The sequence below is a fragment of the Rhinolophus hipposideros genome (assembly GCF_964194185.1).
Source record: "Rhinolophus hipposideros genome assembly, chromosome: 8".
In the NCBI taxonomy this organism is placed as follows: Eukaryota; Metazoa; Chordata; class Mammalia; order Chiroptera; family Rhinolophidae; genus Rhinolophus; species Rhinolophus hipposideros.
Window position 1 is genome coordinate 79,483,650 of NC_138054.1, and position 68,506 is coordinate 79,552,155.

Below are 68,506 nucleotides of genomic sequence, written 5' to 3' on the forward strand. Positions count from 1 at the left end.
ATTAAATAAGAGATTTTTCAACCTGTTTCTTGGAACCTGATGGACCTGGGCTGCCTTGAAGAGAGGGCATAGGTGACATGGACTCAGATTTTACCTGACTTATGAATAGGGGTTCTATCGATTGTAAAAAGTGTTCTGCTCTCTTAACATTTTTTTAAAATACTGGATTATAATAAAGGCTGCCATTTATTGAGCTCTTATGATGAACCAGACATATTATTCTTAACCTCTTGGAGTAGGTAAATTATCCCCATTTGAAGATGCTCTTAATAACAATAATAAGCATTTCTATATATTAAGTTACTTAAATCCTCCTAAAAACCCATTTTACAGATGAGAAATGGGAAAATCGAGTCATATTTTGCACAAGGCCCTCCCAACTGGGATTTGAACCTACACAGTGTGCTCACCCCCCTCACATTATTACTTTGGTTTTACTCCACTTGAGACAGCACCTTTCCACCCGAATGGGTCTCATTCATTATGCAGTTTTTGCGCACCTGCTATACAGCAGGCATTGTGCAAGGCACTGAAGACCCAGAAATAACAAAGGCTCAGTCCCTGACCTTGAGCCCAGAAGGAAGGTGAGTCAGGGAAAGGAACCCTGGGGTAAAGGTACAAGAAAGCAGAATTACTTGTGGAATAGTGAGGCTTCCAGTTGAGCCAAACTGGGGCTGCCTGCAGTAGCTGCTGAGGAGTTTGACCTGACTGACAGCGCATTGGGGTGGGCTAGCTCTGTCCCAGAAAGATATAACATGAGCCACATGTCATTTAAGATTTTCTAGTAGCCACATTAAATAAATAAATTTTTTAAAAACAGGCAAAAATAAATGTTTATGTAGCCCAGCATATCCAAAATATTATCATTTCAACTTGCAATCCATATTAAAAAGTATCAACGAAGATACTTTACATGCTTTTTCCATACTGTCTTTGAAATCTGGTGTGTATTTTACACTTAAGGCACATCAGTTCAGACGGGCCACATTTACAGTGCGGGTATAGACAACACTGGAGTCGGATCCCAGTTCCCACACTTTAAGTTATTTACTTAGTTATTTAGTTATTTATTTAGTTACATAGTAGGTCATCCTGGGCAAGTTCCAAACTAGGAATAACTACCCCCAGTGTCAAGATCTCTTCTAAATATATTTTATATATTAATTCACTTAATCCTCATGACATGAATTATCCATAAAGGTGGGTTACCCTGATTTCCCCCATTTTACAGATAAGAAAACTGAGCACAGAAATCAGAGAGTTCATCTGTCCTAAGCCCTTTTCTTCTATAAAATGAGCATCAACACGCCCTCCCTGGAGGTGCTTGTGAGGGGAGATTTGGAAATGCTGGGAAGGTCTCCTTACCCAGACACACCAAGATGCCACTGCTTGGGAAGCCACAGACCTCTGTTGATCCCACTTCCTCTCCTTGAGAACTCTGGCCGAACAAGAAGTAGGGGGAGGAGAGTGAGGCACTCACTGTGGGTGCAAAATTTAAACGGGTGCCAAAAAATTATAACAAATCCTGTTCCGAGTGTAAATAAAATATTTAAGCTTTATAAAATAAGATTGTTTTAATACACCTACTTTTCCATTTTTCAATAGTACCTACTACAGTGTTTTCATGTTTAATGTTTTGAAAAAAATAGCCACTAAAGAACACATGGAAATAGGTGCGCATTTTTCCGTTTGCCTCAGACAAGGCACTGCTTTCTAGCCTAGTTAGGAGATGGGGGGTATCCTGCCCTCCTTCCTACTTCTGCAGAGCCTCTGCCATTGCCTGTAAGTTCTCTTCTCTTTATCTACTTCATAAATCCTCTACGTTCTCCTAAGGGATTAGACTTTGGGCTCAATATTGTGCTTTTAAGATTCATCCTTGTCGATACACATAGATTTAGTTCATTTTTACTGCTACCTGTCTTTCTTTGGATATACTATAATTTATCCATTTTCCGGTTGATGGACTTTTTTTTTTCTTTCTATTTCAAAAATGCTGAAATGAATATCCCTGTGCATGCCCCCTGGGCCTTACGTGGAGGAGTTCCTCGGGAGCACATTCCCAGGAGTGGAATTGGTGCATTCAAGGCCACGGCTCACTTTCAGTGTCACTAGATTGTGCCAACTTATACTCCTGTCATGAGCTGAAAGTTCTCGTTGCTCCACACCTTCCCCAACACTCAATGCTGTCAGATTTAATTTTTGCCAATCTGATGGGAATGAAACTGGCATTTCTGCAGATGCTGTGAAGGTTAGACATTTTTTCAAAGGATTATTGACGGTGTCTCTTTCGTGACTGATATTTTTCTTATTTGTGGGTTCTCTCCTTTTTTCTTAGTAGTCTTGCCTAACTAAGGTTTGTCCATCTTAGTAGCTTTTAAAATAACTAGCTTCGGTCTTTGTCAATTCTTTCTGTTCTTTATTGTTTTCCTGTGTCATTGATTTCTGCTCTTATTATTTCTGTCTTCTCCTTTTTTTAAAAAAAGATTTTATTGGGAAGGGAAACAGGACTTTATTGGGGAACAGTGTGTACTTCCAGGACTTTTCCAAATCAAGTTGTTGTCCTTTCGATCTTAGTTGTGGAGGGCGCAGCTCAGCTCCAGGTCCAGTTGCCATTGTTAGTTGCAGGGGGCATAGTCCACCATGCCTTGCATGAGTCGAGGAGTCGAACAGGCAACCTTATGTTTGAGAGCCCGCGCTCCAACCAACTGAGCTGTCTGGCACTGGCCCATGTGGGAATCGAACCGGCAGCCTTTGGCATTAGGAGCACCGAACTCCAAATGCCTGAGCCACCAGGCCGGCCCTGTCTTCTGCTTTTTTTGCATTTATGCTGTTGTTCGTTCTCTAATTTCATGAGTTGCATATTTAGCTCATTCATGTTTGTTCTTTTCTAATATGAACATGTAGGGCTATAAACTTCCCTTTCAGTACCACTCAGATTCATCCCACAAATTTTAATATATTACAATTCTAAGTATGTTTTCTAATTTTCTTTGTGATTTTTTTTTGACCCAGGAATTATTCAGAAGTGCATTTTAAAAGCTTCACACTTATGAAGTTTGTTAGTTATATTTTTTAAGTTCTTGATTTTTAAGTAAATTGTACTGTGGTCAGGAGACATGGTTTGTCTGTTACAGATTATTTTAAATGTTTTGAAATTTGCTTTCCACCTAAGACTTCACTTTAGGTAAATGACGTTACCTTAGACATTTGGTAAATGTTCACATTTGCTTGAAAACAATGTGTATTCTCCAATTATTGGGTGCTGAGTTCCATATATACCTATTAGATCAAGTTTGTTAACTCTGTATTCAAATCTTATACATCCTGTTAGTATATTGTCTGCTTAATCTGTCAACTGAGAAAGGAATGCTAAAATCACTCACTACTCAATTTTACTTGAATTCAATTCCACAAATATACTGATTAGCTATTGTCTATCCGATACCATTCTAAGCCCTTTATCAAAATAGTCAGCTCCTTGACCTCATGGAACTTAAACTCTAGTGGAATAAACAGGCAATAAATAATAAAGCATAATAAATAGGTAAGTTATATAGGGTAAATGATATGTTAGAAGGTGATGAGTGGTATGAAAAAAAAAAAGAAAATAGAGCAGAGTGAGGGGGATCAGAACACCAGTAAGGAAGGATGAGTTACAGTATTAAATGACGTGGTAGGGTAGATTAAAAAAGTAAAATTTGAGCCACAAGTTGAAGAAGGTGAGAGATTGAGCCAAGTACATATCGAGGGAAAGAGTTTTCAGGCAGAGGGAACAGCCAGTACAAAGGCTCTGCGGCAGGAGACTGGGCCCATCCGGAAGTCAGTGTGGCTGAAGTTGGTTGACCAAGCAAAGCATGATAGTCAGGAGGTGAGACAGGTAGTGGGGCCAGAACTCATAAAGTCTTCTAGGCCATTTTAAGTAGTCTGAATTTTATACTGGTTGGAATGAGACTTATGCAGGGTTGAGATAGTGGTATGACCTGACATATTTTAAAGGGATTGCTCTAGCTGTTATGTTGAAATTAGACTAGATATGTGTCTGTTTAAAATCAGGGAACCCAGTTAATATGGCAGTAAACCAGGTAAGAGATGACACCTGATATTTGTTTGTTTGTTAGTTTATTTTAAGTGGGCGCTGTATCATAGGATGGCCCATGCAGGGATCGAACCGGCAACCTTGGTGTTATTAGCACCACGCTGTAACCAACTGAGCTAGTTGGACACCCGGTACCTGATCTTTAAAAGCCTAAATTAAATTAATGCCTTTATCACCTCCTAAATAAAGCTTCAACTCTCTCTGTTCATCTCTCACTTGGCTTGTGTTACTGTCATTCATAATTTTACTTCTACTTCGTTCTTATACTCTCCAAATCAGTTATTATTATAATTATTATTATTGCTTTGTACATACATTTTTTAAAAATTTACTTATACATTTATCAACTTATTTGTTCACAATTTCTTCCTGCCTTTCTTTTCTTCCCTCTGTGAAGAATTTCCTTCTTCTGAAGGCATGTTCTTTAGATGTTCCTTCAGCGAAGGATCGTTGGTGGACAATTCTATTTGTATTTCTTTATTTTGAGTGATAGTTTAGCTTTTTCACCTCTATCTTCTGGCTACTATTATTGCTAGTGGGAAATCCGCTTTTTAAATTGAATTATGGTTCCTTTGCAGATGTTGTGTCTTTTCTTTCTGATCGCTTTTAATGTTTTCTCTTTGTCTTTGGTGTTCTGGAGTTTTATTATGATATACGTGGATGTGGAATTTGTTTTAAAAATTCTACTTGGAGTTCGCTGTGATTGCTGAATCTGAGGAGTCGTGTCCAGCAGAATTCTGGACAACTCTCCACCATCATCTTTGAATACTGCCTCCCCAATGCCCACCACCAATTCTATTCTTCCCTTCTGAAACTCCAATTAGATATATTTAAACCTTTTCCTTCAATACTTCATGTCTCTTAACCATTCTTTCATATTTCCCATCTCTTTATCTCCTTGTGCTGCATTTTGAGAAATTTCTTCAGATCTACCTTCTAGATCAATGCTTTTCAAAGAGTCCATTCTTTAACATGCCCTTAAAGGTTTCTTTCTTCAATTTTATTTTTCACTTCCAGAAATTCCACAGAGATTCTTTTTCAAATCTGCCCGGTCTCTCATTATGTACTTATGTTTTTGATTCTTGTTGTTTAGTCATATTAAACATATTTTTGTAATGTATACCCAAGAGTTATATGAAATTCCCGGAAGTCTAATTCTACTGTCTAACATGTGTGCTAACTCTTGTTTGTGTTTCCTTATGCATTTTGTAATGCAGTCTTGTGGGCTCAAATTCCATGGACCTTTATATGTGGGAATCTTATGTGACCTGGATGGAAAGTATATCCCTCTAGAGAAATTTCAAATCTGCATTCTAATAATATTTAATAATACCCCATACAATATTTGGGTGCCGTGGTTTATTTTTTTCCTCAGTATTTAGGATATAATTATACTAAAAAATGATTTATCACCCGACATTCGAATTTATCTGGACTCTTATATTTTATTTGGCAATCCTACTGATGTGAAGCCAAAGTTTTGTCTCCCACCCCTAAATAGTTGTTTAAACTTCAGCATCTTACTTCTAAAACTGGCAAATTAAGCATAGATCCAAAAAACCCCTTCACCTTATCACCCTGGATTCCTGTTTTTCTTCGTTTTGATTTTCCCTCGATTTTTGACCCTTAGAGATTATCCTTACTTTCAAAGGGAAGTTTTAGGATTAGCTTTTTTGAAAACAAAAGACCAAAAAGCTCACAGGCCACTTCTGCTTCTTGAATTCCCACATACCTTTCCTAAGGCACCCTAGTGCAGGCCTAGCAGGAATGGAAAAAGGGCAAAATACAGAGGAACAAAACACAAATTGCTATTTCAACACGAGGTCCATCTGCACCGGTAAAGTTTGGCTGGTCAGTGATTGTGTGAGGTCATTATTGTGCTCATTGAAAAAGACTCATTTCTTCTTCTCATTGTACCACAGTAAAGACTTCTTGGCAAGCCCAGCAGAAGCATCTCACCCCATGGAGAGATGCCCGGTGATGGAAGCAGCCAATGGCTCCGAGGATGGCTTGGATTTCAACCCCATGAAGGATTACATGATCCTGAGCAGTCCCCAAAAGATAGCTGTCGCGGCATTGTGTACCCTCCTGGGCCTACTAAGTGCCCTGGAGAACCTGGTTGTGCTCTACCTAATCCTGTCCTCCCACCGGCTCCGTAGGAAGCCCTCGTATCTGTTCATTGGCAGCTTGGCTGGGGCTGACTTCCTGGCCAGTGTGGTCTTTGCCTGCAACTTTGTAAATTTCCACGTCTTCCATGGCGTGGATTCCAAGGCTGTGTTTCTGCTGAAGATCGGCAGCGTGACCCTGACCTTCACAGCCTCTGTAGGCAGCCTGCTGCTGACCGCCATTGACCGCTACCTCTGTCTGCGCTACCCACCTGCATACAAAGCCCTGCTCACTCGTGGGAGGGCCCTGGTGACCCTGGCCATCATGTGGGTCCTCTCGGCATTAGTCTCCTACCTGCCCCTCATGGGATGGACTTGCTGCCCCAGTCCGTGCTCTGAGCTTTTCCCCCTAATTCCCAATGACTACCTGCTGGGCTGGCTCCTGTTCATCACCTTCGTCTTTTCTGGTATCCTCTACACCTATGGGCATGTTCTCTGGAAGGCCCATCAGCATGTAGTCAGCTTGGCTGAGCACCAGGCCAGGCAGGTGCCAGGAATGGCCCGGATGAGGCTGGATGTGAGGTTGGCCAAGACCCTCGGGGTGGTGCTGGCTGTGCTGCTCATATGCTGGTTCCCAGTACTAGCCCTCATGGCCTACAGCCTGGCCACCACTCTCAGCGACAAGGTCAAGAAGGTCTTCGCCTTTTGCTCCTTGCTCTGTCTTGTCAACTCCATGGTCAACCCCATCATCTATGCCCTGCGGAGTGGGGAGATCCGCTCCTCTGCCCACCACTGCCTGGCGCGCTGGAAGAAGCACCTGAGGGGCCTTGGGCCTGAAGGAAAAGAAGACGTCCCGAGGTCCTCAGTCACTGAGACAGAGGCTGATGTGAAAATCACCCAGTGGCTGAGTCCAGAGGTCTATACTGCTGACGCAAACTCTTTCACGGTTTTGAACAAGCCAAGTCAGAAATCATTTCACAAGCTGGAGGAGAGAGAGCAGTCTTGACCCTCTCATCTTACTTGATTCAGCCCCGAGGGTCTGGGCACTTACTTCTTTTCTCTGATGAGTGCTGGCACTGACCCCTGGAGGGTAGTCTGGCCATGCGTATCTGCCCGGCGTCTGTTGTATAGCTAGGCCCTGCGAGGAGTGGCAAGGTGGGCAGGAGGTAAGAGGCCTGGGCCAGGCTCAGTACATGTCAGGTCAGGAAAACCTCGACAAGATGGCTCAGCGCCTGCATCCTTCAGAGACCACAGGAGCCAGAGGGAGCCTTCAGGCTCAGCATTGAGGGACTCAGAGGAAATCTGAGAAGAAGAATGGATTCTCCTCCTGGGATCTCAGAGTATTAGATGGATGGCCAACCAGCCCTTGCTCATGCTTAGTTGGTGGGGCCTCCTTTGTTCTGGAGCATGACAGGCCCCACTTTAGGCAACCCTTTCCCACCGAGGACACACAAGTGTGGTTGTTTGATCCGCCTCTTTCAGAGGTAACTGGCAAGCCTCCAGTTCAGGGCACCTTATTACTAGGGCAATGGCCCTTCTTGACACCCTAATTATCCCCACTCACAGACACTGTGGCATCTTAGGTCTTTGGGGAACACAGAAGAAGCTGGGATCACTTGAGACACGGAATCTTCAGAGAATCTTATTGACCCTATGAAGTTCTATTTGGTGGTACCCACTGGAAGCAGGCAGTTTCGTAGTCTAACGCAATCCCAAGAAAAAGGAAGATATTCACAAATATTTTATAAATCTCCAAATTGTTCCCACTCACCCTCAGTTCAGCCCCCTTTGTCTCTTTTACACCTCTATAACAAATGATAAGCACAGCAAGTGGGAGGAGGGGAAATTCCTTTCCTATGTGCCGTGCACAGGGCTGACATCCCACAGTCCATTATCTCCAGCAAGAACACAGCCCCATGCTTTTGAAGATCCCAGGGCACCACATTTTACATATCAGGAAGGCTGGGTTCCTCCAAGAGGGGCTTAAAACAGTAAGCAAGAGAAATTGTTGGTGGTGGGAGGATTACAAGGAATTGTAATGCAATTATTTGGGACCACAGACAGAACAAAAGGAAAGATACTAATTAAGCATGTCTTCATTTAATACTTCACAAGACACGATGTCCACCCACTCATCCACCTATCTTATAAATACATGCCAGGGTCTGTGGTGTGTCCTGGATGTCCAGCCATAAATGTGACTCTGCCCCTGTCTACTGGGGCTTACATTCTTCATTCTGGTGGAAAGATAACAAAGAAATAAAGAAGATAATTACGGGTGGTACAATGAAGGAAATCACTAGGGTCATGTGATAGGGGTTGAGGCAACTTTAGGTAGAGTAGATCTACTGTGTGCTCTGTTCATAAATGCCAGTTGACTTTTATTGAGTCTTTACTATGTGCCAGACACTGTGCTAAATACTGTTGGTTTTTTTTAAAGATTTTATTGGGGAAGGGGAACAGGACTTCATTGGGGAACAGTGTGTACTTCCAGGACTTTTTTTTTCCAAGTCAAGTTGTTTCCTTTCAGTCTTAGTTGTGGAGGGCGCAGCTCAGCTCCAGGTCCAGTTGCCGTTGCTAGTTGCAAGGGGCGCAGCCCACCATCCCTTGCGGGAGTCGAGGAGTTGAACCGGTAACCTTGTGGTTGAGAGCCCATTGGCCCATGTGGGAATCGAACCGGCACCCTTTGGAGTTAGGAACATAGAGCTCTAATCGCCTGAGCCACTGGGCAGGCCCTGGGCTAAGTACTTTTAAATGAAGTATTTCACTCGGTCTTCTTAATAACCTGATGAAGGGGATTTGGTATCCTCATTTTACAGATAAAACCTTTAGGAGGCAAAATCACTTGCCTGAGGTTGTACTGCCAATATGTACCCAAAGCTGGGGTTTCCAAGGCAGGTCTGTGTGATTCCAAAGTGTGCCCTCTTGACCACTAACCTCTTCACCTAGTTCAGTCAATTTCAGCTTGATTAGGAGTGATAGTAGACTCCTGTAACCTTAAGATGACAGATTGCTGCAACCTTAACTCATCATTATTTCTCAGTATACTTCTTTTTATGACCTGTATTAGTTTCCTGCAACAATTTCCCACAAACTGGGTGCCTTAAAACAACAGAAAGTATTCTTCACAGTTCTGAAAGCTGGAAGTCCAAAATCAAGGTTTTGGCAGGGCCATGCTCCCTGCAGAGGTTCAAGGGGAGCATATTTCCTTGCCCTTTCCAACTTCTGGTAGCTTCTAGTGTTCATTGGTTTGTGGCAACAGAACTCCAATCTCTGCTTTTATCTTCACATGTTCCCCTGCCACCTCCCCACACACACTTAGTCTCTTGGTATCTTAAGGACACCAATCATTAAACTAAGGCACACCCTAAACCGGTATGATCTCATCTGAATTTAACAAATTATATCTACAAAGACTATTTCCAGGGGTGGCCAGTTAGCTCAGTTGGTTGGAGCGCGGTGCTCTTGACAGCAGGGTTGCCGGTTCGATCCCCACATGGGCCAGTGTGAGCTGCACCCTCCACAACTAGATTGAAACAACTACTTGACTTGGAGCTGATGGGTCCTGGAAAAACACACTCAAATAAATAAAAGTTTAAAAAACAAAAAAGACTCTATTTCCAAATAAGGCAACACTCACAGGTTCTGAGTGGACATGAAATTTTGGGGGACATTATTGAACCCAGTTGAAATGGCATGCTTTTTTAAAGGTTAATTTGTCATTCCGTAAAGTGAGGGCATGCCTTTCTTTATTCATCGGTAGGGTCTTTTCTCATTGTAGCAAAGAATGCCCAAGAGCCTGGCATAAATTGATACTCAGTAAATATTTTCTTACTAAAACTAGAGCTTAAAAATCATTGAGGGGAGGCAGGATGGCTCAGTTGGCTAGAGCTCAAGCTTTCAACAACAAGGTTGCCAGTTCAATTCTCACTGGGATGGTGGGCTGCGCCCCCTGCAACTAAAGATTGAAAACGGCAACTGGACTTGGAGCTGAGCTGCGCCCTCCACAACTAGATTGAAGGACAACGACTTGGAGCTGATGAGCCCTGGAGAAACACACTGTTCCCCAATATTCCACAATAAAATTTATATATATATAAAAAATCATTCAATTAAATGCACTTCCACACTTTCTACCTCTCTCCTTGCACAATCACATTCTATTTCAGCTTTAAGAACTGAAGTTCATAGAGGAGGAGCGCCCGGGTAGAAAGAGACGCTGGATATCACTGAGAACTGCCCGCATTGTTTAGGTGAGGAAACGGGCCCAGACAGTGGACAAGACTTGCCCAAGGAGACCCCACAAAGTGGCATCCAGTGGAAGAAACCCAGGTTTCCCAATTCCCAATATTGCCCACTCTATCACAGTTCCTCTTACCTGTCCCTGCAGATTTACATTTTGGTTAGGAAGATGTTGACCTTTAATAAATAGACAGCCAGCTATTTCTCCAGCAAAATGGGTTTATTCACGAACAGCAAAGAATTGCAGTTCGGGACATGGAGTCTAATGGTGAACCACACTCAAGTGCAGAGAAACAAAGAGGAGGACTGCTCTTTTATGGACTTGGGAGGAGCTGTTGTAAACGAAGAGTCCATTGGAGGAAACTAAGAGTTTGAAATATAGTGACTTTTCATTACCTGAGTTATGGCAGTTTCTCGTTGGCTGAGCCGTTACCAGGCAAGGAGGAATCTTTTCTTTCTCCTGCTGAGGTAGTAATGTAGTATCGTTTCCTGTCAGAGATGCAAGATATGTCTCTTCCTATTCGGGTTAACAGTATGCATTGAGAGACATGTGTGTGAGTTCTCTCTTCTAGCCTCATGACTCCATTTTAAAAGACGTGTCTGTTTATTAATTTCCACAAGGTTAAGGAAAAATGAAGGTCACAGTATCCCATTTTATCTTCCCCAAGATGAGTTCTATACCATCAAAGACCATTACACTGATCCCTAGAGAATGTGTGAGGATAGGTTGTGGTTTTGTTTTTAAGATATCTGTGCTTACTATTTTGGACAATATTTCATCATGACCTTGCAGAGGAAGACACACAGAAGATAAAGAAAATAGCTGTTCATTCAGCAACAGCCATTGTATTTCCTTACCACTCCGGGGATGAGGAAACGCTTGGTTCTGTCAACACAGGCTCTGACCCCTCCTTGGGGCACAAGAGGCAAGCAGCGCATTGAGAGGCATAGATTCCATTTCTGGAGAACTGGGTTTTGGTCCCACTTCTTGAAAAACTCCCATTCCCTCTCTAGATCTGTTTCCTCCTCCCCAAAATGGAAAGAGTAAGGAAGGAGATCATGTGGAGGATCTCTAAAGTCCCTTCCAACTCTGACATGCTGCAATTCTCTCACTGATATGTGGGGACTGGCTGTGCTACGTAGGGTCGTTAGACTTCCCACACCGGATGGCCTCACTCCCTGTCTGAGCACGCACAGCATGTACCATTGGTAGAGAAATTGGTGACTGCCTTGCCAGACGAGGTTCACACAGGTACTCCCAGGGCCTGGGGCTCTCGATTTCTCACCCTACTACTTTTTTTTTTAATTAAATTTATTGGGGTGACAATTGTTAGTAAATTTACATAGATTTCAGGTGTACAATTCTGTATTACATCATCTATAAATCCCATTGTGTGTTCACCACCCAGAGTCAGTTCTCCTTCCTCACCCTACTACTTTTAAAATGTTTCTTTGTGTTGGCCTGTACATGGGTCTTGTTTTTCCAATGAGATGTTATGCTCTTTGAATGGCTTCGGCATTCCCAAAGCAAGTTCAATAACTATTAGGCAAAGTGGTCACACCTGCTCTTTGTCTTTCAGAGCCTACTTTTCTCTCTCCTCTCCCCTCATAATGCTCCTGCCATCATCCTTCTACCATGTTATTTCTACTAGGACTGTTACAATGCCCTCCCCTCTTGTATTCCTGCCTCCAGGCTTGCTCCTCTATACTACAGCTCAAAAAGTCCTGTATGGCTCCCAACGGCAAAATGAATTATTCCCAGTTCTCTGCACACCCTGCGCCTTCCACAACCCCAAGATTTAACCCGTAATGAAGTCTCTTTCCAAGTTTTCATTTGTCCGTCCGCGGAGCGCTGTCAACGCCTCCCTGCGCCTTTTCCCCTTTGAACGCCAGAGGGCGCTACAGGGACAGCAGACAAGGAGGAGAAGAAACTCGGTAGCCTAGCAGCCTGAGTTGACCCGCCCCTTTTTCCTTCCGAGCCAATCGTGAGAGTGGGCGGGGCCGCGCTTTCGCACCTGCGCATTAAGAGGGGGCGGTGGAGGCGCCGAGACTTGAGCCGCGGTCTCCCGAAATGAAGTCCCGGGTGATGGGCGTCCCGCTGCTTCTGCTGTGGGTGCTCGGACCTGCGGAGTCGGCGTTCAGGGCTCATCGCCGGTACACCCCGGACTGGCCGAGTGTGGACTCCCGACCGCTGCCGGCCTGGTTCGACGAGGCCAAGTTCGGGGTGTTCGTGCACTGGGGCGTGTTCTCGGTGCCCGCCTGGGGCAGCGAGTGGTTCTGGTGGCACTGGAAGGGCCAGGGCTCGCCGGACTACGTGCGCTTCATGAGCGACAACTACCCGCCCGGCTTCAGCTACGCCGACTTCGGGCCGCAGTTCACCGCGCACTTCTTCGACCCCGAAAACTGGGCCGGCCTTTTCCAGGCCTCCGGGGCCAAGTGAGTGTCTCCGCGGGGCGCGCGGGGCGCCGCCTCCCCGGGTCGAGCGGCGGGAGGGGGTTCGGCAGGTGGGAACCGAGCTGCGCGAGGCGGGGCGACTTGCCTAGGGGCACACAGCTCTCCCTCTGACTTAAGATGCCCCGGGCCCTGCGTTTTGTCCCCTGAAGGGCACGCCTGATCATAAGGGGAAAGTGCATCTGGTTGGGAATTAGAAGAAAATAAACGTTTCGGGGGTGGGGGGGGGACGTGGTGGTCAGGGAGAGCCCCCGGTGTCTATACCTGTGTGAGCATTAAGCTGGTGATACCTAATGGTCCATTCCAGGCCCAGACACTCAGGATTCCAGGAGTTTAAGCCAGTGGTATGGAGTCTGGTCAACTGTGAACTTGAACTAGGCATTGCACCTTCCTGCAGCCTCCTTTTATGGTTATTGAAAGGGATTGTAGTCGTTCCTTTCAGCTTTAACACCTCCGAGAGGGATAAGGGGGGGAAGGCAGTTCTGGTGTGCAGTGTATTTGGTCAATAGTACAGATGCTCATTCATCGCTCTTCTCAATGCCTGGCGCATAGGAAGTGCTCAAGAAGAGTTTGAATTGTTTGGAGAGCTGTTGGAGCTTGCAGGTGGATGGTGCAGCGAACTGAAAGTGTAGAGTGCTGGGGTGGGGAAGAGGGAGGCGAGGACCCACGAGGTGGCTGAAGGCTGGGGCCAGTCCTGAAGGCCTGGAGGGCAGTGTGTGGCCAGCTGTTAAGCCAGGGAATGGTCACCCTCAGCTGCTAGAAGAATTGGTTTGGCTTCTGGAAGGGAAGTGTGTTGGAGGAGAGTGAGAAGAGAGGCAGGGAGGTCTCCTGGCTCCTGGCATAGAGCAGTGCGCCACCCTTGTTTCTTCAGTCAGCTTCCTGGTTTTAGTTTCTCTTGGACTTTAAATTCTCTTGTACTAGAGAAATTACCACTTACATTTAAAATTTTTTTTTTAATTGGGCAACAGTGTGTTTTTCCAGGACACATCAGCCCCAAGCCAAGTCATTGTTTGAATCTAGTTATGGAGGGTGCAGCTCATTGGCCCATGTGGGAATCGAACTGGCGTTATGTGCACTGTGCTCTCACCAACTAAGCCAGTCACCCACAACTGACATTTAATGTTTGCCATTAAATGTATGGGAATATAAGACTTGAATAAACAGAGGAGATGTTTTCTATCTTCTAGGAGGCTTAGACATCCATAATTTACAAATTAAATTTAAAAAATCTGGGAAACATCCTTTGACCAGGCCCCTTCTTTTATGGATGAGATGACTGGCCCAGATAGAGGAAGAGAACTAATGTCCTAACTCCAAATCTCCTGACTCCAAGGTGAAGGTCCTTTCCCCCACACCCGGGTCTGCAAATCATAGCCAAATCTGCCTGTTTTTGTAAGTTCCATGAGATGAGAATTATTTTTACATTTTAAAGGGGTTGTGGGGAAAAAAGGAAGGAAAAGGAGAATGTGCCAGAGAGGAATGTGGCCCACAAAGCCTGAAATACTCTCTGGCCCTTGAAGTCTTGGAGCTCCCCACACTAGCCAGGGATTAAATTACCTCATGTAGGCATCATCTGTTATTTGGCTATGAAAGCAAATGAAATGTTGAATGATTTAGTGGTTATTTCAACACTTGCCTTTTCTACCCAACTCTTTTGCATTTTGTCACCTCTGTGAGAGGCAATTCATATGGGCTTGGTAAAACAGATTACTTTTTTTTATTATTTACTTTTTTTTTTTTTTTTGCCTTTTTGTGTGTGTGTATGTGTGTGTTGAGAGCCCACTGGCTCATGTGGGAATCGAACCGGCAGCCTTCGGAGTTAGGAGCATGAAGCTCTAACCGCCTGAGCCACCGGGCTGGCCCCTAGTTTACTTTTTTTTATCATCCACTATTTCCAGTAGAGATTTCTTTCTTCTTCAGAGCCAAAGGTTAAGAAAAACTAATCATTAATTCCCGTTAGGGTTGAAGAACCGGAGAGCCAAGGTGCATATCTTTTCCCTCACCTACTCCTTCCTCCCCTCTGAGCTTCCTCTATGGCTGGGGCCTAAGGACTGTGACTTCCTCAAGTTTGCTTCCATTCCTGCAGCAACTCATGCAGTACATTTCCTGTAGACGAGTGTATAGATGTTGATATGAACAAACTGACTCCATATTTGTAAGCCTTTGCAAGCTTTAACTTTGACTAACCTAACTGGTCCTGGCCAGCATACATCGGCCTGGTAGCTAATGACTATCTGTGTTCTGTAAGCCTACACAACGTAACCATAAAGATTCCTATCAGTAAACGGCCAGAATGGTATAGCCAACTAGGTGTTGGTGTCAATTCTAAGCAATTATTTATCCATCATAACACCCCATAGGAGGGAGGATTCCTATCTTTGTGCCTTTGCTTTGTCTATCATTAGTGGTTCAGCTATACTATAAAACATTTACCATAATAACCGTAGAGCAGCAGAGAATAAATTGCACAACTGCCAGGTTTGTCTGTCCACTCTGACCCTACATCCCTGTAAGCAAGTTACCCTATAATAAATTATATTTTACGGAGTTGTCTGCTTCATTTTTTGGTCTTAAGACACCTTTATGGTTCGGTGGTCATTATACCTTCACTCCACATTTAGGCAGCGAGTTCTCCCAACCATTTCAAAAGCCTCAGGCATGCTGGGTAAATTCATGCTCATGGCCCACTGCCCACTTCCTTTTCTGATATCGTTTTCCTGCCCACAGGTATGTAGTCCTGACAGCCAAGCATCATGAAGGCTTCACTAACTGGCCAAGTCCTGTGTCTTGGAACTGGAACTCGAAGGATGTGGGGCCCCATCGTGATTTGGTTGGTGAGTTGGGAACAGCCATCCGGAAGAGGTATGTCTAGACGATAATCTGTCATTGCTTTTGACCTAGCAGCCATCCAGCGTACCACACCTTCTCTACTTTTGTGTGTTTTCTAAGTTTGCGTTTAGCCAGTAACCTGAAGAGCTTCTGGCCTTTGAATTAGCAGTGTTTGATGCTTGGCTGTTTTAATGTGACCAAAGGTGACACCATCAGAGAAATTCATGGCCCTGTCTGGTTAGCTGAAGGATACCCATCATAGACCATAATGCCCCACTTACAGTCTGCGGAGGATTCTTTCTGGAAAACCTTCCAACCCAGGTCCTTCTCTGGTGTCTGATGGAGGCTAGGGATTGGGTCTCACCTTTGTGTCCCCTCTAGTTGTCAGCACAGATCTTTGCAGGCATTCAGGGGAGGTTTGGATAAATGGGAGATCGAGAGGGAACTGAAAAGGGCAGTTAAAGCAGCAAAACATGAGGTAAGGAGCCATTCGGTTGATTCCAATTAATGCTCTCCAATATTTGCCACTTAAGAAGTAACTTCCCAAGATCAAAGAGCTAGGAAGGGGCACAGGTGGGATTTGAACCCAGGTATTCTGGTTTTGGACCCTACAGTTTCCGGTATGTTTTGCCTGTTGGAGGAAAAGTGGTATTGGTGCCAGGCCCCGTCTCAATTCTATTGTGATTTGCTAAACTTGATGTCCTATTTAAGGTGTGGGCCAGCTGCCTGATTGTAAATGAAGTTTGATCGAAGCATAACTATGCCCATTCATTTATGTGCTGCTGAATGCTGCTGCCAAGTTGCAATTTCAGAGCTGAAATAGAGACCACAAGGCCTGCAAAGCCTAAAATAATATCTGGCCCTTTAAGAAAGTGTGTGCTGACTCCTGTTAACTGTTCAGTATTCGGTTTCCCAATGGTATGCTTAGCTGTAGAACTAAACATGTTGGTTAGATCCAGACTTTAGCTTTCTTGATTTTTATCTTTTTTGTATCTATTTCCTGAGTCTTACAATGAAATACTTAACTTCAATTCTTTCTGCCTTATCTGTGTCATTGCGGTGTACCCTTACTTCTTACTGCTATCATAGTGTTTCTGTAACACTCACCAGTCTTAACTCAAAGCAAGCTTTATTGTGTATGAAAATAGGTCACTTTAACCAAGTTTCATTTTGGGTATGTGAAGAACTGTTAGTCAATCTTAGATAAATGAAACAATAAATCTAGACTCATTAATTTCAACTACATGGAAAATGTTACAAATGATTATTTCTGAATGATAAGATTTTGGATATTTTATCCTTTATACTTTTCTCTATTTTTCAATATCTCTGCAATATGTATTCTTATGATTGACAGAGAAAACATTTTTTTAAAACAAACTATGTTATTGAGATAATTGACTTAACAGTTAAAAGATGGTTTAAGTGACATTTGGTAAGATATTAATGTATAAAAAGTAGTTATGCATACAATCAAAAATAGTAAACCCAATCATTTTGCTTAATTGAATGATAAGAGCTAATTTAAGGAGACGGTTTTCAATCCCACCCCTTCATGCCCTTATATGTGGCTTTTAGTGAGGTGTAAAAATGCTGCCACTGATTTTTCTTAAAATAAACTGTTTTTTCTTTGCTTAATGACAGTTGCTGTCCTGTTTTTCTGTTTCAGGAACATACGCTATGGGCTTTATCACTCACTCTTCGAATGGTTCCATCCACTCTACCTACTTGATAAGAAAAATGGCTTCAAAACACAACATTTTGTCACTGCAAAGACAATGCCAGAGCTGTACGACCTTGTTAACAGGTGAAAAACAGAAATGTTTTTGGCCTCCTGACTTTTATCAATGAAATGACAGCTTCTTACAGGATACTGTTATGTTGTAGGGGAAAGGGTAAAAGAGAGAATATGAAAAAAAAAATCTAGAGGACATCAAAATAATAAAAGTGGTGGTTGTATTAAAACAAAATATATTTTTTTCTTCCCACTTTTCAAAAGTTCCGTAATGTGGAAATTTATGACCTTTAAAAATGAAACAACCAAACAAAACCCAGGATGATAGTAAGTCCGAATGTCAGTTCCCTCCTTGCGTGCTATTTTCTTTGTCAGGACCTTGGAGAGGGCAACAGGGTCTCAGGGACCCTGCAGGAGATTTGGCATTGGGCCGATTTGCATTTGAATCCTGGCTCCTGTTACTTACAAGCCTTAAACAGATCACCCTTCTGCACCTCAGATTCTCACCCTGTAAAGTGGGACTAATAATGCCTTCTATATAGGGCTCAGAGTAATAGATGAAAAGTATCTTGTTACAGAATAAATATTATTATTATTATCAATATTCTTAAAATTATCATTTTCAGTTTGGGATTTGTCACTAGTCATCACCATGTTTTTATTCCTGGTTTGCCCTTCTTGCACCTGGGGTCTCCCAGAGGACGGTGGACATTTAACACTTAAGAGGCAGCCATCTCTGCCTGGACTCTCAGTTTTGACAGGGTAGGGGAGTGGGAGGGACCCTTCTTGCATTAAAATGACTTCTCTAAGGACATAGTACCTTAGTAAGAGACCAGCAGAGACTTGGAGTCAGATAGAACTGGAACTGAAATCCAGTTCTTTTTCTTACTGGCTGTGTGTCCTTGAACAAACTACTTAATCTTTCTAGATCTCTGTTTCTTTATCTCTGAAATGGGTATAATATATACCATAGGGTCACTGTAAGAACTAATGAGGTAATGAATATAAATGGCCTAGTACAGTTTCTTGTACACAGTAAACCATAGACTGTATTATATCTTATCTCTTTAAACAGGCCATCTTTTTCCTGGAGTCTACTTGCCATCCTAATTATGGAGTACAGCATAGGAGTTCGCATCAGGCAGATTTACATTGCACTTCCAGCTCCTGTTACTTACACGCTTTGTCACCTAAACCAAATTGTCCTGCTCAGCATCAGATTCTTGATCTCTAAAGTGGGACTAATAACGCTTACCCTATAGGTATATACTCACACTCACACCTCGTAGGGCTCAGAGTAGTAACACGTGAAAGGTGCACCTGTGGCTCAGGTGATTCTATAAATCCTTTATGGCCGACAGTTTGGGTAGTTGTCCAAAATAATGCATTTGGTAGAATAGTTCTAGCTCTTAATGTATCTTAATAGCAGAAACCTTAATCCTGTAGTTCTGGGGCACCACTCTTTTAGTTGAAATTAGTTGCTGGAAGGAAACCAAATTGTATAATACCGATTACAACTCTATTTTTTAAAAGGACATTTAAAAAAAGATTGGGAAGAAATCTACAAAAATGCTATGTATTAAGCAATGGTTAATACAGTATTAGCAGAGGGGTTTTGTGTGTATGTGTGTGTGGTTGCTTTTGTCTCTTTAGTTTTCTACATTCTTTGCACTGTGGTAATTTTATGGTACTTTCAAAATGGGAGACATTGATTTGTAAATATTTGTTGCAAACAAATAATCCTCAAGACTTGACTGTGAAGGATTCAGAAAATAAACGTTGTTCTAATTGCATGTCTTTCAGATACAAACCTGACTTGATTTGGTCTGATGGAGACTGGGAAAGTCCCGATACTTACTGGAACTCTACAGATTTTCTTTCTTGGCTCTACAATGATAGCCCTGTCAAGGTATGTGATTATATGACTTATCTCTTACTGACCTATTGTGATAAAAGAAAGTGTAAGGAGCCAAGATCTGGAGTAATAACAATAATGACAACAGCAGCAATAATAAATAATAACATCACAGGGGATTTAATGGATGTTAGAGATTTCTTCTTTTATTCTTTTTTTCCCCCTTCCTTGGAGTATAAGCTTTCTTTTTCTCCTTTAATTGTTGATTTTGACCACATCGGTTTAAATCTTGTTAAAATGAATATACTGAACATATAAAATTAAATAATAGGAGTAAAATGCAAATATCTATGACCTTACCTACTCTATGTTGATTATGGAATTGAACTTTTAAGGGAAAATTTCATTTCCCTTGTATCCAAATTCTCGAGGGAACTTTGTCTTCGTCCCCTTAATCAACACCATTACAGTGCATAATAGCTGCCCACTTACCGTTTGTACTTTTTGGTACACTTACGAAGCAGGAGAAGTCCTAATCTTCACTATAGAAAACTGCAAAAATTTTACATATTCTGGATTTGTTGTGGATCTGGAAAAATCTATAAGAACAGTTTGAATTAAGCTATCTTGGTAGATTCATAGGCCTCTTCTTGGGGAACTATTATTAAACTCAGAAAATGGGAAGGAAGGAAAAAGCAAAGAGATCCTACGTGACAGAGGTGAATAAAGAGTAGTTTTCTGGGACTTGCCAAATGTGTGGGGACTTTTAGTGACATGGACCTTCTCCCCCAAAGGTCCTCACACTGGGTGGCTCAGACATGGCCCCTTGGGAGGGGTGCTGCAGACCCTGGTCTACCCATTCTTGTTCGGAATATTTTCTCATGTGTTTGGAAAGAGGGTTGTTTGGGAGCAACATTCACATCAGGAAAGTCTTTTTAGGAGGAGTCGTCCCTTCTTGCCATTCCCTCTGCCTGTAATTCGCACATGGCTCACTCCTGTGAGTGAAGACCTTTCTGCAGGTACTCATTCAGTGGTCATCTATTTAGTGCAGTGGTCCCCGCCACCCTATCTAAAATTGCAGCATACCCCTTTCACACTGCAAGTCTCTCCCTGCCTTCTCTTTCTCTTAGCACTCATCTGGTGTGACAAACTTCAGATATCATTTACACTGTTTATTATCTGTCTCTCACTAAATTGTGAGCTTTATGAGGGCAGGGGGCTGGGTCTGTTCATTGCTATCTCCCCAACCCTGAATAGCACGTGGCCCAGTTAGACACATAATAAATACTGGTCAAATGTAAACTAAATCTGACTCCTGACAATTTATATTCTTTCCTGGTAGAAGTAAGAAACAGTGTTCCTGGATCAGTGTTCCCCATTTACGTTAATCCCTAGGTAATTAACTCTGATGTGATATCATAATTGCCCACATATCTGTCTCCTCAGCTAGTCTCGGCTGAACCTCTGAAGACAAGAACTATGTTTTATTCACCTGGGATACCCCAGTATGAGCCTTATTGTAGGAGCAAACATTTACATTTAGATATCCCATGTAATGATTTCTCATAGTTCAGTTGAACCTTGAAGGAAGGAAAAAAATACAGTGGTACCTCGGTTTTCTAACGTAATCCGTACCGGAAGACCATTTGAGTTCTGAAGAATACGAAAACCGAAACACGGTTTCCCCATAGAAAATAATGCAAAATGGATTATTCCATTCCAGACCTTTAAACTCAACCCCTAAAACAGCAATTTAGCATGAATTTTACTATCTAGTGATACCATAGATCTGTAAAATTTACAGCATTCATAAACTGAAATGTTCGTCAACAGAGATGTTCGAAAACCGAGGTACCACTGTATTTGATTGCTGACTTTACCCAGGTCGTGTAGTGGAAAGTGTCCTGGGCTGGGTTCATAGTCCCAGCTTTCCGAAATTACCTGGGGGAGATTACCTCAGGCAACTCTTCTCTCAACTTCTCCTCTAATAGGATAAGCAGTTTCCTAGATGATCTGTTAAACGGGGTCTTCCAGCTCTAGAGTGACATATGAATAGGGTTTCTCAGCTTTGGCACTGTTGACATTTGGGGCTGAATATTTCTTTGTTGTGATGGGGCTGTCCTGTCTGCTGGAAATAGTTTAATAGCATCCCGGCCTCTACCCGCTAGATGGCAGGTCATGGGGTAAGTTCAGAGGGCAGGACTCTCCTTCTTTAGGATGAGGTGGTAGTCAATGACCGATGGGGCGTGAACTGTTCCTGCCAACATGGAGGTTACTACAACTGCGAAGATAGATTCAAGCCTTCCAGCTTGCCAGACCATAAGTGGGAGATGTGCAGCACCATCGACAAGCGGTCCTGGGGCTACCGTCGCAACATGATGATGTCAGACATTGCAGACGAAGCCGAAATCATTTCGGTAAGACACCTGTGAGTTAGTTATTTATTAACTACTGTGACAAACTGGCCTCCTGACTGAGCGTGGTGGAAACACTCTGGATGGAAGTGCAGGTTGATAGAAACCCTTCAGCGCTGTTGAACATACGCAGAGACACCTGTCCTGAGGGAATAATTATAATTACAAAAGGAAGTTTTACATACAGAGATGTGCTTCCCAGGATTACTTTCAGCCGAACATATGGGTTGTTTCAATTTCTTGCAACCATGAAGGGATCGTTAAGTACATTTGGGGATTGTCTTTAACCACTAAAATGTTGATTAGTGTAATATGAGTTAATGCTTAGAGGGTTGAGTGCAAAAATAAGTCACATGTTTTCACAACTACATAAAATTAACTACAGAGGAAAAAGACCAAAAGGAAACATGAAAAGTTAATGGTGTGGTGTCTGGGGTACTGTAACAGATTCTCCTTTTTTAAAAATTTCTGTAGGTATATCAATGTTGCATAACTGTGATGTACACTTGAAACTGTTACAATATTGTAGGTTAGCTATATTTTAATAAAAATCAGTAAAAAAATTAAAATTGAAAAAACAAAAATTTCTGTATATAACCTTAATTTTTCTGGACCGCCTTGAAGTGCACGTTTGAGGTCACAGTAAACGCGTGCACACACACACACACACACACACACTCCAGAAACCTTGAAGAATGTATGTGAGTCTCCCCCTTTATCCGAACCAGCGGGAGCCTGAAACATGTAATAAAAGTTATGTGAATGTGGTTTCTCTCTCAACATCTTATTGTGCTGTACTCACCCTCCTTGTGATGATATGAGATGATACAGTGCCTACATGATGAGATGAAGTGAGGTACTCAGAACGACAATTTAAAAACTTATCAATTGTTTATTCCTGGAATTTTCCGTTTAATATTTTTGGACTGCGGTTGACCATGGGAAAGCAAAACCTGGGATAAGGGGGCTACTGTATACAGCATGTGTCCTCACAGGGGCAGCATTTACATTTATATAGCTGAGTGTCCCAAAATTCTTCAGTTCTCTTCCATCTCCCCAAAGTCTCCACAGCACCCCCTCAAAATCTCTTCTCTCCAATCCCCATATTCTTTCTGTAAGGCTCCACGTGACCCCTTCGTGGCCAAGTGCTCTGTTCTCAGCTTTCCTGCTTATACTTTGTGCTTCTGACCTGTGAGCCTTCCCACTGCCTCATGGGAAGTGCCCACAATCACTCCCTGGAATTTGAATTCATATATTTCTCCATCTTGTAGCAGGATTTTTCAGTTTTCTCATATAGGCCGGCCCTGCTTTTATAATGACAAAAATACATAGTATTTTCAAAACGGTAAAAGATATTCATAAAGCAGGGAGAGAATGTGCTCTAGAGTCGTCTTCTTCTCTTAATATCTGTGTGTTCTAGGCATTATGCCAGGCTGAGCTTTCAAAGCTGGGATTTTATTGTTCTGCTCTCTCCAGGAACTGGTTCAGACAGTAAGTTTGGGAGGAAACTATCTTCTCAACATCGGACCAACCAAAGATGGACTGATTGTTCCCATCTTCCAAGAAAGGCTACTTGCTGTCGGGAAGTGGCTGAGCATCAGTGGGGAAGCAGTCTATGCCTCTAAACCATGGAGGGTACAATCGGAAAAGAACGCATCTGTATGGTGAGTCATGTCTCCTGTCATGGGCAGGAATGGGACTGCAGTCCATCCTGAACTAGCATCTCCTTGGGTCTACAATGTTAGAAGCCAAGCTGGAAGTCGTCTTGAGGAAACCCCAAAGCTGTTCTTTTGCAATTAAATTTGTACCCCAGTTTATGTCTTAGGCCACCAGGATATCTCCGACAAGTGAGGGAGCTAATAGGCTTGGTGCGAACAGAAGGAATTATAAGGCACCAGGCAATTTACTTGACATTGTTACCCTGCCTCCTAAAAATAGTAATAGCTAATACTTGTGTAGCATCCACAATGTACAAAGCTCCATTCTAAATTCTTTCCATGCATTGAATCCCTTCAACAAACCCACCAAATAGATACTGTTATTATTCTCATGTTCCAAGTGAGAAAGGAAGCCCAGGGCAGTAATACAACCTGCCTTGGATGACAAAGGTCGTAAGTGGGGAAGTCATGATTCATACCGGGAATTGTGGATCTAGTTGTTTGATCTTGGGCCTCTGTGTTTTCAATGTAAAATGGGATGATGATACATAACTTCCTAGAATTATCATGCAGGTTAAATGAGATAATGTACGTACAGCTCCCAGCAGTGTGCCAAGCACATGCTCTGTGTTCAGTAAAACATGTCTGTTCATGTTATACCGTCAAGCACAGTTCCCTGGATCGGTGGAAACACATTCATCCCTCTGTTTTAGATGAGTTTCTGTTTAGTGATTCTTCATCCTCTTCTCTAAGCTTGGTGAAATGTCAGAATAACAAATTTGCCTTCATTACACATCTTGCCCCTGTTATATCCTGTGGTGTTTTCACATGGATTTGGAGTTGGAAAAATATTTGAATAATAAGGCAAATGGCTTCAATGAGACATAACTAATATAAGAGTTAAATTTTTTAAAAGAAAACTTATAACCCAATAGAGAGGGAAAATGGAAGATAGCACCAGAAAGAGGCTGCTTTCTTCCCCCAGACTTTAATTGGTGTTGAGTTATTAGTGTTTCCTAGTAGCAGTTACCTAAGGTCTTGGAATTGGTAGATAATAGAAAGGGGAATGTATAAGTTTATGTGTCAGGGTTACAAGCCAGGCATCTTTGACAATGACGTTTTTTTCCCAGGTATACCTCAAAAGGATCAGTTGTTTATGCCATTTTCCTGCACTGGCCAGAAAATGGAGTCTTAAACCTTCAATCTCCCAAAACTACGTCCTCTGCACAGGTAAGGAACCTCAGTTAGTCCTTTCAGAGATGTAACTTTTTCTGAAGGAACGGGCAAATATTCTGTATATCTTCCTTCCTTCCCCAGGTTTGTCCCATATTTATTCCCCTTTTAGACCATCTTCCCTGCCCTGGCCCAGCATGGTCGTTTCCCAGCACGTTCAGGCCACATTCTGTACTCGTTAATGCATTCATGTTTTTTCCATTCTCTTTTGCTTTCTGCAGATAACAATGCTGGGAATCCAGAAAGATCTGAAGTGGTCCACAAATCCACATGACGGTCTCCTCATTTATCTGCCCCAGTTACCACCCTCTGCTCTCCCAGTGGAGTTTGCTTGGACCATAAGGATGACAGGAGTAGAGTGATCATTGGAGTTCAAGAGGAAAGAGACACTGCCTGCTATGTGCTGCTTTCGTTTTCTTCTTACGGTACCATCATTGTAATAAACTCCTCTTTCCTACCCAGAGATGGCTTTTCCAACACATTTTAATCGGAAGAACTGAGTACATTACTCTGATGTCTCAGTGGATCAGAGATCTAAGAGCCGTTGCTAGCATATCTCTCTCTCTGATCAGGAAAAGAAGGGACTGAACAGTTAAGTTCTGACAGTTCATCCATTCCTAACGATGGAAATTATCTACAATGGAATCTTCCCTCCATTCCCAATATTTGATAACCTGCTGAATGACTTCAGATAAAGAGTAAGCCAAGTCTCCTTGTTGCCTATGGGAGGAGGTGTAAAGGGTTTGGGTAGCTCCACCACATGCTGTTTATTTAGCATCAGTTGTCACCAACACCCCCCAAAGAGCAGGAGAACCTGGAGGGGAAAGAAAAGGCTTTCGAGGCTGCTAATAGCTCTTCAGAAGTTTCCAAAGCAAACTAAGGGCTCTGAAATTTAGTCTGTGTATAGTGATACTGTGAAGAAAATGGATAAGATTCTGCCTTGCTTTTTAAAATACAATCAAATAAATTTGTATGTCAAATCATTTCTACCAAGAAGCATGTTGTAGCTTGTTTCTCCCAGTTTCTATATGGGCTGCTTATAGCTTTGTGTTTCTGTTTTTAAAAAGGGCCTGCCAAGTCTCCTTAATGCAGGACAAAAAATGTAATTCCTTTGGTTTTTCTGCTCCTTACTCCTAGTACCATTCTTTTGAGTTGACCACCAATTCAGGCTCTTCAATTGTGATCTTATTGTGCTAATAAAGTTTTCTATTTCTTTTTTGTTTAATAGATATATTTAGAAATCTCTACCCAACATTTAAGGAATACTTGTTTTTCTTAAGCACATATGGAACATTTACAAATATAAATACCAAGGAAGCAGTATCACATAGACTGTATTGAAACTTGTAAAATGTAGCTTAAAAAAAGAAAAGCCTTTAGAGAGGATTCTGGGAAGGTGGTAGAGAGCAAGCACCAGGAATCTGTCTCCTTGGACAACAACTGCACTGGTGGAATCTGATGTAATTATTTGGGAACTGTGGAGGCTACCGAAGGCTTGCAACTTCCAGAGGAAGATTTGGAGGGTAAATTAAAGTTCAATTATATATATTATTTTTTTCAGTTTGTGTATCCATTCATCCATCAATAGACACTTGGGCTTCTTCCATGTTTTAGCTATTGTGAATAATGCTGCTATTAACATGGGTGTACATGTAATCTCTAAACTTTTCCTAAAACTCACTTAACAAAAACAAAATCAGAAACGGGCAAAGGACTTAAGTAGACGTTTCTAATAGAAAATAACAAGTGTTGAAGAAAATAACAAGTGTTCGCAAAGATGTACAAAATTGGAATCCTTGCATATTGCTGGTAGGAAAGTAAAATAGTGCAACTGTTGTGGAAAACACTATAGCAGTTCTTGAAAAAAATTAAACAAAATTACCATATGATCCAGCAATTCCACTTGGGGGTATATACCCATAAGAACTGAAAGCAGAGTCTCGAAGAGAAAACCTTATGAATTCACACATTAAAGGAGAAATGCTAGATGATATTCTCAATAGTTTGTGAAAAATTGTTTGATAAAATTTAAAACATTTATGATTAATGGGAAAAAATAAAAACTCCTTGCAAAGCAGGATAAGAAGTGATGGTATAAACTAAGAATTTATAGCAAACGTACTTAAAGGCCAGGTGTTTAGAAGCAAGCCTTCCCAACCAGGAATGAGATGGGGTATCCCGTATCACTGTAGTCAGTATTGTTTGGAATGTCCTAATCAACACTGTAAAATTACTAAAAGAAATAAGGGAAATAAGAACTAGCAAGAAAGAAACTAAGCTGTCATTCTCAGATGATATGATTGTCCACACAGAAAACTCCAATGCATTATTAGAATTAATAAGATACTTTAACAGGTTGTTGGACCAATAAATAAAAATCAATTGCATTTCTACAGTCCAGAAACTAGCAAACAATGAAAAACTTCCATTTATCAGAACAACAAAAGATGTAAAGTACCTAAAACAAAATCGCAAAAGTTGTGCAAGAGACAACCCTCACAGTCCCAAACGCCCTAATTTCCAACTAATGTTTCCCACTGGGAGATGTAGGGACCACAACCATTTTAGTTGGTTGTTTGTTTTACTTGTTATTGAGTTTTAGGATAATATTCTGGATATTAATCCCTTGTCAGATATATGACTTGCAAATATTTTCTTCTATTTTGTGGGTTGCCATTTTATTCTTGATAGTTGATACTATCCTTTGGTGCACAAAAGTGGTGAAGTCCAATTTATCTATGTTTTTTCTTTTGTTGTCTGTGGTTTTGGTGTCATGAAAAAAATTGTTACCAAATCAAATGTCATGAAGCTTTAACCACACAGGATGGTCTGAACATAAAAATTCCATGCTAAAGTGGGTCATGGTAGGTAGTAATATCATAGACCTGGTAGGTAGCAATATCATGGCTTTCTTGACAGAGGTCAATCTTTGCCTTAAGTGAGCCTATCTATTGTCTTTGTGCACCTAGGATAACACACCTCTGAAATGTCAGAGTAGTTTTCTTTTCCAGACCTTCAAAAGCACAACTGCTGGCACCGGAGCACAGAGACCACAGAACCCCTCATTGTTATCTGAACCCCTCATTGTTTTCTTGCCCACATACCATCTCTAGTACTGTAAATGTTTATTATCTAGCCACACACACCAATGTAAAAGAAGCATGTGTCTCTACGTTTTGCTTTTTATCCAATCCTGGAGATTTTCCTTGCTTTGCTTTCTCTCACCTCCTCAATTTACCACGAATGGATTTCACGTAACCCTCCTTACATCTTAACCTTTGTTCCAATGTATAAAATAAGCTGCAAAACTGCCATTCTTCAGAGCATTTTCCCAATCTGTTGAGATTTTGCTTCCAAGCATGTCCTCAAAATTTGGCTCAAATAAACTTTTATAAGACTTTTCTACAGGCTGGTGGTTCTTTTAAGGACATTATTAAAATCTGTCTCCTCACACCTCCCAGACTCTAAGCCCATGAAAAGAGAAAGTTTGATTAGTTTTTGTTCATCTTTGTAGGCCTAACGTTACACTTTGCCTGGCACTTAAACGGCGCTCAGAAAAAAACCAGGATGGGAAAGAGAAGAATTCCGGGGAAGGAATACAAAAGCAAAGAGGCTGGGGGCGGAGCCAACGTAAGACGTCACCACGTCGCTCCAGAGGCCCGCCCCAAAGGCGGGGTCATGCCCACCTAGTGGTGGGCGGTCACGTGGGACTCAGCCGGGCGCCCGCTGGGGCATCTGGGCCAAGATGGCGACAGTGAGGGAGTCCCTGCGGCGGAGATTGGTGGGCTTGGCGTCCCTCCGGGCTGTAAGTGCCCCGCCGACCTGCCCAGGGGCGGGCTTGCAGGCACCGTGACGGTCGGGGGCGGGGGCTTGGCTCGTGCCGCTACTCTCGTGAGAGGCGAAGCCGGACGGCTGTCTGGCTGGGCAGCAGGATCCTGAAGTCTTAGACCCTCTCTGTCCCTCCCAAATCCCTTGAAGGGCCTGGGGGAAACTGAGTCCCAGAGAGGGGGACGACTTGCCGGGGACGCCGTCCCACGTGTCCCAATTCCCTGTCCAAGGCTTGTCCCTGTGATACTGGCATCTTTCTCCCTCTAATTGAGCTTCAGACCTCTCCAAGCTCCTCCTTAACTGAAAATCACGAATACTCTTCCAGTTCCGAGTTGGAAAAGCAAGGTCATTCCCCTCCCTTCGCCTTCATTTCCAGCTCTTGTTGCGTTTGGCGACGCTTGGTAAACAATCCCAGCGTCGCCAGCAGGACTTGGGTCGCGGGGGGACACGCTGTGAGTCCCTTGGAATTGTACTTTGCGCCTGTTTGAATCTGATGTTTCCCCTTCTCTCCCGGGCTGCGAATGGGGGGAAAGTGTCCGAGACCCACTTGTATAAAGGGTTGAATAAACCGTGTTGGTTAAAGCTCAAGCTGTGGTGTCCAGTGGTTCCGCCACTTTCTAGGCTGTGTGGCATAGTTGTTTATCAACCCCAGTTTTCCCACCTGTCACATGAATAAACATTACCCTAGGGTTGTTTTGGAGATTAAAGAAAATGTAGGTAAAGCATTTGACATTGTTCTAGTGCTTAGTAAGTGATCCATCAGTGTATTTTTGCCTTAGAGAGGTTGAGAGTTATAACTGTGTAGTGGGGAAAAATTATACTATCTTGGCAGTAGACCCCTCAGAAAATCACTTTAATGTCTATTAGGCCAGCCACCTCCACCAATTGCTCATGTGTAAAATAAAGATACTAATTCCAACTTGAAAAGTTAAGAAAATTAAATGAGATGGTGGATATCAATATGCCTTGAAAAAAAGTTCCTGGTGTCATGAAATGGTGGTGATGGCCCTCTATGGGGTTACTAGTATCGACCTGGTAACAGAACCAGACAGTTCAAGTCCACTTCCTAGCTGTGTGATTTTGGGTAATCTTTCTGAGGCTCTTTCTTCCTCTATGGAGTTGAGATAATGACAGTCCCTGCCAGGTAGGGACTAGGTGAGTTCCTCATGCCTCAAGGTAGCACTGGTCTTGAGTCAGTGTTAGCTGTTGATAGAGGTACAAAAGCTCCGGAGCCTGTGGCCCAAGACTTGTGTGATTAGAGGGGGATCATCTCTGAGCAGAACTTTACAGAGGGAAGGAATAGGGCAACCAAGAGAAGAGAAGGCTGGAGGGACCAAAGGGTGGCAAAGGCACCAGGGCCTAGGGGTTAAGAGCATGCGCTTTAAATCCACATGCCAGACTCAGATATTGAATCAGTGATTAGGTAACTGTGACCTTGGAAAAGTTACGTAATCTCTTTGGGTTTCAGATTTCTCATAGTAAAATGGGGATTGTAATAGTTCCTATCTAGTAAGGTTCTTGAGAGGATGATATGGGTTAAAAGTAGAAGGCTCTTGTAAGTATCTGGCAAATATTAAATGCCTAATACATATGAATTGTTATTATAAGAAGAGTTATGGGAAAGGAAGTGGAATTGACTTATATTGTGTTCTAATAAAAGGAACTTAGAAGCATGTTTTATATTGTTTCAACCACAATTCAACAGTTATTTATTGAGTCCCTATTATGTCCCAGGGCATTGGAAATATAGCAACGAATAAAACAAAGTTCCTGCCTCATGAAGCTTACATTCCAGTGGGTCATTTTAGGGTAATGTACCAGCAGAGGCTGAATGAATGAGTATCCCTGTTGGAGGGAGATGCACCTTGCAGGAACCTTCCAACTTAGCCTGTTAACTTCATGCAATTTGATGGCTCGTCACCTTAGTCTCTATGAAGCTTTGCTGGATAACACCAAGGCCAGTTCAAGTGAGTTGTTCAAGGTCCAGCTGATTCATAATGGGGACTATTTCCTTCCTTAGAAGCTTCAGGGGACCTTTAGTAGATTACACAGTGCACCTCTCACCTCGCCACGTTGCATCTGTTTATTCAGATAATCAGTTAAAACAAAATTAATTTGAAGTGTTGTAGTATTCAGAAGACTAGAAGAACGAGGGAAACAAAGCCTCGCATTACTTGGTGGAGAGAAGGGTAAGATTTGGGGCAGACTTTATATGGAGGAGACTCAAGGCCTTTTTTCAAATGTTTTCAGCTGCTGAAGGTGTCATCTCTCCTCAGACCTACTCTCCTTGTCATTACCCAGCCTGTGATTGTAACAGAACACAGCCCCCCAACCCCACAACGTCCCAGACTAACTACTCCTCCCCACATCTGGTAGTTGCCCTCCTCTGAGACAGCTGTGCCCTCCATGCATGTATTTGTTGTTTCAATAACTTTTTAATGAGTGCCTGCTTTGTGCCAAGCACAGTGCCAAACACGAGAGATGAAGTGGAAGTTGAGACAAAGTCCCTCATAGAGTTTCGGTTCTACTGGAGGAAACATTGAGTGGGCATTATTTGCAGTATTCTGAAGGAAGTAATTGTAGTCCTGAAATAGGAAATTATGAGGGTGAGGAGATTGGCAGCCTCATTTACAAAGGGTGGTCAGAAGAGGCCTATCTATGAGCGAAAGATGAGAGGGAGCCAGATGTGGGAAGAGCCAGATGAAGAGCATTCTGGGCAGAGGGAACAGTAAGCACTGAGGCCCTGCTGTGGGAGAAAGGCCAGTGGGATGGAGTGTAGTGACCCGTGGGAGGAGATGTAGAAAAATAGGAGCAGTAATGAGTTCACCAAGATCTGCAGGAGCCAAATGATAAGAACTTTATAGACCATGGTGAGTGGGGGAAGGGGATGAGTCAGGTTTCTGGCTTAAGCACCAGGATGTATGTGATGTTTTTTACTGAGAAAGGATAAAGTCAGACTGGAGAGATTAAACAGTTCTGTTTGGAGATTTGTAAGTTTGAGAGGTACAACTAGGTTTGCGTAAGAAACCTAAATGCTCAATTGTCAGGCAGTTGGAAAAGAGTCTGGACTTCAGGGGTGATATTAGTGAAGATGGATCCATTCTTTCAGATTTGCCTCCCTGGGGAATTGTGACAATCTCTTCTTATTACTTTTTGTTTCCCCTTTTAAACCACAGATCAGCACCTCATCTATGGGTACTTTCCCAAAGCAGGTGAAAATCGTGGAGGTTGGTCCCCGAGACGGGCTACAAAATGAAAAGGTAATGTTGGAAATCAACCAAAAAAGTGTTTTTGAGCCTTGAGAGTTCCATGTGGTAGGTGCAGCCAGGATGGACAGAGCTAGGCAAGACATGATCACTCTGCCCCACTTAGGGTGGGCTCCGGGAAACCAGGTGGGCCCCTGTGACAGGTAAACAATGTAAGGTGATGGTGCAACAGGTCTGGTATCCTCTGGTCCATGTCAAGGCCCAGGGGGACGGGGTGAATGGTGAGTGCTGAGGGCGTGCAGAGTGAAGGTGGGGGCATGCCTGTAGATCCAGGAATCCCATGTGAGGGGATTTATCCAAAGGAAGTCATGAAGGCCCCATGCAAAGATTTATTAGCTTTGGGGATGTTCCCACAACCCTGTTGGTAATGGTAGAAAATTGGAATAGTGCTGTTTGCATAGAACTTTCTGCAAAGATGGAAATACTCTAGACGTGAGCTGTCCCACGTGGTAGGTACCAAACACGTATGGCTACTGAGCCCTTGGCATGTGACTAGTGTGGCTGAGGACGTTTTATTTTTACATCATTTTAATCAACGTATTTATATAACCACATATGGCTAATGTCTAACATACTGGGCTGCACAGATCTAGAAAGTTACAAATCTGGGAGGTTTTAAAGGTAACGGTTTTCTTTTGTTTTTGGCATGTGTTTCAGAAATAATCGTGTATTAATTATTTTTTTAATTCATAAAAGCTTTTATTTTTAAAGTATAATCAGCCTAATTTTAATAGTGAGCACTTGCTGGAAACAATAATCTGTAAGCTCCATGAAGGCAGAATCATGTCTGTTCTGCTCATCGCTGTAGCCCTAGCGCCTAGCGCAAACCCTGGACCATGAAGGGCTCTCAGAAATTATTTGTGGAATGGATTACATTAAAGCAGTGCACGAGAAGTCGTGGGGCAGGGTGGGGAAGGATCCGAAGTTCTTAGGACTTTTTTCCTGATCCTGGAGATATAAGGGGCTCTAGGAGGCTTTTGAGCAGTAGAGTGAGACCAAGAAAACTGTGTTTTAGGAGGATTCCTGTGGGAGGAATTGGTGGAGTGAGACCATGCCATAATATACATGGGATAATGACATTAGATTTGGAAAGAGGAATCCATCGAATCTGCTTAACAACTAGACATGGTGGAGAGGGAGAGAAAGAAACACTAGGCTGAATGTATGAGGATGAGAGCCTATGCCAGCTGAGAGATGGAAAAGGGGAAGGTGTGATACTTTGGGGGCCCCATCTCATAAGACCCAGAGGGTTAGTCATTTCTGCCCTGTTCAGGCCTTGGTACATTGCTCTTAATTTGTTGATGATGGGGTCATAAGTGAACAAACAATTTAGTTAAAAAAACCTGTATGGGGGCCGGCCCGGTGGCTCAGGCAGTTAGAGCTCCATGCTCCTAACTCCGAAGGCTGCTGGTTCGATTCCCACATGGGCCAGTGGGCTCTCAATCACAAGGTTGCCAGCTCGATTCCTCGAGTCCCACAAGGGATGGTGGGCTCCGCCCCCTGCAACTAAGATTGAACACGGCACCTTGAGCTAAGCTGCCTCCCAGGATGGGTCAGTTGTTGGTTGGAGCACGGGCTCTCAACCACAAGGTTGCCAGTTCAATTCCTCGAGTCCCGCAAGGGATGGTGGGCTGTGCCCCCTGCAACTAGAAACGGCAACTGGACCTGGAGCTGAGCTACACCCTCCACAACTAAGACTGAGAGGACAACAACTTGACTTGGAAAAAAGTCCTGGAAGTACACAGTATCCCCCAATAAAGTCCTGTTCTCCTTCCCCAATTGAAAAAAAAAAAAGCCTGTATGGCAGAAAGATATTGTTTCCATGTAAATATTAACTCCTTTTCAGGTGAGAAGCTGCCTCCACTGTAAAACGCTATCTGTAAAACTTGAAGATGCCTTGTACCCCGTCTATTGGCGAGGATTACATGTGAATTCATCTTAATGTTAGGAAGTTGAGATAGTGAAGTGCTTGCTGTAGCAAAAGCGTTGAGCCGACAGGCACTGCTTTCTGAGGCCATTTCCTTCTCAACTTTGCTGACCTGTCTTTTCTGGTGTTTGTCCCTCCATTGCAGAATATCGTACCTACTCCAGTGAAAATCAAGCTGATAGACATGCTTTCTGAAGCAGGACTCCCCGTTATAGAAGCCACCAGCTTTGTGTCTCCCAAGTGGGTTCCTCAGGTGAGCCCCAGCCCTCAGTGAGAGGCGTTTCTCGGATGAGTGGGATGGCAAGGTTTGCATTTGCCCTGGAAGTAAGTAGAAGTCAGGAACATAAGTTTCCGGGTCTCTGGCTTTGAGTGGTCTCAGGTGATTCAGAGCAATGTAGTGCTGCAAAAGCAGTACCCGGGGAGGTGGGAGGCTTGGATTCAGTCTTGGCTCAGTCCCCAACTTGCTTGGGGACCTTGCTAAGGCCATCCCCTCTCCAGGTTGAAGATGGCCTCTTCTGGCTCTAGAAGTCTAGAATCTCCAGGCCTGGCCTGTGGTTTCTGCATTTGTAGAAGGGAAAGACCAATGACACCTGCTTCACAGAGACAGTCAAGTGGGGGAGAACTATCCTGTTCCAACTGAGTGCTAGATAACACAGAGAGAACTGAGCCCAGAGCCTGGCTTGGAGTGTGTTCTCCGTAAACGGCTGCTAGTAGTGTTACCGCTGTTACTGCTTATGTAAAGCTGCCAGTATTAGCCACACAGAGAAATGGGGGCTATTGCCCACACCAAGGGGCCTTCTGGCCCATCAGCAGTCAAACAGGTAGTAAAAGCACTGGAGAGACTCAAATCTGCAGAAGGACTCATTTTCCACAGGTTTTGGAGAATAGAGATCTTGTGATAAACAGATTTTTCTCGGCCTGAGCTCTCTCTCCCTACCCTCCATGATGCCTCAGCAATATCTCCTTTGCTTTCTAGATGTCTGACAATGCCGACGTCTTGAAGGGCATCCAGAAGTTTCCTGGCATCAACTACCCAGTCCTGACCCCAAATTTCAAAGGCTTCCAGGCAGCCGTAAGCTATTAGCTTGTTGACGCGGGCCTCTAAGATGAGATTGATGGCACTGGTCCTTGCCTTGTCCCTGGGCCTCAGTGCCTGTCCTGGGATATCTATCTGAAGGGCTGTCTCCAGTGGTGATGAGCATGTCAGACAGACCTGGGGGGCAGTCCTGACCCTGCCACAGCCAGCCCTCTGACCTTGACAACCCTCAGGTTCTGCCTGTAAAACAGGGCTAACGTCGTGAGGATTTCAGAAGATAGAATGCACAGAAATTGCTTAGCAAGAGCCTGGTAGAAGATAAGGGCCTAATAAATGGTAGCTTTTGTTGTTCTTACCATTTCCTGTTTACAGAAAGGTAAGGCAAGCGCCCCACAAGCGCTTCAACAGTACTTGCTAGTATCTGCCAACTTTCTTAGCATTGTAGATAAGAATGTCATTGGAGATATTGATTCTAAACTCAGGCGAAAAGCTGCTTTTAAGAGTGACTGGCTTCCAAGGTGGTGATGGCAGTGGCAGTGTTGGTCCTTGGGGGAAGGCCAAGTTGGCTTTTTTGGTGAGATATAAGTCACTGTCTTAATTTCCTAGGGTTGCCATAACAAAAGACCAAAAACTAGGTGGCCAAAAACAACAGACATATATTCTCTCCCTGTTGTGGAGGACAGAAGTCTGCAATCCTGGTGTCAGCTGGGTTGGTTCTTCTTGAGGGAGAATTTGTTCCATGCCTCTCTCCTAGTTGCTGGTGACGACCAGCAGTCGTGCACATTCCTTGGCTTGTAGGCGCATCACTCCAATCTCTGCCACCATCTTCCCCCGCCTTCCCCGTGTCTCTGCCTTCACACGGCCACTGTGTTAGAAGGACACCAGTCATATTAGAGGAGGAACCAATACGGCCTCATCTTAACGAATTAGATCTCCCATGACCCTGTTTCCAAATAAAATCACATTTTGGGGGTTAGGATTTCAACATATCTTTTTTTGGGGGGGGTGGGGAGCAGGGAGGACACACAATTTAACCCATAACATTCATATATTATAAAATTCACTGTAAGACAAGGGTTTTTGCCACTGTGGTGTTCCTTAAAGAGAAAAATGCTGAAATTCCCCTGGCTGTTGGCAGGTTGCTGCTGGAGCCAAGGAAGTGTCCGTGTTTGGAGCGGCCTCTGAGCTCTTCACCAAGAAGAACACCAACTGCTCCATCGACGAAAGTTTGCAGCGGTGTGACGAAGTCCTGCGGGCGGCTCGGACCACCGGTATCGCTGTGCGGGGGTGAGTCACACCCCTCGGTGCTGCCTGACTTTGCTCGGGATCTTCCTGGACCAGCACCAGCCTCTGACTGAAGTGACACCCCCCATAAACTCCTTGTCTTGGGGGCAGGCAGCTCAAGCTCCACACCTAGACATCTTTCCCCAAGTAAATGTGGTCAGAGGAAATCCTAGCAAGTGCTTTCTCCAGACATGATTTCTGGGTCGCTTCACCAGAGGAATGTAGCAGGACCGGACAGTAAACAGGGTTTGCAAAGATCAGTTTACTCCTGCTCTTCCACCAACTCTTCACACGTTCCTGAAGAATCTTCTAGGCCTCTAAACCTCCAAGATCACATCTTTCATAGCAGTAGTGCCAGGCATTGTCCATGCATTCTCTAACTGTAACTTTACAATCGCCCAGCAAGGACAGGGCTAGCCCCACTTACAGGTGACAAAACCGAGGCTCAGGAAGGACAAAGAGTCTGCTGTCAGGTCACACAGCTGTACAAGTTGCAGCCAGAGTGCTCCTTCCAAAATGCACGTCTGATCCCATCACTCCCTGGTTCAAAGCCTCACAGTGACTCCCAATTCCAGACTTTTCCATATGATTTATAAGATCTTGCATGATTCAGCCCATGTACTCTGTGCAACTTCATTGTTCACGGCTCCCTTCCAGCCCTGCTTCCTCTCACAACGCGTTCCAGCCCGACTGGAACTTCTTTCAGTTTGTCACATGCTCCCACTCTCTCTTCCTTTGGGCCTTTGCATGCATTTTCCATAGACTCAGGACTCTCTTCCTCCTACATCCTACTTGTCAGGGCTAACTCCTGCTCATCCTTCTGGTCCCCTTGTGGATGCCAATTTCTCCAAGAAGCTTTCTCGGTCCCTAAGCTGGAGTTAGTGCCCTCCCTCTGGGCTCTCATTGTCCCTTGGACATCCTCTCACCTAGCACTTAGCTGCTTGTTGAAGTTCCCATGCCTCCCTCGCCCCCTCCACCATGCTCTCCATGAAGGCAGAGCCTACATCTCTCTCAGTCCCTGGTGTGCCCCTCTCCCAGCTCAGGGCCCAGCACACAGTAGGTGCTCAGGAACCGACGGGCAGGTGGATGGATGGGGAAGCAGGGGCTTGTCAGGTTTGCCAGACTCAGGCCTGTGCTCTTTCCTCAGTATCTCTCCTCCCTTTTCTTTGCTCAGCAATGATTGGAAAATAAGGGGGAGAATTAAAATGGGCACATACACTGAGATCTTTGAGTCTGAAGTTATGTACCAGCAAACATTTGTTATGGCTCTTAGTATGCAGAATAGTTTGCTAGACTCTAAAAGGTTTTAGTGGAGCTTCAACCCCAACGGGGTGGTTGGGAATAGAAGCCACCTACATCCAGGATCCGAACTCCTTACCATAGCTCGCAGGACCCTGTGATCGGGCCTGCGCCCTCCTCTCCAACCTCACCTCGTACCTCTTCGTCCCTTGTTCCCCATGCCTCAGCTGTTTTGTCCCTTGTTCTGTGTCTTGAACACACCCACTCTTCCATCTCGGGGCCTCTACACTGGCTCTTCTCTCGGCCCGGAATGCTCTTCCCTTCTCTTTCCTCCAGCATCATGTCTTCCAGAGGTCCTCCTGAGCCACACCAGCTGCTGTTGGCCTCTTTAGCTTCTGTCACATTCCGTCTTCTTTCCTTCATAGCAAATCACTTTCTGAGATTATCTCATTCACTTACTTGATTGTCTTATTACCAGCTGTCTCCCTAACTTGAAACAAGCTCCGTGAGGGGAGGGACCTTGTCAGTCTTGCTCACTGAGCTACCCTAGTGCCTGGCCCAGAGTGGGCGACTCAGTAAATAGCAGTTGAATAAATGAGTGAATGAATCGTCTGGCAACTCACTGGAGCAGCTGATCCCTTGGCCCTCAGGCCAGCTGCTCTTGTTCCTGCCTTTGGGTTCATGGGTCTCTGGTCCCCTCCTGTGAGTATGCTACCCTGGCCCACGTTCTGCTTTACCCCACTCCGTACAGCTCAGGTGCCTGCTTGTATCTCCCTCTGCAGCTCCTTCTCTCTGGCTGCTCTCTGGCCGCCTCTCCTGAGACGTGTGCCACCTCTCCTTCCTCAACTCCAGGCCTGGTAGACCCTGCCTTCCCTGCCACTGCTCTCCACTGACCCCTCCTGGGACTAAGCGGCACTACCTTCTTTCTGGCTCCCCATCACTGAATTAGCTTTTCACTCAGGCACTTGGCCTCCTTCCCGGCTTCAGGTTTTGATTACAGGCTAACCAGGAATGTGTGAAACAGCCACCCTGCTTGAGGCCTGCTGGCCAGAGAGCACAGGGACATTGACTCCTCCCCTGTCTTCCCACAGGTACGTCTCTTGTGTGCTTGGATGCCCCTATGAAGGCAAGATCCCCCCGGCCAAAGTAGCTGAGGTGTGTGTGTCAGGGTGGGGGTTTCGTGAGGGTTGCCTACCTGGCCTGCCCCGCGTGCACGTTCCTCTTGCCACTCTTTCCTGGTGGGCCACTGATTTCATTTGTCACCCAGCTCCTTCATTACGCTCCCCTGTGAGCACAGCCCTGCCCTTGCTTCTAGAGGCCCACCCCTTAGCGCAGCATGGAGGGTAGGTCTCTGAAGCCCCTGGCGTCCACCCAGAGTAAAAGCCTCCAACTGCGTTTCTGGTCTGGTCAGTAGACAGGTGATGATTGAGGTGATAGTCATCTGCGGAGAGGCTCCTCGTCCAAAGGTTCCGTGGTTCCTGGCAGTGGTCAGCGGGGCCACTTGACATGCTCTGAGCAGCAACCACGTCAGCTCCAAGAACACATGCAGGAATTGAGTTGAGCAATGCTAGAGCTTTAGGTGATTTAGTCCTGAAAACCACCCTGCAAATTCGGTATTACTGTTGTTGTTCCATTTTACAGTTGAAGAAACTGAGGCTGACTTGCCACACAGGTTGCAAATGGTGTGACCAGGTCTCAACCTCCATCTTGTTAACCTCCAAAGCCTACTCGCTCTCCCCTCAACACCAGGTAGCATCCAAACTAACAGTCACAACTGCCAGTTGAGAGTGGCTGCTGGGCTCCAGGTCTCAGGCCCCTGTTGCCACCAGTCTCACCATAGCCCTTGAAAGGCTCATCACTGTATTTCAGAAGCAGAAGTTGAAGCTCAGAAAAGCTAAGTTCCTTGCCGAGGTCCCACAGCTAGTGAGCAGCAGAACTGGGACTTTAATCCAGCATTGTGTCACTCTAACGCCACTCTTTCTGCTGCACGCTCTGCCCCACAGGCAGCCACAACTCCTACCCCTCCTCCTCATTTCCTTATCCGGCAGACTGTGGCTGAGTGTCATCTAGGTCCCTGGCCTGCCTCATCTTTCCTACACCTTCTCAGCAGCACAATATGGGGCAGCGTCTCCTCAGGCGGGGCATACGCTGCTCTGGTTTTGCAGTGATTTCAGGAGTATTTAGCTGGGCTTCTAAAAATTTAAATAGTTATGTACTTCTATTAAAAATATATAACTAGCACCTCAGATCTATGGTTCCACAGATCTTCTTACCAAGGATACAGCTACGAGAAAGGGGTCAATTTTACTGATTCCAGTACCTGGGTCTGACAGTGTGTGAAGGTGGTAAGTGAAGGACTGACGTTTGAGACATGGAGTGGGAGGAAAGCACAGGGGTAGGAGCTCCAGGGCCTGCCCGGTGGCAGCTCCCTTACGTACCCCTGATGAGTAGAATGAGGATTATCATTCCCACTCAAAGGTGTAAGGAACCTATGACCTGATAGGAATTTAGTGCTCAGACATAGAGGTGTTGTGCGCAGGCTAAGGGCTCCTGCTTCGGAGTGTCTGGGCCCTTGGCGTGGGGAATCTGGTGTCCTCTAAGTACCTGCTTGTCTTCCCAGGTCGCCAAGAAGATGTACTCAATGGGCTGCTACGAGATCTCCCTGGGGGACACCATCGGCGTAGGCACCCCTGGGATCATGAAGGATATGCTGTCTGCTGTCATGCACGAGGTGCCAGTGGCTGCCCTGGCTGTCCACTGCCATGACACCTACGGCCAGGCCCTGGCCAACACCTTGGTGGCCCTGCAGGTAATCCAGGCATGTCCTAGGAGAAAAGCACGTGTGCTTCCTCCCAAAGGGTATTGGTGCCAGGACAGCTGTGTCTCATCTGTGCTGTCAGTGAGGCTTTCCTGTGTGCCGGGCCCTGGGCTGGCCATGGGGGACACAGGCATGTGACCCTGCCCCGAAAGCGAGGGGGTTAGGGAACCATTCTAACACATTATGACAGATGCCACAAAGGGTAGAAGCATGGGGCTGGGGAATGCCCCCATCCCAGCTGGGAGGTGACAGAGGATACGCCAGAAGAGGCCTGAGCAAGGCTTGGAGGAGGTGAAGACGTTCAGCAGATAAACAAGGGGCAGACGGCTGGCTTGGCAGCACTGCGGGGTCAGACGAAGGGGTTCAGGGAGCACTCAGGTACCCTCACCCTGCGATAGCATGCCAGGTCGCGCCTCTGTGTGGGGGGAGCAGGCAAGGAGCCAGGCTGTAGGGAGATAGGCAGAGGTCACCCAGAGATTGGGGTGAGACCTCAAAGATTGGACTGAGACCTCAGACTGGGTTTCCCTTGAGGTTTCTTGTGGGCTGGCCACGATTGAGGAGTCCAGGGCCTGGCTGCCCATTAGAAGGAAGTTCTGAGTGTCTGACCACAGGCTCCCTCGCTGTAGCATTAGTCTGAATCTAACCTGTTGTCTTCAGGTTAGCTGGAGTAATCCCGGGCCACCTTTCTTTCCTTTTTCTTCTCTCTCAAGTTATCCCTAGGAGGCTCATGTCTTGAAGCCAGGTGATTCTATTCCTTTTGGGGTCTGTTTTCTCAGAGTTGTGGTTGTCAAGAGTAAGGTCTGTTCGAAGTTTAAGGAGGAAAGTGCAACGGGTCATCCAGGAGAGTGGGAAACAGACTGACCTAGGGAAAGGGCCGCGGCCCCCTGGGGTTAGAGGCCAAGACTTGAAGTGAGAGCAGCCTTGTGGGGGAGGGGTATATGAATGAACCACTGTACACAGCAGGGTCTGAAATCCCAGCAGTGGGAGGGGGTTACTTTCTGTGGGTGATCAGGAAGGGCCCCCTGAGGAGGTGGCTTTTAGGCTGAGACCTTGAGTGAGATGGAATCTTGACACCATTAAAGGAACCGAGGGAAGGTATTCCTGGCCGAGAAAACAGCGTATGCCAAAAAGACTCACTATTCCAAGAGCTAAAAAGAGAAACACTGGCTCTTCCAGTGGGATTTTCACTTTAACAGAATCATAAGCCACAGGAATGAATAACTCAGTGGAATTTCAGGCAGCAGACAACCGGGCACCTCACAGGGACCAGCTTTGTAGGCTCTGGTCCCCACAGTGACAGCCATGTTTCACTGTCCTTATGTTTCCAGATGGGAGTGAGTGTCGTGGACTCTTCTGTGGCAGGACTTGGAGGCTGTCCCTATGCCCAGGGGGCATCGGGAAACTTGGCCACCGAGGACCTGGTCTACATGCTGGCCGGCTTGGGCATTCACACGGTAAGCCTGCCTGCCTCCCGTGGCAACCTCCCGGAACTGACCAGAGTTCTGCCTGAAGCAGAGGACAGAAGCTGGTGGGTTTGTTCAGGGATTGTGTGTGCGTGTGTGGGGGGAAGGGGTGGGAGGGTTAAGAGGGGAGAGGTGCCAGGGGATTAGCGTATGTTTTTGAAATAGCAGAGTATGGTTGATGGAGGCCGCTAGAAGGCCAGGCTCTCAGTGTGAGCTTGACAGTTCAGTTTGGGGAGGCACAGGGGTCTAAGGAAAGCTCCTGGAAAAGGGTCAGGTCTCTCTGGACCTTTGTTTTGTTCTGTGTCAAGTGAGGGCTGTAGAACCGGACCCCCAGGGCTGTCAGAGTCAGTAAGGGCCTTCAGTGTGGGTTGGAAGCAGTATAGCACCTGTGCTTTGGGGTCAGATGGCACTGGGTTTAACACCCCTGACAAATGACTTCACCTCTCTGGGCCTAAGAAATGGGAATAACAATAGCACCTATCTTGTAGGACCGCTATGAGGATTAAGAAAATGTAGGCGGCTTAGCCCAGAGCGGAGCACGTAGTACATCAGTAAATAGGAGCTCTTGTTGGGAACAGAGGTGTCTGCTCTCTGCCTCAGCCTGTATCACTTCACTGTGCAGTGTTTGACCACTGTGCGCCGGGCCCTGTGCTCGGCCTGGAGCTAGAGCACTGAACAAAACTGACGCAATCCCTGTTCTGGTGGTGGCGCTACAGAGCATTCCCCAGACTGAGGCCGCTTATACACGGGGAATCAGAGAGGGGATCCCAGATGTCATGCAGCTGGCTGCTTTCCCTTCGTCAGAGGAACAAGAGCCCGTTTGCCTTCCCCTCTACTTTTTCATTATCACAGTTGTCTGTCCAGTCTGATGTTTCCCTGGGTGTTGAGGGCATGTCATGACTTACTGCATCCCTCAACTTGTTTCTCTAAGGGTGTGAACCTCCAGAAGCTCCTGGAAGCTGGGGCCTTTATCTGTCAAGCCCTTAACAGAAAAACCAGCTCCAAAGTGGCTCAGGCTACCTGTAAACTGTGAGCCCCATGTCCACCTGAAGATCTGGGGACTGTGTGGGAATAGGGCATGCATGGATGATTCACGGATGGACACATGGAAATGGGCATGAAATTAACAGGGCAGGTAACTCACCACCAGCTCTGCACGTAGGTCTCTTCTGCAAAAAGCAGGCAAGGGACAGGAGCTGTTTGGCCTTAGCCCCTCTGCCAGACCTGAGTATGAATGAGGCTTTGGGATTCTGGAGGCCTCCCTTCACCATGGACCCAAAGTCCAGGAGTTGAATCTCTGAGGGCACTTGGGTACCCAGTTCCCTGGCTTGGGTTGATCTTGTAGTCTCATCTCGGTGAAATCTGTCGGCTGGTTACTCTACACAGCTCAACTCTGCCATGGACTCGGGGCCATTGCTCTCCGACCTTGTGGGGCAAGAGGGCATGGAGGGGTTTTTCCCCAAGCTGGCAAAGGGCATTTGCTGAATGGAGACAGGCTGAGCTTATGTGGTGGCCACCTGCCAACTCCAACACCTCTGGAAAATCTCCACTCTGAACATGATTTATGAAAAACAGCTATGTAATTAAAGGCTTAATGATATAGAACCATTCTAGTGTTCTGTACAGGTATGTGTACATATGAGAGTCGGGGAATTAAACATTTATTTGCACTCTGAGAGGAAACTGCAGACTAATAACCTCTGGATTTTCTCCGTTTCCCCACCTGAGCCTCTAATTCATAGTGACTGGAAATGCGTGGCTTTGGGCTTACTCAGGGCTGGCCAGAGAAACTGGAGAGGCTGTTTCTGAGGCTCTTGACTCTGTGGCCAGGGCTGCCCTCCAAACTCTCCCGTGGGCAGCAGCGGCCATTTGCTCCTCAGGGCCGGGCCAGGGGCGGGTCTGGGTGCCCTTTAGCTCTGGATCTCAGGCTCTGCTGTCACTCGTCCTTGCTGGACTCCAGCAGGCCCAGGGCATTTCAGCCTTTCGGAAACACTTGTACACTTATTTTTGCTCAGGTTCCATCAGTCAGTGTCACACGGGGTGTCATGCGGGGTCTCAGCTCCCTCTCCCCGCATAAGGACGCAGGACATGGTGAGGCCAAAAAGCAACACCCACGGAGCCATAGGTAGGGGAGTCATACCACTATATTCTCGCTGGCGGCCGGGCGAGACACACGAAGTAGGACCCACACGATCTGCAATCCGCCGCCCACTTTTCTGCCTGCCAAGCAACCAACCCCCTAGCATAGCCCCGGCAGTTACATCAGTGGCTAACTGGCTAACTGGTTACAGCTGATGACCAGCTAGTCACAGCTGATGGCCATCTGCTACCCAGCCAGCACCTTTCTACGAGAGGCCAAGAGCCTGGAAACGGCTCTCGGGGACTCTGTCCCCACACTCAGTGTGTCGTGCCGTTATGTACCTCATTCCCTACCCCGACCTTTGTTTGAAACAGAAACCTGACACCACCTTCTAACCCACTGTGGTCGGCAGTGTAAACCCTCCCCAGCCGTCAGGGAGGTTCGCGTGAAGGCCGAGCACAGTGGGCACTGTAATCCGCACTCTGGCTTCAGCGATCCCTCCAGTTCTCCGGTGGGTTTTCAAACTGGCCTTCCCAGAACCCGCAGCCTCTGGGTGACCCCACCATTGCCCATCAGCGCCGCCCTGATTGCCTTCGTTCCATGCAGTCGTGTATTTCGCCCCAGGCTCACTCTGAACAAAGGGTTTGGTAGATACAAAAAGGGTGGCAAAACCTGTGGGTGACCGTGGAGCCAGGCTTATCGGCGCCGCCCCGAGTCTGCGGTTCCCGCCCTGGGACAGCTGCCGGGCTCCCTTGTCAAGCCCCGTCTCTCGGCTGGGACCCTCCGCCTGGCGCGGGGACCCGGGCGTGGACCAGGGAGCGCCCCTCCGCCCCTCGGCTCCCCGGCCCCAGGTCCAGTCGCGCGCTCCCGCAGCGACCGCCTCGGCGCTGGACCGTGCTCCCAGCTGCTGACCGGCCGGGGCGCGCCGCGCAGGCGCTTTGAACTCGCAGCGCCGTTTGTCCTCTCGGCGCCCCGTAGTGTGGTCTCCCGAGTGACACGTTACCTGGGGGCGTGGAGGGGGCGGAACCAGGTGGGCCGTCGGCTCTTAAAGGGACCGGGGCTCCGGGCGGGGGAGGCGGCGCCACTGGAGGCCACGCGGGGCGCGCGGTCCCGAGCAGGTTCTGGAGGAGAATGTGGGGCCAGGCGGGCGGGCTCGCGAGGGGCCGGGTGGTCCGCGGGAAGCGCGGGAGAGTTTGGGGGGCCGGGCGGCATTCTGGGCAGAGTCAGCCAGGGCTGGCCCGCCCCGCTGCTCCCAGCTCCCGCCGCTGTGGCTGGGACAGCCGGGTTCATTCATTCCCGGCCTGGGGAGTCCTTGGCGTGGTCCCCTCCAAGCCATGGCCGAAATCCCTGCCCGAGACCCAGCACGCCCTCCCCCCCATTATGCAGACTGGGAAAACTGAGGAGGCGACAGCTGACCTCGGTCACCCCGCCGGTCCCGGGCGAGGCCGCTTCACCAATCTCGCTGCCTCCCAGGGCACCTTCCTAGACCACTTTCTGGGGACGCGCACAGTGCGTGGACTTCGGCGGGCTGGGGGGTGGGGGCGGCTTCCGCGTCCGGAGCAGAGTCCAGCGGGAAGCAGGTGGGGAAAGGGAGAACTGTCTGGGCGACGGACCGACCTGTGAGACTGCAGATCTGGACTCCAGCCCAACTAGCACTAGCTGTGCGACCGCAGGAAATTACTTCACCTCTCTGATCTTAGTATCCTGATCTGTAAAGTGCCAGTGATAATATCTCCCTCATCAGGATGTTGGGAAAATTCGGGAAAATAATAGAAAAGTGCCCGGCACAGAGCCTGGCACTCAGCCAAGTTGGTCGGATCTGGACGAGTCTGGAGGGGATTGAGACAGCCAGGGGGAATGCGGCTGTGGGCCAGGCCTTCCGGAATGAAAGGTCTCAGTGTCTGGGGCCACCTCCCCCCTCTGCCCGCAGTTTGTTCAGGGCTGGGTGCACACCTGGCAGTGGAGTCGGCCACGTCTACACCGCCCAGCTCAGTGGGGCCTAGATCCTTTAGCTCCAAACGAGGAGTGATCCTGCTGGCCCTGGCACGGGCAGGATGGCCTGGCTGACCTGGGGTGGGGCCCACTCCAGGATTGCAGGGCAGCAGCCCCAGAACTGGGCTCAGCCTGCCTGGCAAAGGACCCCACCCTAAGGCCATCTGGCGTATTTCCTGCTTCCTCCCAGCTGACCCTTGAAGGAGAGGGAATCAGGGAGAGAGAGGGCTGCACACAGCAGGAGGTATTAATCACTGGCCCCAGGAGCCAGTTTACATCTAGTGATGGCAGAGGGACTGGAAGGCCTGAGTCTGAGCAGACAGAACCCCTTCTTGGGATCTTGAAATCCCTGTGCTGCTGCCTTGTTTGCTTCTGCCCAGAACTGTCCAGTTCCCAGACACCTTGGGGCAGGCGGTGTGGAGCCTTAGGCTCCATCTTCCCAACCGCAGTCAGTTGAGACTAGAAAATATGGCACCTGTGTGGCAGTCTCCCAACCTGTACCATGTAACAGGCCTTTCAAATCACCTCATTTAACCCTTACACTACCACATGGCATTTGCACAATTAATAAGCTCCAAAAGAGGATAAGTACGTGGTCTGTAAGGCCAGAAAATAATGGTATCCAGACTTGGACCAGGGCTGACCTCAGAGCCATCCTATTAAGTAGGACACACCACTGCCTTCCTCCGAGGCCGGACCCCAATTGCGTGGAGGCCCTGAGTGGGCAGCCTCAGCCACCTCTGAGACTGTGTGTCCTGGGCCAGGTGCGATGGCAGAGAAGGTGCTGGTAACAGGTGGGGCTGGTTACATCGGCAGTCACACTGTGCTGGAGCTGCTGGAGGCTGGCTATTTGCCCGTGGTCATCGACAACTTTCATAATGCCATTCGTGGTGAGTGTGTGGGTGGGGGGCTGGGGCTTCCGGTGGGGACAGAAGTAAAACCCTGGGTTCCACCTTTGTCTTTGAGGAGTGTGTGTCTGTCCTGTGGGAAGCCAGGACCCCATCTCCTCTGATTTTGGCCTCCATGTGCCCAACCAGGACAGGGCTCCATGCCTGAGAGCCTGCGACGGGTTCAGGAGCTGACAGGCCGCTCTTTGGAGTTTGCAGAGATGGACATCTTGGACCAGGCAGCCCTGGAGCATCTCTTCAAGAAGGTGGGGCTTGGCAGGCAGGTGGGCACTGCCGAGGGCCAGAGTCTGTGCAGCAGCCTCTGACCCCAGCTTTGCCCCTGCAGCACAGCTTTACGGCTGTCATCCACTTTGCGGGGCTCAAGGCCGTGGGTGAGTCAGTGCAGAAGCCTCTGGATTATTACAGAGTTAACCTGACAGGAACCATCCAGCTTCTGGAGGTAAGACGCCAGCAAGGACACAGACAGTGGAGAGGCCCCTAGCCAGGCAGGCAGTGTCCAATACAGTGGGCAGTCAGGCGGGGCCCAAGCTGTAGCATCTTGGACACGTCTCTCAGCCTCAGTCTCCCCATCTGTAAATGGGTGTGCCCATACCTCAGCCTCAACCACCTGTGGAGTAAGGGGTTGGGAATAACGTGAGGCAGAGGCCACTGACGCCTCCCCTCCACGGCCAGATCATGAGGGCCCACGGGGTGAAGAACCTGGTATTCAGCAGCTCTGCCACCGTGTACGGGAACCCCCAGTACCTGCCCCTGGATGAGGCCCACCCCACAGGTGGCTGTACCAACCCGTACGGCAAGTCCAAGTTCTTCATCGAGGAAATGATCCGGGACCTGTGCCAGGCAGACAAGGTGAGTCCCCTTGACCCAGCCCTGGCTCAGCCCCGTGTCTGAGGATCCCAAGCAACCCCCACCAAGGAGGAAGCTAGAGCTCAGGAAATGACAGAGACTGCCCAAGGTCATAGCACTGGGGGAGGGCTGGATCCCTGTGACTTTCTAGGGACAGAGAACAGGCCCAGGGGTTTTGTGGGAGGAAAAGGGCTCTGGATTGAGCTGGGACACGCGGCCTGCGCCCTCCCCCCATCACGTAACCTGTGTCCACAGGCCTGGAATGCAGTGCTGCTGCGATATTTCAACCCCACGGGTGCCCATGCCTCTGGCTGCATCGGTGAGGATCCCCAGGGCACCCCTAACAACCTCATGCCCTATGTCTCCCAGGTAAGGGAGAAGGGGAAGGATGGGGGTTTGGGGAAGCCCAAAGGTTGAGGGGTAAAGCTGGTGCCGAGGACCTGGGAAGAGCTGACCTGAGTTCTACCCCAGGTGGCGATTGGGCGCCGGGAGGCACTGAATGTCTTTGGCAACGACTATGACACAGAGGATGGCACAGGTGAGCCCAGGACTAGGAGTGGGACGTAAGAGGTAGGACAGACTACACTGAGCCCTCTCCCTCCCGCCCCGCAGGCGTCCGGGATTATATCCATGTTGTGGATCTGGCCAAGGGCCACATCGCAGCCTTGAGGAAACTGAAGGAGCAGTGTGGCTGCCGGGTAGGGAGACAAAGGAGCAGCGGGGGAGGCTGGAGTCCTGGACAAGCGGGGCTCAAAGGGGTGGTGCGGCCATCTCCCTCCATAGTCCGTTCTCTCCCGGGCAGATCTACAACCTGGGCACGGGCACGGGCTATTCAGTGCTGCAGATGGTCCGGGCCATGGAGAAGGCCTCTGGGAGGAAGGTAGGCCGTCCACCCTGCCCTGCCCTACCTGACTCTCAGCAGCAGACCTGGCCCCTCCCACTAGCCTACCTGAGGGGTGCTGCCTTAGTGGGCAAGGCCAAGGCCGGCTCAGCTAAGCTACAACTGCCCCCTCCTGCAGATCCCGTACAAAGTGGTGGCACGCCGGGAAGGTGATGTGGCTGCCTGCTACGCCAACCCCAGCCTGGCCGTCCAGGAGCTGGGCTGGACAGCAGCCTTAGGGCTGGACAGGATGTGTGAGTGCTAGCCCGACCCCTGGGAGAAGCTAGGAGGGGGCTGATTTGGTCTGGGTACGCCTACCCTGGCCTACCCGAGGTGGTGGGGACCCGGTATTCCAATGTGGACCTTGACCACACCTCGCCCCATTGCAGGTGAAGATCTATGGCGCTGGCAGAAGCAGAATCCTTCAGGCTTTGGCGCACAGGCCTGAGACCCTCTCCTACCACGGACCAGAAACGGAAAAGAGTAACAACTGCCTGCTCTCCAGCATCTGGCAGGACCCCAAGGGCCTCAGAGCATGCCCTACCTCAAACCCCAGCTGGCCCACTCAGCCCACCAGGCATGAGGCCAAGGGCTCCACTGACCAGGAATCAGGGGTCTCTTAACTCTTCTCTTCCACAGGGTCCAGGAACCCATCAGGGTGGGGGAGGCAGGGTCCTAAGACAAAACACCCTTCTCCCAGCACTCACTAATTTATACTGCTACGAAGGCCCTCTCCAAAGTATTTAAAATAAAAAGTTTTCTTACACTGGAGCAGATTCTCACACACGGTCCCTCTACCTCTGGGATACAATCAGCCAGGCCTGAGAGTTGAAGCAATTTCTTTAATTTTATCGGAATCCAGGACACAACAAGAAAAACACCCAAATCCACATGGAGACAGAAGACGAGACACAACTCCTCCCCCACCTCCCCCTGGCCCTAGAGTGGGGACAATGTGGGGGTGAGACAGCCGGGGGAGACCTTGAGCCTCAGTCCAGCCCTGCAGGCTCCAGGCCTGTGGGGAAGGAAGGTAATGGGGAGGCAGGGCCCAGCCCCCAAGTCAGAAAGGGCTGAGGGAAGGCCCCCTCCAAGGACTCCGCCCCCTCACCAACACTTCTGCCCGGGGCAGGTAGCCCACAGCAGCAAGGGGGCCGGGGGTCATGGACACATTCATGATTGAGAAGCAGCTGGAGTGGAGGCAGGAGAGACACACGATTATCTGGGCAGAATCAGTTGGGGTAGGGTGTAAGTGGGCCCTGGGAGGGCCCCTTGGGCCAAACCCTGAGGTCACAGGAGGGGGCCCAAAGCGGGGCTAGTGAGTGAGGTCCTGAGTGAGTGGGTCAGCGGCTGGGCCCCTTCTCCCGCTGCCTACAGCCCCTCCAATACTGCTGCCGGGGGGGCCACCTCCAGGGAAATGGGAGAAGAAAGCAGCCCACCCCCTGCTGCAGACATCCGGGTGGCTGAAGCCAAGAAGGAAGGCCTGGCTAGGCCTTGGCCTGCCTGCCCCAGCGGCCTGTGGGAAGAGGATGGGTCAGGGAGGGTGGGGGCAGGGGCTCGACCGGCTCAGATCCAAGATGGTGCCATGTGTGCTGGGTCCCCTATGAGCTGGGCGACTGCGCTGGGGGCCAGCAACTGGTTAGACAGGAGGCAGCAGCTTCTCAAGAAACTCCTTCACAGCTGCCATCTCCTGGGAGGAAAGAGGGATTGTGAGAGGCGCCTGGCTGGAGGGAGGAGAGGGATAGGGACAGGAAGTGGACCCTCACCACTGACCTGAGGACAGGAGCTATGCATGACACCTGGGTAAGTCTTGAACTGGACCCTGGCGGGTGTGACAACAGACCGAAGCTTCTCTGCCGTAAGCGCCCCAAACCGTACAGGAACCATGGGGTCCAGCTCCCCATGGCACTGAAGGATGGCCAGGTCCTTGGCACTGCCATTGGCTGCCTGTGGGCCACACAGGAGTCAGAGGGCACACTCCCTAAGCCACCAGGAGACTGAGAGCAAGACAGGGACTGGAGAGCTCACCTGGGGAAATGCCCGGTGCAGAGGCAGCCAGCAGCTCAATGCCACAATGCCAGCCAGAGGGTGGGGGCAGGTGAGGGCCGTGTAGAGGGACAGGGCCCCACCCTGGAGGGAAGAGAGGATGAGAAGTCATGAGGGCACAGCTCACCTACCCACCACCCACCGCCCTCTCTCTCCCCTCACCTGTGAAAAGCCTCCCAGGACGATACGATTGGCAGGGATCCCATTCTTCATCTCGTGCTCAATCAAAGCCTTTACTGGGGGGAGGGGGTGTGACTGGGTGGGGGTAAAGCTACTAGAGGGGCCCAGGGAAGGGGGCCAGATAGAGGTACTGCCCAACACTTTCCTGGCGGGGGGGAGGGGCTGGAGGAGGATGAAGGGGGGCTGGGGCCTTACTGTTCTCTGCTGCCTTCTTGATGCCAGCCTCGTCCTCTGGGGCATCTGGACTCAGCCCCATGAGGTCAAACCTGGGAAAACAGAGGCACTGGTAGCTCCTGGAAGACCCTGGCCAGCCACCTGGAGCTCTCTCAGCTCCCATTTTCCCCCCTCCCGAAACTCACCAGGAGGGCATCACCATCTTCATGTTGAGTGTCACAGGGATCCGAGGCCTGGGGAAGGAGAGCAAGAAGGGCTATCATGCTCCAGAGGGATGAGGCCGCCATAGCAGTAAGTCCAGGAGCAGGCAGAGCAGCCCTGGGGGGCCCCCTCCCAACAGGCAGGGCCTGTGTTTAAGGTGTTGCCAGGCAATGTGCCACTTGGGGCTGGAAGCTGTGGTTGGGGTATCAGCAGTAGCGATGGAGCAGCAGAGCCCAGCACTCAGTGTTGAAGGGGTTCCGGCTTAGTAGGTGAGTACTTGGGGAAGGGGAACAGGGGGTCCTGGTTCTTGGAGGTCTCAGGTCTAGGAGGCCTTGGGCTGGGGCTGGACCCTATTCCTGAGGGCTCCCCAGGAGTGAAGGCTGAAAATGGCACTTCTGACTGCCCTGGGCCCAGGCCCCAGGAGCAGCTGTCAGGAGAGAACAGACCTGGGACCGCAGGACCTCCTCCCAGCCTATTCCCATCCTCAGCCCCTCCCTTGCTAGGGTGACACTCACGCATGGGGACAGATATACTTGACATGAGGAAGCCGGATGGTGGAGAGGGCGTCAGCCCAGCTGTGCCTGTAAGAGAGAAGGGAGAAAAGGCAACAATGTGGAGAGGGAGAAAGGGAGGGCAGCACAGGCCTCTCCAATCCTGCCTGCTGGGCCTTTCCCTGGCTCCCCAGGGGGATACCCCCTCCCCAGCTCACTCACCCTGTGTCTCCAAGTCCATGTAAAAAAATGACCTGGAAAAGAATCAGAGATGGGGAAGACAGAAGTTATCATGTAGCTATCATTCCCCACTGTCCTCCAACTTCTGGCCACCCCTCTCCCACCCCCAAGGACTTTGGGGTGGGGGGAGTGAGGTAGTGGCCCAACAGGTTATTAACCCCCTGCCTCCAGGCTCCAAGCTGCTCCCTTCTCCTCACTGCCACCTCCATTTTTCCCACACCCCTCCAGCCAGTTCCCCAGCTTGCCTAGGGGCTTCCATGGACAGGAGAGGTCCCTTACCGCGGCCGTTTCCCGCTCAGCTCCAGACACAGTGGCAGCATCGGTGAGCAGGGGCACAGACATGGTGTTACCACACATACACTGCAGGGCTCCAGGCTGGGGCCTGTGCAAATTCGGGGGAGTAGTCAAGAGCAAGCTCAGGCAGGGGCGAGAGCCTCAAACCCAGGGCCTACCCAGGCCATCAGCCTCCCACTGCACCCAGGATTCTGTCCTGAGCATAAAGAAAAGGCAGGCAAGAAGTCCTGGCCAGAGCAGGTAGGAAGTTTGCCTCCATTCCAGGGAGGAGAAGCAGAGGTAGCCCCCCTAGAGTCCAGGTTCTGGCCACCACACAGCCTGAGCTTGCTGGAGATGGGCAGAGGCAGGGCTTAGGGCCGTGGGGGAGGGGAACAGGGCATCCTCAGCTGGTCCCCCCCACCGAACAGGCCTTAGTAGATAGCTGCCTCCTCCTGGCTCTCCAATCACCCCCTTCTCTAGAGCCTCTGGGTCCCTTCCTCCCTAGCCCTACTGGGAAACGAAGAGAAAAATGCCAGGGAAAGGAAGGAGAGAAAAATGCCAGGGTAATATGCTTCAAGCCCTTACCCCCCCCACACACACACACACATTGTCTCCAACCTCCCTCCCCTCCAGCCCCCACCCAGCCTTCACAGCAGTTTCTAGCTCAGCCATTCCCAGAGCCCCTGGGGGCTGCTCATCACCACAGATGGTGCACGGACTCCGGTCTACCACCTACCCCCTAACTGGTGCCCCACGCCCCCCCCCCCAAATGAAGCAACTTGCTGCTGCTTCTGCCCACTGACTCCAGATGGGTTCCCCAGCTTGACCACGCTCTGGGACTCCCAAACACACAAAAGGATGTCAGGCAGTCTGGCTCCTCCCCATTTTTAGCATCCTCCAAACTCCCCAGAAGCTTCCGCTACAGGCCCCTAAGTGCCCACCTTTCCCTGAATCGCCCACCCCTCCCACCCTCCCAACTGGCTCCCACCTTCCCTCTCTGACCCCGAGTGCACCTCTCCTCAGTGGGATCCCTCACCTCTGACCCCGGGGCCACCTTCCCACAAGGGAATGCACCTTTCCCCCTAAGCTGGGACTCCCTTCCTTCCCTACTGGGCAACTTCCATCTCTCATCCCAGGGTCCCCCCTCCTCAGAGTAGTGCCTCGCCCCCCACGACCTGGGATCTCCCTCCCACCCCAATCCAGGGTCTCCCACTCTCCACAATGGAACTTCTGTTCTGACCAAGGGTCGCCTTCTCTCTATAGTGACATTTTCTACCCTGGCCCAGGACCCGCTCCTGCCCACAAATGGGCGTTCTACCTTTGACACTGGGGAACCCCCGCCCCACAGTGGGGTCTTTCCCTCCCGACACACAGTCCCTCTAATCACACCCGGACCCCCACTTCTTACCCCCGCTACCCCCAAAGTCGCCAAGATTAGCCAGCGCCCCTTCGCATCTCACTCCCCACCCCCATCTCTTATAACTGCGGTTCCCCGCCCACTCGCCAGGACCCCCGCCGAGGCCCGGTCCCCTCCAGCGCCCTCCCTCTGCCTGCTGGCCGGGACCAGGGTACCTCCACTCCCTGGGGCTTTCGAGACCTCTCGGGCGATTCTCCTCTTTCTCCCGCACAGACACTCTCTTCCCCCTCGGCCGCCCCCGCCGGAACTTCCGTTCGAGTCCCGGGAACCCAGCCATAGCGCTGCCGGAAGTGGCCTGGCCAGCGGTACGGAACCCGGAAGTGGGCGTCGGGCTTGCCCCAGATAGGAGCTGCCATGTTGGACACGGTGGGGCCACTCCCGGTAATTAAGCCCCGGAGTCACCTGCAGAATCCAGACAGTGCATCCGAGACTCCCACTTGCTGTCACTTCCCACGCGCCTCCTGGAGGAAAGCTATCCGGAAGGAGAGGCCTTCCTCACAGGAGCATAAAATGTCCCACCTTCCCATCCCCGCGGGCGGCACTTCGTCGTGGTCTTAGGCATCCACCACCGGCTTTCATGCCCTACCCCAGGATCAGGGATGGAATCCTGCGCTGAACTGAAAAGGGTCCTTAGAGACCATCTGGTCCTCCAGTCTTATTTTAAAGACGAGGAAATTGAGGCCCAGGGAGGGGAAGGAAACCACCTCAGGATTACAGTCACGCTGCCTCCGCACTTGCTTCCTGGGCTATAAAATGGTGGTAATGACCAGCCTGCCGGTGTCACAGCTTTGCTGGTAGGCTCAAATGAGGTCGCGTGGAAATGCTTTATACCTTGTAAAATCAGTGTGAGGCCTTAATGACTCTAAAAGGACCCTGGGAAAATAACACAGGCCATAACAGGACAGCTGGACAGGCGTGGGAAGTGTCGTCTCTGCCCTCCACAAGCGATGCCATGCACACGTGCACAAAATACCATCAATGAGCTTCAGTTAAAAACAAAAAGAGCTTTACTTGAGCACCACGGAGTCACCCTTTGCTTCTTGCTGCAAACTGGTAAACTGGAAATGGGGCTCAGGATCCACAGAAAGGCTAGAAGGGAAGGCCGACTGCGCTGAAGGACCATGTTCCTCAAAGAACACGTGGGCATCCACAAACAGGAAATGAGTCATGCTCGTTTCTCGGCATAACCTACACTAGTTCTTTGAACTGAAAGAAAACAGTAAACTTGGAAGCTCAACAAAGCACTTTTTCCCAGGATAAGAGGCAGTTTGGTCTTAAGTGCTTAACAGGCCACAAAGAGCCTAAAATACCAGGAATCCGAGAAGGAAAGCTTTGGGTCCAGAGGACCACAGCAAAGCCAGGGACATAGGACCAGGACCAAATGTCAGAAAGGGAATGAGTGGGTGAAGACAACACAGCAGCTTCCACTCTCAGTGGAATCCCTATTGGCTCTGCTTATGAAAGGAACAAGTCTTCCTGCACCCCCCCGTTACCCGAGATACTGTTGCACTTTGAGCAAATTCTTCAGAGTGAAGCATCAAATTCAGAGGCCCAGTCCCAGAGGCTACCTGTGATGAGTGCTTTAATCAGTGGATTTAATGAAGGGCTATTCTGCTTTAAGATTGCTAACCGTTGCTTCCCCAAGTTAAAGCATAGCCCTTCTTTGATCTCCAAAATGATCCAACTGAAATAAAGAGGCTGTGGCTGTAACTGAGGGGTAAGACCCTCAATGCATCAAGAACTGGATTTGCATTATGGTTGATTTTAGAAATTTTGAGGCTCAACAAACTTCGGTGGTAGCAGGCTTTACCTAGGACAGGCTGGAGAAACAGTGGGCGTATCCTCCTAACAGTGTGGGCCAATCCCTCAGAGGAATTCCCTCAAGAGGATCAGATTCAACACTAATCACCATTATCAATTGTTTTTACTTTCTGCAAGGGAGAGAATACTGACCATGTGAAACCCTCTCTTTGTAGATACTTAAATTCTCTCCAATTGCTACCCTAACTTTCAAAATTTGAGTCCAAAGTCTTGGATCCATCTACGTCTGCTCACTTCACTTTCCTCGCCCTCTTTTCTTCTGAGCTCCAGAATCTGTTCTCTCTCATTTTTGTAAATGTCACTCCACAAGTTTATTCCTTTCAGGAGAAATGGAATATAGGTTTTTAATCTCAACTCCCTCTTTACAAAATGTGAGTGGGTGGCCACAGGAGTGGCCTACTGTACAGAATTAAGCTTGACCTTTCCTAGAGAACTGATCTGGTCTTGATGTAATTGTCACATTTACAGTCTACCTGGTCCAAAACAATAACAAATTTCAAAGTTCCTTATAGTTCCCAGTGAGTTTCATCAGTACTACCAAGAACTCAAAAGAATATATAAACATGAAGTCTGGCAAGGATTTATTAGGAAGCTTATTAGTCACAGTGAATAAAAAGCCATGAACAGAAGAAATGAGAGCTCCAAATTCTGGCACTTGGCTTACAACACTAGTTAGAAGCTAATAAACATTAAGAATGTCCCAAGGGGAATCTTACCTAACTCCCAATCTTACCTCGACCAGGATACCCACATAGTAACGATGCCCATGCTCTCCCCAGAATGCTGACCTACGTAGGAGGAAAAAAGACCTTCTCCTCATGCTATTAATTAAGCATCACCAGGAGAGTCCTGCTCTTCTAGCTATAACCATGGGACACTAATGCATGACAGACAACTCCAAGCTGGGCAACTTGACAAGAATGCTGAACGATGACAGAGAGAAAGAGCAAGCAGGGACGTGAACTTCTAGTTGGAGACCCTCCTGATGGCTAATGCAAACACAAGGCTGAGGCTTCATAAAGTTTACTGCAGCCCAGGAATAGTTTCCATTTTTTACAAAAAAACAAGTCACACAAAAATCCTGCCACAAAACAAGACACTTGGAATCCCACGGCCATACGACTGGAAAGGCAGGCATTCTCCATGACTGCCAGATGCTGACCAGCCCAAGACCCAATTTTTCCAGGGCCCTGTGTTGTCCGCTGGCATCCACACAACCCTTCCTGGTGGTGTGATATCTTCCATAGGCCAGGTCTCTGCAGCAAGCCCCAAAGACAAAGCTCGGCAAAGGCTGTGGCAGCCAACTCCTCTGGAGCCCCATCTCTGTGTCCTTCCCAACAGGTTGTCATATATCTTCAGTGACACAGGGCCTCTGTGGGAGCCTTGGCCAGCCCTTAGGAAATGAAGTGTGTCTGTGGGGTAACCTGATGGACCCTGTGGTCTGCTGGGTTGGCTGATGCTTCATAATTGCAGATGGTTACTTCATGTCGGCGAAGCTGCAAGAAAATTGAGAGGCTGGTTAACCTGGCCATTCCCCTCACCACACACTGGAGTAGTCCTTATTCAGGTCCATTTCTAAAAGTCCTCATCTAATCTCGTCCCCTTTCTGATACTTTATCTTGAGAAGTCTGTCATGTCATTACCAATGAGTCACCTTGTAACTTATCAGAATCATCCCCCACTATACTGGAGGCACCATGAAAAGAAGAACATGTCTATCTTGTTTACCATCTTACCTCCGATGCCTAGAACAAGAAAGGTTATCAAAAATGTTGAATGGAACAATTTTAAAGTGAAAAACTGAATTGATATCAGTTGTGTTATTTTCACCCCCTTAAAAATACCTATAGCCTATCAAATGAGAGGCACAGATTACAGTGATGAAACCAAGAAAAATTATAAAAAGACTGGGAGCAATCAATGTCTAAACTTGCTCTTTTCCTTTCCTTAAAGCCCCCACTACCAGCGCATGCAGATATAGACACATATATACTATATACATATACTGGAGGGGACGATCATGTTTCCAACCCCATCTTACCTCAGTCCATTCTCCTCTCAGGCCAATATAGAAGACCTTTGTGATATCTGCTCCAAAATTTTTTGAAATATGAATTGAGAGATGATAGACATTGGAAAAACGAGAAATTCTAGAGCATGAAAGGAATGGGGAGAAGACAGGTTAGAGTTCAATGAGTATCTCACAACGTCAAAAACAATTCCAGCTCCAACATGGGGTAAAACCCAGGCAAATATCAGAGAACATTCCTGGGGTCTTATGTCTCATTCTTCTCCTTTGGACAAGCAATTAATTCTGTGAACATTTACCAAGCATTTGCCAGATCCTGCCCAAGGCAATAGGGATAGAAAAAAAAAGAATGTACACTGCCCCTGGCCTCACGGCGCAGGATTCAGAAATACTGTATGACAAAGCAGGGATTCTAAAGCAAGTTCAGGGTTGACCTCACCTTTGGAAAAAGAGAGAACTAGTGAAGAAATAAAGTGGTCACGTGTACCTTGGCCTGCTGTAAGCCAACTATGCACAGAGGAATTCTAAAAACATCTTTCCGAAGAACATTCTAGGAGCTCATTCAGAGCTTCCAATTTCTCACAAGTTAACAAGTCTCTGGCTTGTACCAAATCTCTGCCAAAAATTGACCAAGCCAAGGATCAAGCCTGCTCCACTGTTTTAACTTGTTTCTGATACTAAGAGAGCAGGAGATGGGCCAAACATAAACAGCAAGCCTGGTCAGTGCTAATGCATATATGCTCACTGAAAACGAGGGAGTGCCTGTTGTTCCTCAGAAGCCAGAGAATAGAAGACAGGCCGAGTGCTTACTTTGTAGCATATTCTAATTCTCCTGTAAGATCCCGGTTCAGACTAAAAGTCTGATCTGGCTCCCTGTCTGTATCATCAAAGGACATCTGTGGAATGTTCTTGTACCTAAGAAGCAAAGGGAAGAAAAATCAAGAAATGTTATGTTGTTATATTTTTCGGTTTTTCAAAACGTCCTACTGGTATTCAACTGCCTTTGGTTCTATCAAAAGATCAAATTTTGAAAATGGCATTTTACTAGCATTGATATACAAACATCTTTAATCCAACAAGAGCTGAGAATTGCAACATAAGCCAATGGCATCTCCGAGTGGGTTAGGATCACATGAAAAGCAATGCACAAAGAGATAGCTCAAACTAGGTCACATGCAGCAAATGCATGGAGAAAATAAGCAACTCAGCACATTCAGACCAAGCTGAGGATGTTTAAATAAAACAGCTTATTCATGGGGGGAAAATACTTTGGCTGAAACATACTAAATACAGTTAAGAGATAAGATCAGGTAACCCAATGCTCAAGCATTTTTTTGTGTTCAAAATAACCCTATATACTGAGTCATCTTACAATTCTTAAAAAAATACAATTTGGGGATTTTCGTTTTGAAAGCACAAAAGGCTGCAAACTCACAATGGGCTTTTGGAAAATCAAGTAAAACTGCTAGCGAAGAAAAAATTTTTCAAGGAAATCACTGTCTCATCTATAACTCACAAATTCTCAAGGACCAAGCTGTATACCCCCCCACAACACCTAGAGTGTTTTATTAACACACCCACACAGGAGGGGCCTACATGTTAGCTGCAGCAAAATGCATGTAATTCAAGAAAACAAGTGTTTGCTTCAAAGTGTTTCTAAGAATGATACACAGAATAATAACAACTGAACATTTATGAGCGGCGTTATGAGAGACAGGATAGCAGCACTATAGTTAAAAGCAGTGTCTCTGGAGCCAGGCTTCCTAGGTTTAAAGACTGGCTCTGTCACTTACCAGCTGTGTAATTTTGGGCAAGTGAATTAACCTCTCTGTGTCTGTTTCCTCATCTGTAAAATGGGGATAGTCATAGTACATATCCCATATAGTTGATATGGAGATTAAATCGAACAAATTCTAAGAGACACATATATTTAAAAAAAGTTTTACAATGGAAAATTTCAAACATACACAAAAGCAGCGAGAATAATATAATGAATCTCCATACACATATCACTCAGCTTCAATAATCCACATTATGCCGATATTGCCTATCGACCCCATTTTGTTTGTGCTTGATATTTTAAAGCAACCCCAAACATATCATTTCACTCATAAATACGTCAGTATGTAGCTCTAAAAAGTAGGGACTTCTTAAAAAAAACACCTATCATAGCACTTTTCAAAAATTAACAATTCTTTAATATCATCCAACATCTAATCTGTGTTCAAAGTTCACTGATTTAAGTCTCAACTTTTCTGGATTTTTGATGGCATGTCATAGTTTAACAGGCAATATTTTCTTTATTAATGGTACTTAAAATACTGGTGCATTTTACAATCAATGACACCTTAGATTCAGTAAAGTATAATGTGTGTAAAGTGCTTAGAACTAAGGGCTATGTAAGTATTTGCACCTGCTCTTCCAAAATTGGGCACTTACTGTGTTCCACACTCATTATAAGCTCTGTACATGTTTTATCTCATTTAATTCTCTCTACAAATTCATGAGGTTCATAGTATTACTATTGCCATTTAACATGAGAAAATCGAGATTAAAGGAAATAAGAAATGTCCCAAAATCGTGCAGCTAGCAAGGGATACAGCCAGAATTTGAACCCCAGCAGTTTATTCCAGAGCCCACTCTTTACCAAAACACAACATGAAAGTCTAGTCTTCTCAAGCCAATCTATCTCCCAAATAAATTAGTCTCCAAAAAACAACAACTCAAACATACTTTGGTTCTCAAAAATGATTAAATACATGCAGTTGCTTTCAAATTCATGTTCCTAACATTCAAAAATAGTGTCCATTTCTTAAATCTATTATACTGATCAATTTTTCAGAAGAAATTTTTTTATGTCAAGTTCTTCTGATAACGTTTCTCCAACATGCTGAAAGCATTCTCCTGTCTTTCAGGCAAGTTGTTAAAAAGGGAATACTAGCTCTGATGGTAACAGCTAAAAGAGGGTATATAAAATATTGCTAAGTAAAGGCCACACAAATTCAGGTGGGGTAATTCCATGTCAACAAAACACATGCCAAGATTACAACTGTGTGAAACAGCAAGGGGACATTTTGAAGCTAACCCCAGGAGTGGAATCTATCAAGACCATTTGAGATCTGCAGCTGGGTTACTAAGAAAACTGCAAAGTCATCAACAATTGGCATTTATAGGACACTCTCTGAATTAATGGTGCCACAACAAGCACTTTGAAAAGAGACAAGCTGTTGGCCTTAAAGATGCTTACTCTGGAACACGTGTTCGTTCAGGGAGGTAGGTATATTCCGATACAGAAGAGGACCAAGACTTTTTTTTTTTAAGGGGGCGAGGAGATATGTGACCCAGTAAGAAGAAAAAATTACATTATTCTGGAATAAGGAGCTACCAGAGGAAACAGAAAGAGAAGTAGGAGCTTCTTGAGAGCCTAAGCCCTTGCCACTTACAGTCGCATCTCAGAGGGGTGTGAGTCATCATCCTCTCCCATTATAATGATGCCTTTGAGCTTGACATTGCCCGTAAATCTGCCAGAATGCAAAAGAGACGGCTGTCAACATGGGTTTGACTCTCTGCTTAGCTGCGTGACCCTGGCCAAGACCCTCCCCTTTCTGGGCCTCAGTTTACTCCTGCGTCAGACTTGTGCTGGATGACTGCTAAGGTCTGCCTCTGGCATCCTGGAGTTCTACGAAAGTTACCTTCCCGTCTCAGTCACCTTTCAACAAATACACCTTGTCCAGTCTGCACCAAGGAAGCGGTGATGATTCCTCTTCAAACCCACCTCGGTCATTTACCCCCTTTCTAGAAACAGTCGGTTGTTCCCACAACCAATGAATGAACTGCTGTTAAAGCGACTGGGGACAGCCTATGTCGCCTGAGGCAAGCCCCCGACAGATACTTACGGAATATTAAACAGAAGCTCTTCATCCGCATCACTTTCAACAAACTGGAGGGGACGGGGAGGGGAAGGGAGAAAGCAACAGACATTTGCTGAGAGCCTACAATTGCAGGCGTCTCCTACCCTGCTCTACCACCGGAGTGCCATGCAAAGAAACAGTCCGCCGCCCTGGGCTTTGCAGCACCCACCGCCAGACCACCCAGTCGGAGGTTCTCGGCGGGGAGCCCCTGAGCGCAGTTCCAGGCCCGCTGCTCTCCCGAGACCGCCGCGACCGGTGCCTGCCCGCTTCACAGCTCGCGCACGGCCCTGTGACCCCACAAAGGTGCGCGCTCGGACGGGCTAAGACACCGCGGGGCCCGGGGCTGGTCTCTGGTCTTCCGCAGGTGACCCGATCGGGCAGTCACGGGCACCAGTGGTCCACTGGCGGGAAAAAGGCCCTGGCGGCCGTCCTCCCTCGCTGCCCACAGAAGCCACAGCGCCCTTGCCTCCTCTCGGCCTCAGTTCCTTCCTCCGCGCAAAACCGGGAGCCTCGAGGCCGTCCGGCTCCGCGCGGGCCGGCGGGAGGCCGGCCAGGGAAAGCGCCGGGCCGCCGGGCTGTCGTGATTGTTAACTCCAGGAACGCGGCCGCCAGAGAGGACGCACGGCCTGAGGCCCCGGGCAGCTCCCCGCGCCGCCCGCCCCCGGCCCGGAAGGCCCACCTGGGAGCGGTCGGTCCGCTCCTCCCACGGCTTGAAGACGCCGCGGCCGCTGCCCTCTCGGCTCTCGTTGAGGCACTGCAGACGCTCCAGGTCGATGCGCAGGTACAGGCCGTAGGCCAGACCGCGCTGCTCGGGGGGCTCCTCCCGTTCGGCGGCGCACTGGCAGCCGCCCCCGCCGTGGCTGTGGCCGTGAGACATGGCGACCCCGCCGCCCGCGCTGCCTCGCAGCCCCGCCGCCGCAGTTAGCGCCGCGTTCCCGGCGCTCCGGCCGCCAAGCGTGCCGAGGCCGCGGCGTCGTAAAAGGCGCCCCGATGCGGCGCATGCGTCCAGGGAGGGAGGGGCGGGGCTCGGAGAGGATTGACGTTTGACGAGCGCTTCCAGGGCCTGGGAGTTGATGTCGGCTCGTTCTTTCAGTCCTGGAGTCGCGTGCCGATGCTTGCTCTCCCGGCTTCACAGACGGGGAAACTGAAGAGCAGAGAGGTTCGGCTGGCGTTCCGGGTAAATGGTGGCGCTGGGTTTCAGATCGTCCTCGTTTTGGGGAGCTGGTGGAGCAAAGTGTGCGCAATGATAAGGCCCTGAAGAGTAGGGAGCGCAAAGTTATCACCGCCTCACATGTGCACGCCTAGCTGCCTAGCGCTCACAAACTCACTTTTCATAACCACTTTCTTCACAGTGGGCTTAGCGCTAGAGAGCATGGTCTTTATGGATGGCCGGGTCTGAAGACACGTCCTGGGGCTGCTAACGGTATGACACTCTGAATAAGTTATTTCCCCCATCCTGAGACCGCGTTTCCTCGTCTGTAAAGTGGGAATGACAATATCTGTTTCATAGGATCGCAGTGAGTATTAAATGAAATGATGCACTTAAAGAACTCAGCACAACGGCTGACACATAGTAAGAATTCAATAACTGAGTCAGATCTTGATTCAGATCCAAGCACTGCCACTTACTAGCTGTGTGGCCTTGGGCGACTGACTTGACCTCTCTGAGTCTGAGTTTACCTCCTGTAAAGTACAAGGATTGGACTAGATGACCTTTAAGTTCCCTCCCCGTGTGATTTTTCAGAGCAGTTTTTTCAAACGGCTGGTTGTGACCCATTCATGGGGCTTAAAATCCCCTTAGAGGATTGTGACCGGCATTCAAAAAATAAAGTAGAATAGAATAAAAAATTCAGACTGTATCACACATTTTAAGTCTCAGTTTATGGAACTTTTGTTTCAGTTTTGGGTTTGTGTACTCAGGTGCAACGTAAAATCTTTTTCATATTGTGGGTTGAGGTTAAAAGAATTGAAAGCCACTGTTTAGAGTTGACGTGATTTTGGTTTCAGGATAGAATGTGTTCTCACTCCTTGGTGGGGAGGGGAAAAGACAGAGGATGTACAGAGAGTTATGGGATGTTCTGGATATCGCCTGCCCTTCACTTCTGGCCCTGGAGTGTCCAGATAAGACTGGGGACTCAGGAAACACAAACCAAAATAACCATATGTTCAAGTTTCATTTGGAAATACTTTGATGTCCTAGTTCAATTCTTTGTGAAATAGGCAAACTTAGTTCTGGTTCATAATAGCTCATTGTCATGCTTTTACATCGCAGTTTCAGGCAAGGGGCCTGGTGCGTGGTAGAAGCTGAGTAAATGTTTGTTTAATTAAATGATACACTCGGTAGCCTTTCTTTGGAAAGATAGTGTCGGCAGGACTAACACAGCTTTACTCAGGATTTCTACTCACTTTTGGCTTCTTTCCTGTCACTTTTTCATCATTATTATCCTTTACTGATTTGTTGAGCACTGTGTGCCAGTCATGAACTTGACAACGTCATCTCCAATTTGAAGATGAAGAAAACTGAGGCTGAATTAACTTGCTCAAAATCAAATGAGGTTAGGAAGTAACCAGGCTTTGAGCACATTCTATAGTTTCCTAAAACAAAAGGTGCATATGAAGTAAATATGTTGTATCCAACTAGCTTATGCTGTGTAATGAATCACCCCCAAATTTAAAAGCTTTAAACAACAAGCATTTATTATTTCTCATGACTGTAGATTGCCTGGGGATTTCTTTTCTGGCCTGGTTGGCTTGGGCTAGATAGTTTGGAATGGCCTCATTCACATGTCTAGTTGATATTGGCTGTCAGCTGAGGTAATGGGCCACATGTCTCCAGCAGACTACCTGAGCTTAGTCACATGGCAGAGTTGCAGAGTTCCAGGAGCAAGAGAGGGAAGACCCAGCTGCACAAGCACTTTTTAACTCTGCTTCTGTAGTTTTTGCTAATGTCCCTTCAGCCAAAACAAGTTTCACTGGCCAAATCCAAATTCAAGGGTGGAGAAATAGACTTCACCTTTTGATGGGAAGAACTGCAAAATACTGTATCCCCCTAGCCCCCCAATATACCTGTATTAGTTACCTTGTTGTGTAACAAATTAGTCCCAACCTTAATGGCTTAAAATAACAATTAACATTTATCTCACAATTTCTGGCTGAGCTGAGCGGTTCTGGCTTGGCTCCCTCATGAGCCCAAAGTCTTCTGAAAGCTTGCCTGGGGCTGAAGGATCCACTTCCAAGATGGTGCATTCACATGGCTGGCAAGTTGGTGCAGGCTGTTGGCAAGCGGCTTCAGTTCCTTTCCATATGGACCTCTCTGTAGGACTGCTTGAGTGTCCTAACGATGTGGTGGCCAGCTTCCACCAGAGCAGATGATCCAAGACAGAGCAAGACAGAAACCACATGTCTTTTATGATTAGTCTTAGAAGTCACATACTGCCATTTCTGCAATATCCCATACATCAGCCATATTCAAGGGTGCGAAAGCCAAGAGGTAGAACTCATTAGAGGTTACCTTAGAGGTGGCTATCACACTACCATTCATGTTAAGTGACCACTGAAAATCACTTCATTCTTCTATTTATTTGGTAATTTGGCTGAGGATTGAATATCTCAGAATTTTTAAGATATTGCTTTGTTTTCTTCTACCTTTGAGAAGTACAGTGTCATTCTGATTCCTGATTCTTTGTCTAGGTTTCCCCCACTCCCTTTCTGATCTTCTCTTTTAAGATCTTCTCTTGGTCCCTAGTATTCTGAAATGGGATGATATTGTGGCTGTCTAGTCATTCATTGTGCTGGATACCTGATGGACCCTTTCAATATAGAAACCATAGGTTAGGACATCTGCATGCATGTGTAGAAGGCCTCTTGCAGGGAAACATATTTAAGGGTATGAAGAGAAAGGCAGGCGGGGCTAGGGTCCTGCTTTCCCCCACCCCCCATTCCACCAACCACCTTCTAGTACAGAGTTCCAAGAGACTCAGAGATTTGAATGTGGCCTCCCAGGTCATTGTGAAGGTTTATTTGTCAAGGTAGCAGAATAGGCTGTATTTTAGTTAACGTTTTATGAAGTGCATTTATAACTTTTCAAGTATGCTTCCATTTATACTCTTGCCCCATTCCCACAAATATTGGGGAATGGGGTAAGAGTATAATACTTGTTTGCTTGGCAAGTTGCTTAGCTTCTCTAAGCCTCATATATGTTGTATATAAAATGGGAATAATAAGAGTACCTACTTTGTAGGGTTTTATTATGAGGGTAATATGAGATAGTGCATGAAAAAGTGTTTGGAACATCTGTTCGATAGGAAAAGGTTAGTGTCTATTATTTTCAAGAGCAAGACTTTTGGTTCTGCGCCCCCGTCTGGTTGGATGGGAAACTGCAATTGCTCAGGAGGCTGGAATTGGAAGAAACCAGCCCTTTACGAGGTAGTTCAGTTCTGATTTGGGAATAATGTGTTTTTTGCCTCTGCTTCCTGCTTACTCTTGCACTATGTTGCAGGGATGTCTGAGCACAAATTCTCACTGACTTCTAGAACTACTCTGGGGGCAGCTAGGAAAAGCTTCCAGTATTTTTCTTTCTCTTACTCCCAGACTATCTGCAAACATTTCCATAGCTCAACAACTGATGAATTTGTATCCGTTTTCCCTTGTCTCCTGTCTCAATTAGGCTGGAAGAAACTAACTGGTTTTCTGTTACTTTTGAATGCTTCTTTGTGGCAAATTGAGAGTATAGTAACAATAATAGCTAACAACCATATGGCACTAATAATGTGCCCAAGCAGTGTCTCAAGGGCTTTACTTCTGTTATTTTTTAATCTTTATAATTACAGGTGTCCTATTATTAGCTTCCTTTTAAATGAGACAACTGGGGCACATACTGGCTAAACAACTTGCCCAAGGTCACACGGTTATTAGTGGAACTAGGATTTGAATCCAGGCAGTGGGCTTCCAGAGTCTGTGTTCTTAACCACATTGAGCCTTCTCCAAATATTAAGTAACATTTATTGAGTACTTACTGTGTGCCGCCTGAGACCCCAGAGCTCAGGCTCACCACCATGCTGCACTTACTAGCAGAGTTACCACGGACAAGTCATTTTCCTGAGAGCTTCAGTTATAACAATCCTTTACTAAACGCTCATTCTGTGTTGGGTACTTCATCTAATTCATCATCAACATCCTGGCTAACACGTCCTGAGCTCTTTTTATGTGCCAGGCACTGTTCTAAGCACTTTACATTTCTCACTCATTAAATCATTATATGATAGTTCTGCAAGGCTGATGCATTTTCTTTATTTTTGGAGGAAGAAACAGAGACCCAGAGGTTAAGTGACTTGCTCAAGGGCACCCATCTAGAAAGTGTGGGATTCGAGGCTGGGTGACCTTGGGGCCTCCCTGAGAGCCCAGGCTTCCATGATTGCCTTTGGAGTTTTTGGTGCTGTTAGCAAGTATTTCCAGTTCTATGCATCCAGGCATGCGGATGAACTGTACTTTCCTGTCCTCTTGAATTTAGAGGCAGCCCGTGAAATAGGACAGAAATGATGGGTGTTAGCAGCCACTCAGTATTCTTCATTTGTCTTGAAACTCTTAGAAACACAGGGATAGTGCCCCCGTTAGCCTGGATCGCTGCGTGAGGATGACATAAAGCAGAGCCCATCATGAGGGAGAAACAAACGTTGTTGTTTTGAGCCACTGAGATTTGGCCGCTGTTACTGCAATATACCCAAGTCCAGGGCTCGTCAGACTCAGCACTACTGACATTTTTTGCTGATAATTCTTGCTGATAATTCTCTCCAGATAATTCTTTGCTGTGGGGCTGTCCTGTGCCGTTTGGAATGTTTAACATTTTTGTGCCAAGTGTCTTTGGAGGGGCAGAGTCACCTCTAGGTGAGCCTACTGCCCTAGTCTGGCCTCATAGTGTGATTACCCTGCCAGCCCCAAATAAACCCCATGTAGGCATGACTTCTTTGTTTTAATATGCTTTTAGATTCTGCTAATATTTAGGAAAGTCACATCAATATTCATAAATAAAATTGATCCGTAACATTTTATGGACCAACCTTTATCCCGTTTCCATGTGTTGTGCCTTCTTTTTCTTTACTTTGGAATAGTTTGTGGTATTGGTATTATCTGATCTTTAAGATTGAAAGAATGCTCCCTATGAAATTGTATTGGGTCTGGGGCTTTCTGTTTTTCTCTCTCTCTCTCTTTTTTTTTTTTAAAGATTTTTATTGGGGAAGGAGAACAGGACTTTAATTGCGGAACAGTGTGTACTTTTCCAGGACTTTTTTCCAAGTCAAGTTGTTGTCCTTTCAGTCTTAGTTGTGGAGGGCGCAGCTCAGCTCCAGGTCCAGGTGCCATTTTCTAGTTGCAGGGGGCGGAGCCCACCATCCATTGCGGGACTTGAGGAATCAAACTGGCAACCTTGTGGTTGAGAGCCCACTGGCCCACGTGGGAATCGAACCGGCAGCCTTCTGTGTTAGGAGCACGGAGCTCCAACCACCTGAGCCACCGGGCCGGCCACGTGTCTGGGGCTTTCTTACAGGGGAGGTCTACAACGACTTTCCCTATTTATTCTATGATAATTACTCTGTTTAGACTTGCCATCTCTATAAGGAGTCAATTTTCGTGAGGTGTATTTTTCTGGAAAACTATTCAGTTCATATATAGGTTTTCTAATATATTGCATATAGTTGTGGCACAGGGTTTAGAAACTCTAGGACATTTTACATGGAAATCTAGATTTCTCTTTTCTTTAAAACTCAGACGTGGCAACACTGGGCCCTGCCTTCCCCCTGGAAACAGGTGGAACTGTGTAAATATTAGATTGGTGCAAAAGTAACTGCAGTTTAAAAGGTTAAAAATAATTGCAAAAACCACAACTACTTTTGCACCAACCTACTATCTCTCATTTTCCTTCTGTTCCCACCACTCCCCACTCTTACAAGCTCCTGGTATTTGAGTTTGTGGCCCCCGAGTTGAGAAGAAATCAGCTAGAGTCTACCTTTGTGGTGTTTGTTAGGGATGAGTGTCAGGGACCTGGCTAGAGGAATCCAAAACTAAAAAGTTGCACTAACCCTGTCTGGGGCAGTAGGAGCTGAGATTCCAGTTATCAGGAAGGACGTGCTGACCTCCAACTAGTTCTTAGCTTGTGACCCTAAAGCTTCAATATCCATTGATAGGAAAGAAAAATTTTCCTTTTGTCCTACATTTAGATGGAATGAAGGAATAACACTAAAATACCAAGCTCCCCTTTGCACTGAATCCTTACAAGAATTCCTGTGGGGTGCCATTGTTACCACCATTGTACAGACGAGGAGAATGGGCCCAGACAGGTGCCACAAAACCAGAGTGGGGAGAGTCAGTTGAACCTGGATCTGACTCATGCCAAAGCTCACACGTGTTTTTGTTTTTTTGAGCATGCAGCTCACAGTGGCCACGCGGGGATCAAACCAGCAACCTTGGTGCTACCAACACCACACTCTAACCACCTGAGCTAACCCTGCGCATTGTTTTTGCACTACACTAGGCATTCCCAAACGAGG

The 68,506-nt window shown here is 47.3% G+C and overlaps 6 protein-coding genes across 9 annotated transcripts; 4 read left to right on the top strand and 2 right to left on the bottom strand.

Annotated features, from left to right (window-relative positions):
- Window positions 1-6,058: 6,058 nt before the first annotated feature.
- CNR2 (cannabinoid receptor 2) lies at window positions 6,059-7,207 on the top strand (the record flags this gene model as incomplete). The annotated part of the gene is made up of 1 exon (XM_081056648.1): window positions 6,059-7,207. One exon carries the CDS (start codon window positions 6,059-6,061, stop codon window positions 7,205-7,207), a length of 1,149 nt encoding a protein of 382 aa, XP_080912774.1.
- Window positions 7,208-12,452: 5,245 nt separating this feature from the next.
- FUCA1 (alpha-L-fucosidase 1) lies at window positions 12,453-28,022 on the top strand. Its single transcript, XM_081054831.1, has 8 exons — window positions 12,453-12,879; window positions 15,622-15,756; window positions 17,393-17,530; window positions 19,262-19,367; window positions 21,530-21,730; window positions 23,204-23,391; window positions 24,516-24,615; window positions 24,840-28,022. The coding sequence occupies exons 1-8, from the start codon at window positions 12,515-12,517 to the stop codon at window positions 24,978-24,980; spliced, it is 1,374 nt and encodes a 457-aa protein (XP_080910957.1). The 5' UTR covers window positions 12,453-12,514; the 3' UTR covers window positions 24,981-28,022.
- A 290-nt stretch (window positions 28,023-28,312) lies between these two features.
- On the top strand, window positions 28,313-43,200 carry HMGCL (3-hydroxy-3-methylglutaryl-CoA lyase). 2 transcript variants are annotated; one of them, XM_081054834.1, is made up of 9 exons: window positions 28,313-28,423; window positions 31,623-31,706; window positions 33,785-33,892; window positions 34,616-34,711; window positions 35,814-35,962; window positions 38,290-38,353; window positions 39,819-40,007; window positions 41,345-41,470; window positions 42,411-43,200. In XM_081054834.1, exons 1-9 carry the CDS (start codon window positions 28,364-28,366, stop codon window positions 42,510-42,512), a joined length of 978 nt encoding a protein of 325 aa, XP_080910960.1. In that variant the 5' UTR covers window positions 28,313-28,363; the 3' UTR covers window positions 42,513-43,200. The 2 variants fall into 2 exon arrangements, with proteins under 2 accessions (XP_080910960.1, XP_080910961.1); XM_081054835.1 differs by having other exon boundaries at window positions 28,319-28,423; window positions 41,345-41,544; window positions 42,411-43,159.
- Window positions 43,201-44,621: 1,421 nt separating this feature from the next.
- GALE (UDP-galactose-4-epimerase) lies at window positions 44,622-48,955 on the top strand. Of its 2 annotated transcripts, none has more exons than XM_081054832.1 (11): window positions 44,622-44,677; window positions 46,316-46,441; window positions 46,589-46,704; window positions 46,785-46,898; window positions 47,132-47,308; window positions 47,561-47,674; window positions 47,777-47,843; window positions 47,918-48,003; window positions 48,108-48,185; window positions 48,325-48,439; window positions 48,575-48,955. In XM_081054832.1, the coding sequence occupies exons 2-11, from the start codon at window positions 46,321-46,323 to the stop codon at window positions 48,631-48,633; spliced, it is 1,047 nt and encodes a 348-aa protein (XP_080910958.1). In that variant the 5' UTR covers window positions 44,622-44,677; window positions 46,316-46,320; the 3' UTR covers window positions 48,634-48,955. The 2 variants fall into 2 exon arrangements, with proteins under 2 accessions (XP_080910958.1, XP_080910959.1); XM_081054833.1 differs by lacking the exon at window positions 44,622-44,677 and adding an exon at window positions 45,757-45,795.
- Window positions 48,956-49,013: 58 nt separating this feature from the next.
- LYPLA2 (lysophospholipase 2) lies at window positions 49,014-53,490 on the bottom strand (the record flags this gene model as incomplete). Of its 2 annotated transcripts, XM_081055787.1 has the most annotated exons (10): window positions 49,014-49,872; window positions 49,956-50,129; window positions 50,211-50,312; window positions 50,391-50,464; window positions 50,604-50,674; window positions 50,768-50,815; window positions 51,299-51,364; window positions 51,497-51,528; window positions 51,794-51,896; window positions 53,360-53,490. In XM_081055787.1, 10 exons carry the CDS (start codon window positions 53,479-53,481, stop codon window positions 49,822-49,824), a joined length of 843 nt encoding a protein of 280 aa, XP_080911913.1. In that variant the 3' UTR covers window positions 49,014-49,821. The 2 variants fall into 2 exon arrangements, with proteins under 2 accessions (XP_080911913.1, XP_080911914.1); XM_081055788.1 differs by lacking the exon at window positions 50,391-50,464 and having other exon boundaries at window positions 53,360-53,481.
- Window positions 53,491-55,589: 2,099 nt separating this feature from the next.
- Window positions 55,590-61,938, bottom strand: PITHD1 (PITH domain containing 1). The gene is made up of 6 exons (XM_081057840.1): window positions 61,645-61,938; window positions 60,951-60,994; window positions 60,498-60,575; window positions 57,865-57,969; window positions 57,067-57,175; window positions 55,590-56,521 (listed from the first exon to the last, which is right to left on the bottom strand). The coding sequence occupies exons 1-6, from the start codon at window positions 61,840-61,842 to the stop codon at window positions 56,420-56,422; spliced, it is 636 nt and encodes a 211-aa protein (XP_080913966.1). The 5' UTR covers window positions 61,843-61,938; the 3' UTR covers window positions 55,590-56,419.
- Window positions 61,939-68,506: the final 6,568 nt, after the last annotated feature.

What these genes read in the sequence shown, in the direction of transcription:
- FUCA1 (XM_081054831.1), top strand. Translation starts at nt 12,515, where the DNA reads ATGAAGTCCCGGGTGATGGGCGTCCCGCTGCTTCTGCTGTGGGTGCTC. An exon ending in GGAACAGCCATCCGGAAGAG is followed by an intron (nt 15,757 to 17,392) that starts GTATGTCTAGAC and finishes TTTCTGTTTCAG; the next exon opens with GAACATACGCTATGGGCTTT. An exon ending in CTGTACGACCTTGTTAACAG is followed by an intron (nt 17,531 to 19,261) that starts GTGAAAAACAGA and finishes CATGTCTTTCAG; the next exon opens with ATACAAACCTGACTTGATTT.
- HMGCL (XM_081054834.1), top strand. Translation starts at nt 28,364, where the DNA reads ATGGCGACAGTGAGGGAGTCCCTGCGGCGGAGATTGGTGGGCTTGGCG. An exon ending in ACGGGCTACAAAATGAAAAG is followed by an intron (nt 31,707 to 33,784) that starts GTAATGTTGGAA and finishes CCTCCATTGCAG; the next exon opens with AATATCGTACCTACTCCAGT. An exon ending in CCCCGGCCAAAGTAGCTGAG is followed by an intron (nt 38,354 to 39,818) that starts GTGTGTGTGTCA and finishes TTGTCTTCCCAG; the next exon opens with GTCGCCAAGAAGATGTACTC.
- GALE (XM_081054832.1), top strand. Translation starts at nt 46,321, where the DNA reads ATGGCAGAGAAGGTGCTGGTAACAGGTGGGGCTGGTTACATCGGCAGT. An exon ending in GAACCATCCAGCTTCTGGAG is followed by an intron (nt 46,899 to 47,131) that starts GTAAGACGCCAG and finishes CTCCACGGCCAG; the next exon opens with ATCATGAGGGCCCACGGGGT. An exon ending in AGGAGCAGTGTGGCTGCCGG is followed by an intron (nt 48,004 to 48,107) that starts GTAGGGAGACAA and finishes TCTCCCGGGCAG; the next exon opens with ATCTACAACCTGGGCACGGG.
- PITHD1 (XM_081057840.1), bottom strand. Translation starts at nt 61,842, where the DNA reads ATGTCTCACGGCCACAGCCACGGCGGGGGCGGCTGCCAGTGCGCCGCC. An exon ending in AGCGGACCGACCGCTCCCAG is followed by an intron (nt 60,995 to 61,644) that starts GTGGGCCTTCCG and finishes CGTCCCCTCCAG; the next exon opens with TTTGTTGAAAGTGATGCGGA. An exon ending in CACCCCTCTGAGATGCGACT is followed by an intron (nt 57,970 to 60,497) that starts GTAAGTGGCAAG and finishes TTTGCTTCTTAG; the next exon opens with GTACAAGAACATTCCACAGA.